Source organism: Bos taurus, chromosome 3, assembly GCF_002263795.3.
Source record: "Bos taurus isolate L1 Dominette 01449 registration number 42190680 breed Hereford chromosome 3, ARS-UCD2.0, whole genome shotgun sequence".
NCBI lineage: Eukaryota > Metazoa > Chordata > Mammalia > Artiodactyla > Bovidae > Bos > Bos taurus.
Genome location: NC_037330.1, coordinates 43240302 through 43312390, shown reverse-complemented (window position 1 = coordinate 43312390; position 72089 = coordinate 43240302). Strand labels below are relative to the sequence as shown.

Here is a 72089-nt window from a genome sequence, read left to right as displayed (position 1 = left end):
CAAAATTTGTTAGGTGTGAATACTTGCTTAAATAGGGTCATGGGTTATGAAACAATACTTGATCATGAAACAATACTTGACCACCTATATATCCAAAATGACAATAAAATATTTTTAAAGTGTACATAGTGAATGATATGATCATAAAGAACCTAGCACTTTCAAAAGTAGGAAGACTTTGTACTCTTAAATAATCAAGGACATGATAAAGTCAACATAAAACACAGGAAATAATTCTGATAAGACAGAATCCTTGTTATGTAGGCAAATTATTCAGAAGGTAAAGAAAAATCTCTTACAACTCTTACTAAGTAAAGTAGACAAGTAATCCAAGAATAGAGAGAAAACTAAAGCCTAGGTTTTCATCAGTATATTTGTTACTGAAAGACTTTTTGACAATCTCGTAAATAAATCCATTACATGTTAGCCAACTTGGACCACCAAAATTAAAATTTGCTTTCTAAGAAACTGCTACAACTTTATATCCACTCTAATTTTTTCTTACACCTTCCTCCTTCTCATTCTAGAACAGTTGTGTACTTTAGCAGAAAACTACTCTTTTGCCTAACAAAAACACATTCTGCATACCTTGTATACAAAGTTCTTCCCTCCCACTATTGCTCTGAGTAAAGACTCATTTACAGATATTGATTATAACTTTTAACCACAGTCACTTCTATTTCACAGAGAAAAGTGAGGTTAAACAATTACGACTGTCTGTAATACCTTAGAATTTGTAGCAAATCAGCAGAGCTCATGAATATACATCTCATAACTTTTTACAGCCATACACTTTCCAAAGCTGCAAAAATGAACACATTCATTAACAGATCCAAACATATAGCCTCTGTGTATCAATAAAAATGAGAGGAAAAAGTATATAAAAATTATATAAACTATAAATTATACTTTGCAATTAATATTTCAGTATCCTACTTAGAAATGAGCTAGGTATCTATGAATATCCATTAACTCAGTTTAACATTTGTCTAAGAGTTTAAGTCACCTAGAGACCTTGGAAGTTATTTCTAAAAGGACATAATACAAAACACAATTACTATTGAAATAAAATTTGCCAGAATAACAATTCAATTTTGATTAAACACAAATTTACTTTTTTCACCATCTTAAAGTGGCACTAAAAAGCCTCTTGATGAAAGTGAAAGAGGAGAGTGAGAAAGTTGGCTTAAAGCTCAACATTCAGAAAATGAAGATCATGGCATCCTGTCCCATCCCTTCATGGGAAATAGATGGGGAAATAGTGGAAACAGTGTCAAACTTTATTTTGGGGGGCTCCAAAATCACTGCAGATGGTGATTGCAGCCATGAAATTAAAAGACGCTTACTCCTTGGAAGGAAAGTTATGACCAACCTAGATAGCATATTCAAAAGCAGAGACATTACTTTGCCAACAAAGGTCCATCTAGTCAAGGCTATGGTTTTCCTGTGGTCATGTATGGATGTGAGAGTTGGACTGTGAAGAAGGCTGAGCGCCAAAGAATTGATGCTTTTGAACTGTGGTGTTGGAGAAGACTCTTGAGAGTCCCTTGGACTGCAAGGAGATCCAACCAGTCCATTCTGAAGGAGATCAGCCCTGGGATTTCTCTGGAAGGAATGATGCTAAAGCTGAAACTCCAGTACTTTGGCCACCTCATGCGAAGAGTTGACTCATTGGAAAAGACTCTGATGCTGGGAGGGATTGGGGGCAGGAGGAGAAGGGGACGACAGAGGATGAGATGGCTGGATGGCATCACTGACTCGATGGACGTGAGTCTGGGTAAACTCCGGGAGTTGGTGATGGACAGGGAGTCCTGGCGTGCTGCGATTCATGGGGTCGCAAAGAGTCGGACACGTCTGAGCGACTGAACTGAACTGAAACATTTAGTTGATACATGCTAGCTTATTTGATCAGGAAATGTAAAACTTTAGGTAAAAATATACCCAACTAAAATAAATACAAATCAAGCATATGAGTCTTATGCTTAATGCTAACACTCAGAAAATATAGCTAGTCTCATTTGCCAAGTGAAAGTCACTCAGTCATATCCGACTCTTTGTGACCCCATGGACTCTATAGTCCATGGAATTCTCTAGGCAAGAATACTGGAGTGGGTAGCTTTTCCCTTCTCCAGGGCATCTTCCCAACCCAGGAATTGAACTGGGGTCTCCTGCATTGCAGGCAGATTCTTTACCAACTGAGCTAAAGGTTTACCTCAATAGTGTGAACTCAAACTCCTAAGTCATTTGCATTAACATATATATATATATAATAATAAAATTATTAGAATACTAATGTCCTTAATTTCTGGGAATTTTAGAATTAGATAAGTCTTATTTATCTCTAAATCACTCCAAATTGCACTCTTTTAAGAGATTTTATAACCCTGTAATACCATGAAGGAAAGAAAATGTTACATACAGATGCATAAACATGTTAATACAGACAGACCCAAACAGAGCTAATAGCCTCAATTTTTAAATCTCAGTCAATTTTTTATTTCTGCCATGTAGGAAATAAGGGGATTGTTCTCATTAGGTACAAACTTTTAACTGACTTTGAGTTTCAAACAAAGAGTAATAAACCAAATTCTCTTCACTATCCTTCACCTATAGAGGCAAGATTTCTATAAACCATTTAAGACATTTACAGAGGTCATTAAAAGTTCAGCCCATACAAAGAATAAAAATAAAGTCCTTACTGTGCCACTGATGAACAGGAGTCTAGAACACAGCATCAAAAGTTGGATTTGCTGTTAAATCTCTGGATTCCCAGTTGAGGGGAGCACAAAGGGCTTAAGGAGTTCTCCTTGCCTGATTCATGACATCACACTGTCAAAGACAAAGACCAGACAAGTCAGGATACTGATTTTATTCAGGCTGTTAGGAAAAGCAGACTAGAGTATCTCAGCATGTGGTTTTGCCTTACAGTTTCATAGAGAAATGCTATGGTCTGAATGTTTGTGTCCCCGAAAATTTATGCTGAAATTTTAATGTCCAATATGATGGCTTTGAGGTGGGGCCATTGGAGGTGCCTAAGTCATGATTATGGAGCCCTCATGAATGAGGTTAGTGCTCTTGTAGAAGAGACTCCACAGAGCTCCTTAGCCCCTTCTGCCATGTGAGGATAGAGCTAGAAGGTTCTGTCTATGAATCAAAAAGCAGGCTCTCACCAAACACCTAATCTGCCAGCACCTTGATCTTAGACCTCCCAGCCTCCAGAACTGTGAGAAATACATTTCTGTTGTTTATCAGCCACCCAGTCTGATATTTTGTCATAGCAATATGAACTAAAAAGAGAAGGATCAGCAAGTTACAGATGGAGTGGTTTACGATTGGAATTGTTTTGTAAGCAGGGCAAGTCTCAGTTAGCTGAATAGGAAATGTTTTTCCCTGTGAATAGCTAGTTTGGGGTGGACCAAACAGTTCTAAACTCAGCTAATTGATCATGGACGTTTTGAGTCTCCCCACATCAGAAGTTTCATGTAAACTGAACTTGTCAGGTAAACTGTGGAGTCAGCTGTGAGTCTTATGGGAACTATGAGAAAGTTGGATAGCAAATCTTACTTAAGTTTTATTGGGAGAAGTGGTACTTTACAGTAAGCTATTTCTCAACACAAGAAAGGGTGGAGTAATTTTGGCAAACAAAGGATTGACGGGGATTTCTTAAACAGCATCAGGCTTAAGTGAAGCTTAACATAGACACTATATACGACAATCTAATCATGGGTGTGACACCGGGGATGGAGATCATGAGAGCCATTTTAGAATTCTGCTTACCACCAGGCTAATTCAAGAAACTGAGAAAGTGGTCAAGAAATTTGCCTAATAACATCAGTTTTCTCTTTGAGGTATGTGTGAGGGTTGACATAATGATGAGGCTGTCTGGAGATTTGTGAAGGTTTGAAATGACTATTGTGAAACAGAGTGACTCAGTTGAAAATACTGAAGATCAACATGAGTAGACATGTTTGTTAACATTAAAGTCTAAAATCTGTAATGGTGCTAATCCATTAAGTTATGTGGTTGTGTAGTTTTCTCCCGAATCTCTAGCAGATTTGTCAGCCAAGTGTATGAATAGAAAAGGAGGTCTATGGACTGATCCAAGTTCAGCAATTCTGGGGGAATGGAATAGAAGTACAAAAGGACATGGCCAGACTTCCTTGGTGGCCCAGTGGTTAGGACTCCATCCTTCCACTGCAGGGAGTATGGGTTCGATCCCTGGTTGGGGAAGTTTTGTATGCTGCCGTGGTAAGGCCAAAAATTAAAAAAAAAAGAACATGGCAATGGATGGTAACAGGAAGAGGTTATGGACACTGAGAGTCAAAGCTCAGAGAAAGACAGAAAGTGAGAACAGATAGAATAAGGCAAATGAGGGAAGCAAAGTGACTAAAATTCCCAAACAGTTCAAATAAGTAGGTATAGTGGGTGTAAAGAAATGACACAGCTGAAATGAAAGGAAGTTCTGGATAAGTACTGGACTATTGGGGTTTATTATTTCAGAGATAGAGAGTCATGGTGATAAAGTCCAATATGTAGCCATGGCATAGGTGGCTAAAGTATAGTAAATAAATAGACTGTAAATCATGTGGTAATCCTCCTAAGTTTGTGGCTAGCAGATGTCAGGGACAAAGAAGGACACAAGACGGGACAGCAAAAATGACAAGGAGAATCCTTTTCCTTTGTCAGTGAGGGAATAATGTTTTTTTATTAATGAATTTATTTTAATTGGAGGCTAAGTACTTTACAATATTGTAGTGCTTTTGCCATACACTGACATGAATCAGCCATGGGTGTACATGTGTTCCCCATCCTGAACCCCGCTCCCAGCTCCCTCCCCATCCCATCCCTTAGGGTCATCCCAGTGCACCAGCCCTGAGCACCCTGTCTCATGCATTGAACCTGGACTGGTGATCTATTTCACATATGGTGATATACATGTTTCAATGCTAAATGTAGTAGTGAGGAGCTAGAAAAATGACAGTAGAATCTTTTAGATCTGGAGGAGCTGTGTAATTGAGTGAGCAGCCTTCCTAGCATAAGATTTAAAGGGGAAGAATGTTGATACCTTGTTGACTTGCATATTTCCCAACTACCTGCTACTGCTAAGTCACTTCAGTCATGTCCGACTCTGTGCAACCCTGTAGACGGCAGCCCACCAGGCTCCCTCGTCCCTGGGATTCTCCAGGCAAGAACACTGGAGTGGGTTGCCATTTCCTTCTCCAATGCAGGAAAGTGAAAAGCCAAAGTGAAGTTGTTCAGTCGTGTCTGACCCTCAGTGACCCCATGGACTGCAGCCTTCCAGGCTCCTCCATTCTTGGAATTTTCCAGGCAAGAGTACTGGAGTGGGGTGCCTCCCTACCTGATATCTCCCTAATTAAAAAAAAGGTAGCAGTGTACTTATATTCTGTCGAATGCTGAAAATACCATCAAAACAACCTACTGCCAAGACAAAGTTGAATTTTTAACATACTGCTATATGTTGGTAAAGATACCTACATATATGTATACATATATATAGAGAGAGAAAGAGATTATAATTTACTTTTTTTAAAAAAAAGTTTCCAGTTCTATTAGATTTAACACATGTATAGATTTATGCAACCACCACTGAAATCAGAACACAGAACAGCTCCATCACCCCCCAAATTTCCTTATGCTGTTTGTCTGTAGTCAAAAATTCTCCCCACCTCAAGTCCCTGATAACTACCAATCCCTCCTCATAGGTCCCTATAATGCCTGGATGTCATGTAATAGAATTGTACACTGTATTGAGTTACCCATTCAAAAACATCTGGGGCATTTGCATGTTTGGGCAACTATCAGTAATGTTGCTATAGACATTCATGTATAGGATTTTGTGTGAACATAGGTTTTTAATTCTCTTGATTAAATAAACACATAGGAGCAGGATTGCTGAGTCATATAAGTTTATATCTAACTTTATAAGTAACTGCAAAACTGTTTTCTAGGATAGTTACATGACATCTTGTTCCCACCAAAAATGTATTCTAGTTTCTTGCTTCACATCCTTGTCAGCCTTGTCAACTTTTTGTTTGCTTCCTTAGCTATTCTAATAGGTATACAATAGTATCTTACTGTGATTTTAATTTGCATTTCCAGGATGAGATGGTTAGATAGCATCACCAACTCAATGGACATGAAACTGGCCAAACCCTGATAGTGGAGGACAGAGGAGTCTGGCAGGCTACAGTCTATGGGGTCACAAAGAGTCAGACACAACTTAGCGACTCAACAACAACGATGGCTAATGATGATGACCATCTATTCCTATGCTTACTTGTCATCTGTGTATCTTCTCTGAGAAACTGTCCTTTCAGATCTTTTGTCCATTTTTAAAATTGGGCTTTTTCTTACTGTTAAATTTTAAGAATTCTTTATAAATTCTGCATACAAGTCCTTTGTCAGGAGATTTTAAATATTGTCTAACAGTCCCTAGAATTTAATTCTCTTAACAGTGTCTTTTACAAAAAAAAATTTTTTTTGAAGTTTTGATGAAGTCCAATTTATAACTTTTTCTTTTAAAATGGATTGTACTTTCAGTATCATAACTAAAAACAATTTGTCTAACTCAAGATCACAGAAATGTCCTTCTGTGTCTGTGTGTGCTCATTCTTCTCCAACTCTTTGTGGCCTAATGGACTGTAGCCCACCAGGCTCCTCTGTCCGTGGAATTTTCCAGGCAAGAATACTGGAGTGGGTTGCCATTTCCACCTCCTGGTGATCTTCCCCACCCAGGGATCAAACGGAGTCTCTTATATCTCCTGCACTGGCAGGCAGGTTCTTTACCACTAGCCCCACCTGGAAAGTCCTACATTTTTTTCTACATATTTCATAGTTTTGGGGTTTAGGAGAGTAAATGCAGAGATTTTTTTTTTTGTTTTTTTTTTGCATTTGTGTATGCAATTGTTTTTACCTACCATTTGCTAAAAAGAGCATCATTTATCCATTAAATTGACTTTGTACTTTTGTCAAAAAGCAGTTGGCTATATTCGTGTCTATCTCTGGACTCTGGTCTGTTGAATTGATCATACGTGTACATGTTTACCAATATTACACTGTGTCGATTACCATAGCATTAAAATTGGGTAGTAGGCATCCTCTAACTTTGTTCTTCAAGTATTTTTTGCTGCACTAATTTCATTCTTCTTTCCTCTTGCCTGTCAAACGTGTGTTAAAAACTATTTGGTATCATCCTATAGTTTCCTGAGGCTTTGTTCAATTTTTTTTTTTTTCAGTATTTTCTCTTTGTGGTTCAGATTGGATAATTTCTATTGATCTTCAAGTCCACAATTTCCTCTTTTCCCTTCTGCTATTGAGCTATTGAGTCTTGTTCGGGTAATTCTGAGAGCTGAGTCATCTTAAACTGGGATTTGTGTTTTCTCTTGTGCACTGCTACAGTTTTCTTGGTTCTGCTTCTGTTTTATTTTTTAACATTGAGTAATTTGGTATTATATCCTGGATGTTTTAATTTCTATGAGACTTCAAGATCTGTTAAAATCCTCTGTAGAATGTTGGGTTTTTCTTTGTTTTGTTTTAGCAGCTAGTTGTCTCAGTTAGAACTTCACGGGAGGCTCAGATGGTAAGGAGCCTGCCTGCAGTGTGGGAGACCTGGGTTCAATCTCTGGGTTGGGAAGATCTCCTGAAGAAGGAAATGGCAACCCACTCCAGTATTCTTGCCTGGAAAATCCCATGGATGGAGGAGCCTGGCGGGCTACAGTCCATACAGTTCGTGCAAAGAGTTGGACGCAACTGAACAACTAACACTACACTAGTGTCCCAGTTAGGTTCAGGCCAAATGTCTTAGCCTGCTTTATGCTGTTTCTTTGAAGTCAAAAGTTCTACCCCGCTCGAATCCCTGACAACTACCAATCCCTCCTCATCGGTCCCTATAATCCCTGGATGTCATATAATAGAATTGTACATTGTATTGAAGTACCCATTCAAAAACATCTGGGGCATTTGCAGGTTTAGGCAACTATCAATAATGTTGCTATAGACATTCATACACTGTGTGTGTAATTTCAGTTTTCAAACATTTGCAGTATTATATGAATCTATTCTATGTGGGTCTCCCCCAGCAGCAAAGTGGACCTGAATAGTGACCTATGCTGTAGACCAGTGTTCAAAGCAAAGCCTTTAGTCTTCTGTATCAGACTAGTTTCACACATGAGCTCCTAGGGGTGATCCTAAAACTTTAAAATGTATCTCTATAGGATTCCCTTTTTGAGCTCACTCCTTTCAAAACTCTTCAAACATTCTCTGGCTCTCAGTTTCTTCCCCTGGTCCTCTGGCCAGAATGCCTGGCTTTCTGTCTCTTGGGCTGTCAGGCAAACACCTCCCACAACTGGATCTACCTTCAAAGCAGATCAGCAAGCTCATCTGCTGATGCACTTGCTGCCTTCAGCCACTGCCCAGGGAGAACTCCAGAGCCAATAGAGGAGAAAAACAAAACCAGGATATTTCCCCATTCTTTCCATTCTTCAGGGGCCCCTTTTCCCATTCCTCTTACCTGAGAGACTGATTTTCTCTTGTCTTGTGCCCATTGCAGTGTTCCAGGATTTGGGTTGCATTGAGACTAAACCAGGAAATAATAGAGGGTAAAAGCTGAGAATTCACAATTTGTTGGTCTTGAGTTTTGATTTCCTCCCTAATTTGTCTGCTATTACTTACTTTTCAGCGTCTTTAGCTTCTTTATGTATTCTGTTCAGGATTTGTGTTATAGTCATTGGGAGAAATAGAATAGAGTATGTTTATACGATTTAACTAGAGCTGGAACCTATACTTCTAATAATAATTCAAGAAACTTTGCTATGTGGGTTTGACCTATTGAAATATACTTTCACAAGTTTTATGTTAGGTAGGCTGTGTTGCTTCCCGGGTGGCTCAGCAGTGAAGAATCTACCTGTAATGCAGGACTCACAGGAGACAATGGTTTGATCCCTGGGTCAGGAAGATTTCCTGGAGGAGGGCATGGCAACCTACTCCAATATTCTTGCCTGGAAAATTCCATGGACAGAAGAGCCTGGCGGGCTATACTCCATGGAGTCCCAAAGATCTGGACATGACTGAGCAACTGAGCAGGCATGCACACACAACAAAGATAGGCTTGACTTGATCCTTGCCTAATTACCTAGTTCTAATAGCCTTTTTTTTTTTTGGTTTTAAAAATCTGCCCAGTTTTATAGTTTACCAATTGAGGACAAAAAGCGTATGCAATTTTGTAAGTTACCAACTGAGGTGAAAAGCATCTGCCACTCCCAACTTCAAAAGCTCTTGGACTTCCCTGTTCTCTTCATTCCTTTCCATTTCTGCTAATAAAAAAGTCAATTATTTTTGGAGTGCTTCTCTTTCATGAAGCATATTGTTAAACGTAGCTAACACTAACCAACATGTACAGTTAACATTTGTTTCCTAGCTTCTTCTGCCAGAGCTACAAGTATATAAGGCTTATTATTTACCTTTTGGTTTATTGTAGATGACTTTTTATCAAATATTCCAGTGCATTACATAATCATTCTTTTAGCTTATAAATCAGGTTACATGAAAAGACCCTGAAGCTGGGAAAGATTGAAGGCAGGAGGAGAAGGGGACGACAGAGGATGAGATGGTTGGATGGCATCACCGACTCAACGGACATGAGTTTGAGTAAACTCCAGGAGTTGGTGATGGACAGGGAGGCCTGGCGTGCTACAGTCCATGGGGTCACAGAGTCGGACACAACTGAGCAACTGAACTGAACTGAAGCCAATTCTGCAAAAGAAAGATTTTTTATTAAAACACACCCTATTTCTGAATCAATATATGCCAAGTGTAGTAAAAATTTTAATGATATATAATAACAAAGATTTATTTCTTTTTCATACGAAATGTCTATTGCTGGTTGCTAAAGACTTCACTTTAGAGCTCCTCACTCTAGGTAGGCTCATGAGTCTACCTAGTCATGATCACGAACATTACCAGACTCAAAACGGAGAGTTCCAGATGATCACAAAACAGCAATTCAACACTATGGCCCTTATGTGATTATGACACACATAATCTGCTTATCTGCTTACAACTGATTTGGCCATGTCAGGGAGGGAGAAATTTTCCTGTACTCTTCCAGTTCTTCTGTCTGGTCTAAGAATTAAAACTGACATGAGACAGATTAAAAGAAGAAAATCAAACAAAATTTAATAACATGTATACATGGGAGAAAACCAGGAAAACTAAATAACTCACCAAAATGGCTGAAATTCTCACATTAAATATCATCTTCATTTAAAAACAAAAGAGGGTCTTAGGAGTAGTGGTCTGGGGCTTCAAACAGGAGGAAAGTTAACTGCCAGGAAGATAGAGAAGCAAATGTTTGGAAAGCAATTGTTGCTGCAACATGCAGAGACAATGGGACACAGACAGGAATTTTAACAAACTTTGCTAGGTTCCTCCTTGTCTGCAAACCTAGTTCATACTACAGTTATCTTTGGAGATGGCGCCTGTCTTGAAAAAGCCTCTTATCTACATTCCTTTAGGCTGATAGTGGATAGGTCAAAGTTTCTTCCTGAGTCTGTTGGGCTGTGATTGTTGTCAACTCGAAATAATCCACATACCAAAGAAAAATTTGGGGGTGGTTAATTTTGTTTCCCTACAGTTAGAACCTTCCCTACAGTCAGAAGCTACTGCACAACTGCATTTATCTCACATGCTAGCAAAGTAATGCTCAAAATTCTCCAAGACAGGCTCTAACAGTACGTGAACAGTGAACTTCCAGATGTTCAAGCTGGTTTTAGAAAAGGCAGAGGAACCAGAGATCAAATTGCCAACATCCGCTGAATCATGGAAAAAGCAAGAGAGTTCCAGAAAAACATCTATTTCTGCTTTATTGACTATGCCAAAGCCTTTGACTGTGTGGATCACAATAAACTGTGGGAAATTCTTAAAGAGATGGGAATACCAGACCACCTGACCTGCCTCCTGAGAAATCTGTATGCAGGTGAGGAAGCAACAGTTAGAACTGGACATAGAACAACAAACTGGTTCCAAATAGGAAAAGGAGTACATCAAGGCTGTATATTGTCACCCTGCTTATTTAACTTGTATGCAGAGTACATCATGAGAAACACTGGGCTGGATGAAGCACAAGCTAGAATCAAGATTGCCGGGAGAAATATCAATAACATCAGGTATGCAGATGACACCACCCTTATGGTAGAAAGTGAAGAACTAAAGAGCCTCTTGATGAAAATGAAAGAGGAGAGTGAAAAAGTTTGCTTAAAGCTCAACATACAGAAAACTAAGATCATGGCATCTGGTCCCAACACTTCCTGGCAAATAGATGGGGAAACAATGAAAACAGTGACAGACTTTGTTTTGGGGGGCTCCAAAATCACTGCAGATGGTGATTGCAGCCATGAAATTAAAAGACACTTACTCCTTGGAAGGAAAGTTATGACCAACCTAGACAGTATATTAAAAAGCAGAGATATTACTTTGCCAACAAAGGTCCATCTAATCAAGGCTATGGTTTTTCCAATAGTCAAGTATGGATGTGAGAGTTGGACTATAAAGAAAGCTGAGTGCCGAAGAATTGATGCTTTTGAACTGTGGTGTTGGATAAGACTCTTGAGAGTCCCTTGGACTGCAAGGAGATCCAATCAGTCCATCCTACAGGAAATCAGTCCTGAATATTCATTGGAAAGACTGATGCTGAAGCTGAAACCCCAATACTTTGGCCACCTGATAAGGAGAGCTGACTCATTTGAAAAGACTCTGATGCTGGGAAGGTTTGAAGGTGGGAGGAGAAGGGGACGACAGAGGATGAGATGGTTGGATGGCAACACCAACTCAATGGACATGAGTGAGTAAACTCCAGAAGTTGGTGATGGACAGGGAGGCCTGGCATGCTGCAGTCCATGGGGTTGCAAAGAGTCGGACACAACTGAGCGACTGAACTGAACTGAACTGAGCTGAACAGTTAGAACTAGTCATGTGGTCCCATTCAGCTACAAGAGTCAGAAATTACAAGCTACCAGGTGTCCTGAAGGTAGAGAACAAGAAGTATTCTGAACAGCATAATCCAACTACATGTGAACTATATAATCAAGTGAACTCTGGGACTGTATAGATGACCAACTTCACTAAATTGCAACCCCTCATCCATTCTCAGACTTAAGGGGCCCCTGACTGGCTTTAACAGCACAATTTCATCTATGTACCTTTTTCCTAGGTCTCCACAAAAGGATTTGTGGTGATTTTGTCAGGAAACTATGCCAGGTAAAAGGGAATCGCTTGACTCTGAGATAAAACCAATTCCTTAATATCCAGACCACCAAGTTCATCTACCAATCAGAGACTTAAAAGAATATCAAGTGAAGACTGATTCTCTTACCAGAATCAACAAACTCCATGGGGCAGCAATCATCCAGGGTAATTTCCCCAGTTTCTGAGCACACAGAGCAAATGGCATCACTTCTGTTAAACAACCTCCCGCTGCTGCTGCTGTTGCTGCTAAGTCACTTCGGTCCTGTCCCACTCTTTGCGACCAAATGGACTGCAGCCCACCAGGTTCCTCTGTCCATGGGATTCTCCAGGCAAGGATGCTGGAGTGGGGTTGCCATGCCCTCCTTCAGGAGATCTTCCCAACCCAGGGATCGAACCCACATCTCTTATGTCTTCTGCATTGGCAGGCAGGTTCTTTACCACTAGCACCACCTGGGAAGCCCAAAGAACTTCCTGCTGCTGCTGCTGCTAAGTCGCTTCAGTTGTGTCTGACTCTCGGCAACCCCATGGGCTGCAGCCTACCAGGCTCCTCCGTCCATGGCATTTTCCAGGCAAGAGTACTGGAGTGGGGTGCCATTGCCTTCTCTGAACAACCTCCTAATCCCCACCGAAAGTAAGTCTGTTATAATACGAAAAGCCAGGCAGAACCTGGAAATAAAAAGTTATTTCCTTTCAAACCTGTCAAATAGCTGTTCTATAGAGTGTTAAAGAGATCTACGGATCTATCAGAAAGCAAAAGAGGCACATGACTACTGAGCTACTGACGATATGGAAGTAACCTCATTCAATTTCTCTTAGAGGTCAATGATGGTCAAGTAAATAAACTTTGGCTATTCTTTCTATGCAGATGCTTTGCCCTAAAGCATGCCAGATTCAGTAGCTTGCAAATCAAGGAAAGACTGGTTTTTCCTGTTGATGAGCTTCATCTTCAATTCCATAGTTTTAAGAACTATAATAGTATAAGAACAAAGTATAAGTGACACCTGGAAACCTGAGGTTTAATTCCCCAGGAAATTTTTTGTATTTTAACTGTTTTAGAAAGAAATTTAAAAAAAATTAAATATATAAATCTCGATAGTCCCTGCTCACTTTCTTTCTTGTCTTTTTTTCCTATGAAGTCTTAAGCCATTAAAGTTCATAAAGTACCAGCCTTGACTGCCTGAAGATACTGATGGGGGGAAAGTCGCTTGTGTGCCTAAGGCTTGCAGTGGCATCTGCACCAAATATAATTTAATTGGTCTTAATTTCTCTGGGGCACCCTTGGAAACTGCAGTTATTGTGCAATATTATAATATTCATGCTTTCGATAGCGTTGCCAAATTTAGAAAATAAAAATATAGGATATCACATTAAATTTGAATTTCTGATAAAACAAATTTTTTTTAAGCACTGTCAAATGAAGAAAAACATACAACCAAAAAGTTGCAAGTTAAGTTTTATTTGGAGATCTTATTGTGGTCTGTAGCCTGGAAAACATACTCTCAGATAGCTCTGAGGAACTGCTTCAAAGAATTAAGGGAGAAGCCAAGACATATAGGAGGTTTCTGCTGAAAACAAAACAAAACATGCAGTCTAACATCAAGAGCTTAGTACTAATCACAAAAAATAGATATCAAAGTTAAAGATGTTAGTGCTTTTCGGTGTATGGACTGATGCATTGAAATTATTCCTTTAGATATACAGCTCAACTATTTAGGGCCAGTATCCAGAAGTATAGACTGACTACTTCCTATCTTTCTGCATCCTGAATTCCCCTTGGGGTGCATGGGGGTGGGGTATGCTTCATTGACTGGTGGCTTGATCCTTGTAGAACCAGAATGGGCAACACTCTGTTTCTGGAATGGCAGGCAACATTCCATTTCCACCACATATTGAATGCATGCTCAGTCGCTCAGTCATGTCCAGACTCTTTGCAACACCATGGACTGCAGCCCACCAGACTCCTCTGTCCACAGAATTTTTCCAGGCAAGAATACTGGATTGGGTTGTCATTTCTTCCTCCAGGGGATCTTCCCGACCCAAAGATTGAATCCAGATCTCCTGTGTTTCCTGCACTGGCAAGTTGATTCTTTACCACTGAGCCACTTGCAAAGCCCCACGTATTGCATATATTAATACTAAACAATTATTCATTGTTTATTTGGAATTCAAGTTCAACTAGCTGTGTATTTTATCTGGCAACCCTAATCAAGCACCAGTGAGAAACACAGTCCTGTTTCACTCTGGCTGCCCTCGGACTAATATGTTATTCTCATTTGTCTGTCTTTTAAGGTGTCAAAATTTTGCCTTTCAGATCTGTTATCATAGAAAACCCAAAGCTGGTCCTCTGCCCCAGTACCCCCAGGTTGCTGTTTTTCTCTCTTCCTTCATGGTCATCTCTGTTTTTCACTGATACTCCTACCCCTATTGCTACTTTGCTGACAGACACCCTTTTTTTTCTATACGGTGTTCATTCCTTTTCTGTTCTACTACAGCTAAATGTAGTGTTTTAATGCATGGACTTAAAGGCAGACAAATTAGGATTTGAATCCCAGTTTACTTTTCAGTAGATATGAGAGCTTCAGTAAGTTACTTAATCTGTCTCATGTTCTCCTGCAGTAAAATACTGAAGGTATTAATGCCTACTTTATAGGGCTAATGTGAGGGTTAAATGAGATTGATACAGCAAACTACTCAAAGGTACAATCCTTATTGGGTTACTATTATTAAAAGAGCTTCAGACCTTAGGTGCTGACTTGAATTCTTTGTGTTGGATGCCTAGACTCGCAGTTTAGGCTGTGCTGGCCGTTCTTCCCCAGGGAGCTTTTACACTCTCTGGCTTGTCTTCACCATCATTACCAACCAGTTTAGTTCCTTTCAGGAAATATGTGTTGAGTTTCTATTATGTGCTAAGCACTGTGCCAAGTGCTGGAGATCTGGAGATAAATAGGATAGCACTTACCTCATGGAGAGTGTTGGACAGAAAAGAGAAATATAGATCAGATCACAATACAGTGAAGTAAATTATTTAGAGATGTACAAGATGCCTCAAGATGTTCTGGAACCACAGAGAAGGAGTTCAGATCCCTGGAAGGAAGGAAACAAGAAAAAGCTTCAAGTTTCTGATAATACCTCAACAGAGAGCTGAAAAATGAGTGGAGCTAGCTATAAAAAATGTAAGCAGGACCAATGGAAACATATTCAACATTCAATTAAGAGCATGAGGAATGGGAATAGGTGCTGCTGCTGCTGCTAAGTCGCTTCAGTCGTGTCTGACTCTGTGCAACCCCACAGATGGCAGCCCACCAGGCTCCCCTGTCCCTGGGATTCTCCAGGCAAGAACACTGGAGTGGGTTTCTATTTCCTTCTCCAATGCATGAAAGTGAAAAGTGAAAGTGAAGTCTCTCAGTCGTGTCCGACTCCTAACGACCCCATGGACAGCAGCCCACCAGGCTCCTCCGTCCATGGGATTTTACAGACAAGAGTACTGGAGTGGGGTGCCATTGCCTTCTCCGGAATAGGTGCTATGAGTGGTATATACAGGAAAACTGAAAGCAGTTCAGTGTTATTGCTCACCGACACCAAGTAAAAATACAGAGACAGTGCTTTGGAGAAAGGAGTAGCTTTATTACTTTATTACTCAAGCCCCAGGAGCAGTGGGGCTTGAGCGTGTAAGCTTGAAAGTTAATGCTCTCAAGATTGTGCTCTGCTTCCCCGGGGAAGCTGGAAGAGGTCTTACAGTTTTCAGGTGGTAAATGGGGCTGAAGATGAGGATCAGGGCTGATGTGTTCTTGCATTCTTCTCCTCCTGGGGATATTGAGATGTTAGGGCTGGCATTAGGTGATTCAGAACAGGTTCTGGTGGTCAGCCATGACTCTCTTTCTGGAATGAAGAATGCTCCCAATGGAAAGCAGTGATACGGAGTGTCCTCTTGGAGGGTTAAACATTAGGTGGATGGTACAGCCTTAGTTAGAGGGCAATCATTTTCACAGTGCTATTAAGCAAGAAAGAGGGAAAACTTTATAAACATCTGTATGTTGGGCTTCCCAGGTGGGGCAAGTGTAAAGAATCTGCCAGCCAATACAGGAGACTCCATAGACTTAGGTCAGGTTTGATGCCCTGGAGGAGAAAATGGCAACCCACTCGAGTATTCTTGCCTGGGAAATTCCATGGACAGAAGAGCCTGGCGAGCTACAGTCCATGGGGCTATAGTCCATGATGTCACAAAGAGTAAGTCAGATAGGACTGAGGTGCAACCGTGTGCTGTGTAGGTTGAATGGGTAGAGAGAATAAGGGCTAACATAATGGGGTGCCTAAACTAGTTTCCACTACATTAGTATCTAAGTACAAATTGTAAAGCTAGGAGAGGTCAATGAAAGCATTACTTTCTTTTGGTCATCAGTTTGGCAACCCATATCTTTACATCAGTTGTGGGTGTCATAAATATATTGAACCCTCTATTTTCATTGTTGTTTTTGTCTGTTTAGAGCTTTGGTCCTCTTCCAAGAGGCCAAAGCACCATGTTACTGTTTCCTAATGAATAATTGCCTCCACTTCTCTCCTTTTCATTTTAAAACTTTTTGAACAGACTAAAAAATCTTTTTCTCTTAAAAAAACAAACAAACATAAAATATACCTTATTTATGTCATAAGGTATATTTTTCCTGCCGAAGTATTTCTAAAATAGTTTAAATCTTTTCCCTCTTACAAAAGGAGGAAAAGATTCATTATATATTCTATCTTAATCTTAGAATAGTGCCTAGCTATTATTATTATGCATCAGGCACATTTTACTTCCAAAATATTTAGAACAAACATGAAAATCTAAGATATATTCCACCATCCTGGGAATTTCTCAAGATCATGAGTGTTAGTCGCTCAAGTCGTGTCTCTTTGCGAGCCCCATGCACTGGACGCCCTCCAGGCTCTTCTGTCCGTGGGATTTCCCAGGCAAGAATACTGCCATTTCCTTCTCCATGGGATCTTCCCAACCCAGGGATCCAACCTGGGTCTCCTGCGTTGCAGGCAGATTCGTTTCCATCTGAGCCAAAATTTTAAAGCCAGTCATTCTACTCTAATACAGTTATTTAATTTTGTTTTTCTGCTCTCTTTCTCCGTTTGTCTTTCTCGGATGTAGTTTTAATCATTTGCAATATAAAGAGACACAGGCTTAATTCATAGCGGCGTGGTGTTAAGAGGAAAGGGATAATCCTACCCTACTAATTTGGTGGCGCTGCTCTAGGCTCTGTTCAGCCTCAGGGTCTAAACCAGAGTGGGAGAAGCGGTTATTTCCAACCGAACAAGCCTTCCAGAAAAATGAATGGCAGCCTGAGCCAGAACGAATCTCGTTAGTTTTCACTGTCACTGACATTTCTAGAACCCAGTGTGTTTGCTTCCTGGATCCACCTCCTCACTCCCTCTCAGGGTCCTTTGCCCCCAAAGGACTTTGACTTTACTTTCGCAGTCTCACACTCTGGCGACCTTCGCCACCAGGCAGTCCGGCAGAGGCACGCCGCTGGAGTCACTCCGTTCGCTACGTCCCTTTAGGAAACAACTAGCAGAAGGTACTGCCCCAGGCAAGGACGCGACAGAGAAGCCGGCTCCGGGGGTCGCCCGCGGAGCCTCTGAAGTCCTCGTCTTGGGGATGGAGTTGGCAAATGCCAAGATGGGACCAGCAGAGCCGAGCCGGGAACGGCGTTCACCCGGGCCGAGGCGGCAGCCGGAGCGATTGGGAGACGGGACCGCGGGAACCCGGAAACGCCTGAGCCGCACTGGGCCGGCGGCACCGACGGCGGCGGTAGCGAGTGGTGCTGCGCTTCAAGGGAAGCGGGGGACCCGGCGGGCGCCGCAGCCTGGGGCGCCGGGCCGAGCTGAGCCGCCGCCCCCAGTACGCGCAGCCGGACGAGCTGCGCGGAAGGTGAGCCTGGTGCGCTCCTGGGTGGCGGCGGGCACGGGCAGGCCGGTGGCCTCTGCTTTGGCCGGGGCAGCTCCGGGAGGATGCAGCGGGCGCGCGGCTGATACGAAGTCTGTCTGAGTGAAGGGAACGGTATGGAATACCTTAAGTACTAGCTGAGTACGGGGTGGGAGTGGATGAAGTGACACGTTGTAAGTACGAGGGACGACGTGAGGAATGTGCTAGGTGTAGGAAGGAAAAGGGCTCCAGGAAAGGGGTGTGTCAACCAAATGAAAACGGCAGTGTGTGCTTTAGAGTCTCGGGCGTGCGGAACCGAGTGGCCGGAGGGCCAGGCTGGCGGTCACTCCATTTGCGAACTGCCCTGGAGCTTCCCGCTCGGTGTACGGCCCTGTGGCTGATGCCGAGCCAGGAGACCGGGACCCTGCGCTGAAGAAGCCTCAGGGACTTCAAGAAATGGAAAGGTTGTCCTTGGTAAGGCTAGTACGCAGGCAAAGGCTGTCTGAGGCCAGGTGGGATTCCTATCAGAAAAGGTGTGCTTGTTGGGTTCTGAGTGTTTAGGAAGGGAAGATTTTAATTAACTTTTATTTAAAGCAACTAAACTACAGGGGATGCTGGTTCAAATGAATTAAAGGGTAATATTAAATGTAGTATTGGGCCATGCTTGGTAAAACACTTTTCATTACTTTATGGTAGAAGGCTGAATCTTTTATTATGTTCTGTTACATGCAGCATTTGAAAATGGAACCGCAGTTTTTTGTTTTCGATCAGCGTTCAACTCTGGTAGTTAAAAATGAAATTTGGTAGTTTCTCACTTGGTGCCCTTACTCATTTTCGCTGGTAAACTCAGATTGTTTCCTTTAAGGGCATGACTTATAAATTTACATTCCTGGCCCTAACTTTCCTCCCAAGTATTGATTCTACTTTTTCAGCATCCCAGTTTGCTTGTTCTCTTTTTCATTTCTATGCTAAACGTGACTTCTCTTTCCTCTTCTTACTTGCTCTGTGGCAGTGGCTGGATTTGCTGCCCTCAGCCTATCTCCCTTCCAGTAACTCCCCTTGAAACTGCTTTTCAAAACCAGAGGTCTTATGTATTCCTTGGTTTCTCTTTCCTCAGACATACTCCAGTGACTTTCTATTGAATCCAGATTAAATTTAAAATTATTTAGGTTACCAACCAAAGCTCTTCAAAAATGTGTAGCTCTCCTTGACTTCAATCAAATCAACATGTCCCTTTCATTCTTTTTTAAAAAATTATTTTATCCCACGAGTTCTGTTTTTTAGCTCAATCGTAATAGTTACTTTGAAGTTAATTTCTGAACATGTTCTATGCCTATGTGCCGCCTTCTTTGCTTACATCCTTTCTTCCTACAAGGAAGGCCTTTTTTTCCATCTTTGTAGAAATCATTCTGTCCATCTTTGCAAAAGGTATTCTTTAATGCCACCTCCTTTAATTTTTTTAAAAAATTGAGATGTAATTGACATATAACTCTGTATTAGTTTCCAGTGTACATCATAATGATTTGATATTTGTATGTATTGCAAAATTATCACCACAAATCTAGTTAACATTCATCACCACACATAGATACAAAATTTTTCTTTTTTTTTTATATTTATTTATTTGGCTGCACCAGGTCTTAGTTGCAGCATGTGAGATCTTGTTCCCTGACCAGGGATTGAACTTGGGTCCCCTGCATTGGGAGCTCAGAGTCTTAGCCACTGGATCACGAGAGAAGTCCCCCAAATTTTTCTTGTAATGACAGCTTTTAAGATTTTAAGTTTACTCTTTTTGCAACTTTCAAATATACAATATGGTATTATTAACTATAGTTACCATGCTGTACAGTATTCCCAGGACTTCTTTTCCAACTGGAAGTTGCTACTTCCTTCTTATAAAGCTCTCTAAAGTCCGTCTTCAGTCCAAAACATTCTTCTCTTGTGTGCTGCACTTTATAAGTATTTTATAATATTTGGTAAATTAGCATTTTGCTATCATTTTTTGAGAAAGTTATCTATACTACCTCAAAGATTTATTACTTTGAGGATCAAATAAAGTACTAAAACATAGAATAGAAAAGCATTTTCAAATATAAGATTAATAAAAAGCTGAAATAAGATTATACTATAACACAAGAGTGATCATTCTAAACAGAAATAGAATCATAAACTCAGAGAACAAGCAGGTGGTTAGGGGAGAAATAGGTGGAAGAGATTAAAAGGTACAACTTCCAATAACAAACGGTTACAAGTAGGAAATGTACAGTGTGGGGAATATAGTCAGTACATGTGTAAATCTTAGGTGGCAGATGGTGACTGTATGTATCATGGTGATTACTTTAGAAATGTATAGAAGTAGCAAATCACTATGGTGCATACCAGGAACTAGCATAGTGTTGTATGTCAATTGTACTTCAAAAACAAACTCAGAAAAAAGACATCATTTTTGTGGTTACCAGAGGGTGGCAGAGTGGAAGGTAGGGTAGAATTGGAAGAAGGTAGTCAAAAGGCAAAAACTTTCAGTTATAAGATGAATAAATACTAGGGCTATAATGTACAATGTGATAAATGTAGTATTACTTCTGTACTTTATATATTAAAGTTGTTGAGAGTAAATCGTAAACATTCTCATCATAAGGCAAAAAACATAAATATATATTTTCTATTTAATTTACATGAGAAGATTGATATTCACTAAATTTACTGTGGTAATCATTTCACGATGTATGTAAGTCAAATCATTATGCTGTGCAACATAAAATTATGTGGTGCTGTATGTCAATTATAACTCAATAAAACTGGAAAAATAATAAGTTACCCAAGTTGTCTAGCTTCAGCTTGCAGGGCTTTGGGAAAAGGACAGTGTTTAGTTTTTGTGATTCCAAGTCAGAGTAGAGAAAGTTGAAAATGTTAGTTTAGAGAGTCATAACTAGATATTGGAGGAAACTAGAATAATTCAGAGATCCAATCCAGTGTACAAGTAGATTATAAAACCTCAAAGGCAGTGGACTACAGTAGAATATGATATCCACAGAAGTGTGCTACTGAAACGTAAATGTTCTCTCTCTAGTCCTCTCTACTTCTACCAAAGATAGTTACAGTAAGACTAATTTGTTTGCACAATAAGTCTAGTCTCATTAAACTTGGCCTGATTATTTATGTAAATGCAGTAAGAATAGTAATTGACCATAAAGACTCTTAAAATCTGCTTTGCTGTAACTTTCCAGAAGGAATCTCAGACGTTTGAAAGTATCTCAAGCCCAGAAAGCCAAGCCAAGGACTGACCGTCAGATTTCTCCTGTAATACTTAGATTTGAGTGAATTTCTCTCTCCTTTTTCCTTGAGGTCCCTAAGAAATCCTTAAGTTCTTGGACCCACCAGAAAATGACCTTCCTTACTCAACTGATATGGCTTGGAACTATGAAAGCAAGATACCAGGGGTTTTGTGTGTGTGTGTGTGTGTGTGTGTGTGTGTGTGTGTGTTTCTGGAAGGGGCTTCATTGACCTTGTAAAGTGAAAGCTGGAATCGTGTCCGACTCTTTGCGACCCAGTGGACTATACAGTCCATGGAATTCTCCAGGCCAGAATACTGGAGTGGGAACCCTTTCCCTTCTCCAGGTGGTCTTCCCAACCCAGGTATTGAACCCAGGTCTCCCACATTGCAGGTGGATTCTTTACCAAAAGAATGGTGGACTTTACACAAAGTCCACCTTAATTCCTTAAAGTTGATATTATCCTCAAATATGACTTCTCAGTCAAAACTTTGGCCGTATAGCCAGTGTTTCCAACTGTATCCTATTACAAGGAAAATAGATTCTTATTGAACATATGCAAGTAACTATATTGTCATGAAATTAAGAATACTCACTATTAGTTTCCGATTTTTTGAAGAATCACGTAGGGAGAAACAGATAAATAAATGTTTCCGTTCTGTTTGCAAAGATATAATTTACCAAATTGCTTTAAATTATAGAAAGTTTAAGAAAAAAGACTTCCTTCAATCTGTTAAAGTGTTAAAGAGCTAGCAATGTTTTTAACAAAAAGTCATAAAATTAAAAATCATTCTCATCATTTTCTCAGTCCCATGTAATTATTCCTGTTTTGCTTGATCTAAAGTTAGTAGTTTCATGAATCCATTAATTTTTTCCATTAGAGTTCTGGAATTTATTACCTAGTTCATTGGTATGATTTTAAAGTTATTACAAATCTGTAATGTAGAGTACTTATCAGTGTCATTTTCTTGAATCTTTTTGAAGACAAATGTTCTGGACAAACTTCAGGAAGGAAATGGCAACCCACTCCAGTGTTCTTGCCTGGAGAATCCCAGGGACGGGGGAGCCTGGTGGGCTGTCGTCTCTGGGATCACACAAAGTCGGACACGACTGAAGTGACTTAGGAGCAGCAGGAAAGCATAAGAGTAAAACAGTAACTATTTGTAAATGACAGAAGACTTAAAAATGGTCATAGTTAAGGATCTAGTGAGAGTTCATTCTAATGCAGTGGACAAGGAAATTTGATTATTTCTGTGATACACAAAATTTTAAGATGGTAACATCCCACCCCCACCCCAAGCTGGCAGTGGTCTGTAGGACAGTAGCTGCAGATGAGATGTAACCCACATTTCTGTCTCCTCATATTTTTTTGCCCCCAACCTTACAGTTGAGTTGCTTGAATACACAAGAATCATAACCTGCATGCCTGAGCAGGCAGAAAACCAACCCCAGTTTTTCAGGACACAAAATGAGACAAACTGGAAAGCAATAGCTGTCCCTGGGAAGGCAAGAATCAAACCAATGAGTGGGCTTCCATGGTGACTCAGTGGTAAAGAATCTGCCTGTCAGCAAATTTGGAAAACTCAGCAGTGTCCACAGGACTGGAAAAGGTCAGTTTTCATTCCAGTTCCTAAGAAGGGCAATGCCAGTGAATGTTCAGACTACCACACAGTTGCACTCATTTCACATGCTAGCAAGGTAATGCTCAAAATCCTTCAAGCTAGGCTTCAGCAGTTCATGAACTAGGCTTCAGCAGTACATGAATTGAGACTTTCCAGATGACAAGCTGGATTTAGAAAAGACAGAGGAACCAGAAATCAACTTGCTAACATCCTTTGGATTATGGAAGATGCAAGCAAATTCCAGAAAAACATCTTTATTGACTGTGCTAAAGCTTTTGGCTGTGTGGAACACAACAAACTATGGACAATTCTTAAAGAGATGGGAATACCAGACCACCTTACCTGTCTCCTGAGAAGCCTGTATGCAGGTCAGGAACCAACAGTTAGAACCAGATATGGAACAATGGACTGGTTCAAAACTGGGAAAGGAGTATATCAAGTCTGTATATTGTCACCCTGCTTATGTAACTTATATGCAGAGTACATCATACAAAATGCCAGGCTGGATGAATCACAACCTAGAATCAAGATTGCAGGGAGAAAGAAGTATCAACAACCTCAGATATGCAGATGATACCACCCTAATGGCAGAAAGTGAAGAGGAACTAAAGAGCCTCTTGATGAAAGTAAGAGGAGAGTGAAAAAGCTGGCCTAAAACTCAACATTCAAAAACCTAAGGTCATGGCACCCAGTCCCATCACTTCATAGCAAACAGAAAGGGAAAAAGTAGAAACAGTGACAGATTTTATTTTCTTGGGCTCCAAAATCACTGTGGACAGTGACTGCAGTCATGAAATTAAAAGATGCTTGCTCCTTGGAAGAAAAGCTATGACCAACCTAGACAGCATGTTTACAAAGCAGAGGCATCACTTTGCCATCAGAGGTCCATATAGTCAAAGCTATGGTTTTTCCAGTAGTCGTGTGCAGATGTGAGAGTTGGGCCATAAAGAAGTCTGAGTGCCAAAAAGTTGATGCTTTTGAGTTGTGGTGCTGAAGAAAACTCTTGAGAGTCCCTTGGACAGCAAGGAGATCAAACCTGTCAATCCTGAATATTCATTGGAAGGACTGATGCTGAAGCTGAAGCTCCAATACTATGGCTACCATAGTACCATAGAGCTGACTCATTGGAAAAGACCCTGATAAAGGGAAAGTCTGAGATAAGGAGAAGAGGGCATCACTGACTTCGTGGATACGAATTCAAGCAAACTCTGGGAGATGGTGAAGAACAGGGAAGCCTGGCATGCTGCAGTCTGTGGGATCATAAAGAGTCAGATGACTTAGCAACTGAACAGCAACAACAATGCAGGAGATTGGTTGGTCCCTGGACCTGGAGGATCACACACGCCGCAGAGCTAAACCCGTGGGCCACAGCTACTGAGCCTATGCTCTACAGCCCAGAAACTGCAACTCCTGAGCCCGTGTGCCCTAGAACCTGTGCTCCGCAGTAAGGAAGCTATGGCAATGAGAAACCCTTGCACCACAGCTAGAGAGTAGCCTCTGCTCACTGCAACCAGAGAAAAGCCCATGAAGCAACAAAGACCCAGCACAGCCAAAAATAAATAAAATAAAATAAAAAACGATGAATATACCAAAACCATTTTATATACAAAGTTGCAATTCAGAGAATGAATTTTTACAAATGTTCTCTCCTGCTAATCTGAATTTGTAAAGGACAACATCAGAATTTACCTTCCTCTCTTAGTCTCCTCTCCTGTGATTAATAGTCAGTCTCGGTTGATGAAGCTCCTTTGGGGAGTGGATTTATGACAGTTGACTTCCTTTTAGAGGATTTATGTTTAAGCAGATAAGGGAAATTCAGAGAAGGTTTCCCTGCGTTTTAATACCTACAACTCAAAATAATATGTCAAAGTAGCATATTTTGGGAATGACATATTTTGTTTCCCATCACCACCTTTTAAATGAGAATATTCAGGGTGAGACAGATCAAACCCTGTGTCCTACATACACGGTCTGGGCTGCCTCAGTTATATTTGAAATGGATATTAGTAGAAAGTATGTTGGATGAATGACTGGACAGATAATTGGAATCAACTGAAATATTCTCTCCCTTAAAGGCTAATCATCCTTCAGTAGCTATGAAGTATAACTTTTGAGTTTATTTCCCTTTATTAGAGAAGGAAGTTTCTATTTGATAACAGTCTGCTGTGGATTTGTGTGTGTGTGTGAAATTATAAAAAACTGAAGAGTAAATTGTAGACCTGTCTGGGTTACTGAGGTAGCTTGAACATCATCAAACTAGTAGTTAATAATAATGCGTGTATGAATTTATTAAAGTTCAGATCAATATGAATTGGTAGCTTAACATTAGATTTCACCTGTCTGAAAAACAGGTGTATCCTAAGTACATTAAACTTAATTGTTTCCTTTAATGAAGGAGTATAGTGCTGTGGTTATATATGGGTTTTGTTTTGTTTTTTTTACTTTTTTTTTTTAATATGATTTTTTTATACGTATTTTAATGATTGGTTTTTGGATGTCTTCTGCTATATAAATCTGAGAGTATTTGGTATATAAATATGAGTGTTTATTTTATAAGCTAAAGTGTAACTCAGCTGCTCAATCCAGATTGCCTACCCAAAACTCTTACTAGTTTATCATCCATGTCGGAGATACCATCCCAAATGGAACCAAAGAATCAGTTGCTGCCTGGAGATAAGCACTTTAATTGAAAAGCTTTGGTAAGTCAGGTAATATAGTAGAAAACAGAGTTAAAATGAAGCTGGAATTTTAGATCATGTCAGATAAGTGCTAAGAAAGAAAATTATTCCAGTAAGGAAATGTCCACACATGACTTTATACCTACTCTGCCTAGTTTTTCTGTAAAAGGTAGATAAGGTTTTTCTAAATTCATATGTGCTATAAAAAGCCAATTTTAAATGTTATTAGTGGCATTTTGTAACATGAGTAAGTCTTAGTTCAGTTCAGTTCAGTTGCTCAGGCATGTCCAACTCTTTGTGACCCCATGAACTGCAGCACGCCAGGCCTCCCTGTCCATCACCAATTCCTGGAGTCCACCCAAACCCATGTCCATTGTGTCAGTGATGCCATCCAACCATCTCATCCTCTGTCATCCCCTTCTCCTCCTGCCCTCAATCTTTCCCAGCGTCAGGGTCTTTACAAATGAGTCAGCTCTTCACATCAGGTGGCCGAAGTATTGGAGTTTCAGCTTCAACATCAGTCCTCCAATGAACACCCAGGACTGATCTCCTTTAGGATGGACTGGTTAGATCTCCTTGCAGTCTAAGGGACTCTCAAGAGTCTTCTCTAACACCACAGTTCAAAAGCATCAATTCTTCAGCGCTCAGCTTTCTTTATAGTCCAACTCTCACATCTATACATGATTATTGGAAAAACCATAGCCTTGCCTTAACAGACCTTTGTTGGCAAAGTACTGTCTCTGCTTTTTAATATGCTGTCCAGGTTGGTCATAACTTTCCTTCCAAGGAACAAGCATCTTTTAATTTCATGGCTGCAGTCACCATCTGCAGTGATTTTGGAGCCCAGAAAAATAAAGTCAGCCAGTTTGCACTGTTTCCCCATCTGTTTGCCATAAAGTGATGGGACTGGATGCCATGAGCTTAGTTTTCTGAAAGTTGAGCTTTAAGCCAAATTTTTCACTCTCCACTTTCACTTTCATCAAGAGGCTTTTTAGTTCCTCTTCACTTTCTGTCATAAGGGTGGTGTCATCTGCATATCTGAGGTTATTGATATTTCTCCCAGCAATCTTGATTCCTGCTTGTGCTTCCTCCAGCCCAGTGTTTCTCATGATGCACTCTGCATATAAGTTAAATAAGCAGGGTGACAATATACAAGCTTGACGTACTCCTTTTCCTATTTGGAACCAATCTGTTGTTTCATGTCCAGTTCTAACTGTTGCTTCCTGACCTGTATACAGTTTTCTTAAGAGGCGGATTAGGTGGTCTGGTATTCCCATCTCTTTCAGAATTTTCCACAGTTTATTGTGATCCACACAGTCAAAGGCTTTGGCACAGTCAATAAAGCAGAAATAGATGTTTTTCTGGAACTCTCTTGCTTTTTCAATGATCCAGCAGATGTTGGCAATTTGATATCTGGTTCCTCTGCCTTTTCTAAAACCAGCTTGAACATCTGGAAGTTCATGGTTCACGTACTGCTGAAGCCTGGCTTGCAGAATTTTGAGCATTACTTTACTAGCATGTGAATGAGTGCAATTGTGCGGTAGTTTGAGCATTCTTTGGTATTACCTTTCTTTGGGATTGGAATGAAAACTGAGCTTTTCCAGTCCTGTGACCACTGCTGAGTTTTCCAAATTTGCTGGCATATTGAGTGCAGCACTTTCACAGCATCATCTTTCAGGATTTGAAATAGCTCAACTGGAATTCCATCACCTCCACTAGCTTTGTTCGTAGTGATGCTTCCTAAGGCCTACCTGACTTCACATTCCAGGATGTCCGGCTCTAGGTGAGTGGGAGTGATCACACCTTCATGATTATCTGGGTCATGAAGATCTTTTTTGTACAATTCTTCTGTGTATTCTTGCCACCTCTTCTTAATATCTTCTGCTTCTGTTAGGTCCATACCATTTCTATCCTTTATCGAGCCCATCTTTGCATGAAATGTTCCCTTGGTATCTCTAATTTTCTTGAAGAGATCTCTAGTCTTTCCCATTCTGTTGTTTTCCTCTATTTCTTTGCATTGATCTCTGAGGAAGGCTTTCTTATCTCTCCTTGCTATTCTTTGGAACTCTGCATTCAGATGGTTATATCTTTCCTTTTCTCCTTTGCTTTTGGCTTCTCTTCTTTTCACAGCTATTTGTAAAGCCTCCTCAGGCAGCCATTTTGCTTTTTTGCATTTCTTTTTCTTGGGGATGGTCTTGATCCCTGTCTCCTGTACAGTGTCACAGACCTCCGTCCATAGTTCATCAGGCATTCTGTCTATCAGATCTAGTGCCTTAAATCTGTTTCTCAACTTCCACTGTATAATTGTAAGGGATTTGATTTAGGTCATACCTGAATGGTCTAGTGGTTTTCTCCACTTTGTTCAATTTAAGTCTGAATTTGGCAATAAGGAGTTCATGATCTGAGCCACAGTCTGCTCCCGGTATTGTTTTTGCTGACTCTTTTATCCAGTGAATACTCAGATGAGGCAATGTAGAATTATAACCCCTGTTTTGTAATTTATATCCTTTAAACCATTTTATGAAGTACATACTATTGTTTATTCCCATTTTATAGGTAAGAGAAAGGAGGGACAGAGGTTAAGTACTTTGCCCTGGTTATGGTTATGTGGAGACAGAATGTGAACTTATACAATCTGGTGGAGGCATACTCTAATATGTTATGGTGACTGACCCTCTAAAACTTAGACATGTTTCAACACTTAGGCATTATTGCAAAGACCATGCAATAGACTCCTTGCAAAAATTCATGGGCCATGAATTGTAGCTTTGACTGAGAGAAATCATGCTTCGTATCTGAATTCTGTCATATTATGCAAAGGAAGTTATAGACTTAATATCTCAGAACTTCAGTTTTTAATCTGTAAAATGAGTGGTATCTCCTTTACAGATAAAATGAGTTTTAAGTGAGATGATGCCATAAAGCACCTAGCACAATGTCTGATTGGTTGCAGGTGCTCAGTAAATAATTATTTCATTAACTTCTCTTGTGAAGTTGCAACTATTAGAAAATATTTAATGAAAACCAGTTGCATTTGTTTAAAAGTGAAAGTGAAGTCGCTCAGTCGTGTCCAAGTCTTTGCAACCCCATGGACTGTAGCCTACCAGGCTCCTCTCTCCATGGGATTCTCCAGGCAAGAATACTGGAGTGGGTTGCCATTTCCTTCTCCATATGTATGTACAGAGAGACTTAATTCACAGGGTCATTTTTCCCTTCTGAGAATTTACATATTACAGAGTTTATTTGTTCTTTTATAAATCTAACAGAGTAAATGACTATTATGTGACAGGCCCTGTATTTCAGTTAAACTTTACAAATAGGAAAGGCGTGTGATTAGATCCACATTTTATTAAGACATTTGCTATATGGACGGTAGATTTAGAGCTGTGAAACCCTGAAGGCTGTCCCCATCAGAAATGAAGCAGGACATGAGATAGATTCATGTTGTATTCAGAAATAGAAACAGAAACTCACAGACATAGAAAACAAACGTATGATTACCAAAGGGGAAAGGCAGGAGGAGGCGTAAATTAGGAGTTTGAGATTAGCAGATAAAAACTACTATGTATAAAATAGATAAGCAAGATCCTACCGTTTGGCACAGGCACCTATATTCAGTATCTTATAATGACCTATAATGAAAAATAATTATGCATGTATAACTGAATCACTTTGCTATATACCAGAAACTAATACAACATTGTAAATCAACTATACAGTACTTCAATAAAAATTTTTTACGTTTTGGAAACAAAAAAGCATAAAACAAAATATTTTTATATCCTATATGGTTAATACAACCATAGTGAATAGAAACTTCTAAGACTATTAAAGGTTTACTTGGGAGTGGTTGTGTTGTCAGATTTAGAATGGATTTGAATTTTAATATTGGAATTTTGTCCTTATGGTAGTGTGGTAATCTTTCATTAGTTACCCAAGCACAAATTAACAGGTTAAGATTTAAAAAAATTTTTAAATCTTTGATAGTTTGTCAGGCCATAAACTATAACAATTCATGTGAAGTTTCTGTTAAATTATTTTCACTGATAAACATATTTTTCTAAAACTTTTACCATTTGTGAAGGCTGCAAAGAAAAATATTTTAATGCCCCTTATCTTAAAGATTTATCCTCAGGCTGAATTAAATAAAGAACTAGACATTATTCTTGATTACCCTAGTACAGTTTAATACTTAAACATTTTTAAAATGTTAGAAAATACTAGAACCCTATTATTAATGTTAGTGCTTGAAAATCAAAGCTATTTTATAGGACTATGTTTGACTTTCTGCATATATATAGATATATTTCAGATGATATGTTTTGACAAATGTAGTATACCTGAAATTGGTCAATTTGAGGGTAATTGAATATCGACAGAAAACTTAAAATTGGAAAATTGTTTTCTAGCTTGTACATTTACCTCTGATTATCTACTATTAATATTTCAGGTTATAAAAACAGACTAATAAACATGTAATCTTTTTTGCCTTTTATTTTCTTAAAAAAATTTTTTTTGCCTTTATATTCTTTAAAATAGCAAAGAAATTGATGTTTTATAAAATTAGCTGTAGTAGAATTACTTTGTAATGTTTGTCAAGTCTTTACCTTCCCTGTAGAAGTGTTATTATTAGTCATTTAGTTTTATCAACCAAGTGGATAGGCTTCAGATTTTCCATGATGGATGATCTCTAGACTGATATCTCATTTTTTTGTATCCTTGATTTGTTACAGATTTTGGCATTTATTTTTAAAAATATATTTATTGAGCACATACTGTGTGCCAGGAACTGTTCTATGCACTTTTCAGTATAACCCAGTTTTCTTGTTAACTTATTAATATCTCTTTTGAGTAGTGAAAGCTTAATTTTAACCAGTCTTTTTCCAGCGCATAGTAAATGCATTCTTCCCGACTACACATGGACTGGAGAACAATTACATTTTTTCATTATAGACTCAGATGCTTGGTTTGGTTTGCTGGGGCTGCTGTAACAAATTACCACATGTTTGATTGCTTAAAATAAGAGTAATGTATTTTCCCACAGTTTTGCTGGCAAGAAATCCAAAATCAATATCATTGGGTTAATATCAAAGTGTCAGAGGCACTCTGTACCCTCCGGAGGCTTTAGGGGATAATCCACTCCAGTTTTTCTTCCAGCATCTGGTGGGCGCCAGCATCACTTGGTTTGTGGCTACATCACTCCAGTCTGGAACATCACTCCAGATGCTCCAGGCCAGCGTCTTCACATTCCTTTTTCCTCCATCTTTACAGTGCTGTTTTCTCTTTCGTGCATCCATGTTCAGTCATGTCCGACTCTCTGCAACCCTTTGGACTGTAGCCCTCCAGGGTGTTTTTAGGCAAGAATACCAGAGTGAGTTGCCATTTCCTCTTCCAGGATATCTTCCTAGCTTAGGGATCAAACCTGTGCCTTATTTTTCCTGACTGCAGGTGGATTCTTTACCCACTGAGCCATAGGAAAAGCCTTCTTGTAAGTACTTGTATTTTCCTCTTTTGTCTTTTATGAGGACCCTTGTGTTGGCATTTAGGATTTACTTAGCTAATTCAGAATAATTTTCCCATCTCAAGATCCTTAACTTCATTTCATCTGCAAAATTCCCTTTTCCAAATAAGGTAACGTTTTCAGGTTCTAGGGATTAGGAACTGTTGCTCAGTAGGGTCAGCAGTTGGGAGGAGTTGAGTTAGAGCAGGGAAAAGAGGATGAATGGGACCTGCTAGCACCGTTGTTTCTGTTTCATCACATTTAACTCTTGAAAATCTTCTGGAGTAATGGCTCTTGCTTCGTTCACTCTGCCTTCCAAATCTTGTGCAGGTTTTGTGTTTCGTTGATTCTGACCCAGCACCATATAGAGAAGGGGATTTGGGGAAATGTGTTTCAGTTTAACCATTACTGTATACAGTAATAATACAAGGACTGTAATTTGCCTGTGATACTTGCCTATCATACACTGTGTCATAGCAGTTTACACCTTTATATTGTTGTTTAGTCTCTTAAGTCGTATCTGACTCTTTTGCGACCCAATGGCCTGTAGCCTGCCAGGCTTCTCTGTCCATGGGTTTTCCCAGGCAAGAATACTGGAGTGGGTTGCCATTTCCTTCTCTTGACCCAGGGATCAAACCTCTATCTCCTGCATTGGCAGGCAGATTCTTTACCACTGAGCCACCTTGGAAGCCCTTGCATCCTTATAGTATTTCTTAAATTATTTGAATAATTTGTGTCTTCCAAGCTAGAGGATAAGCCCTCCAAAGAAAAAGATTATATTTGTTTTGTTCATCATTGTATATCCAGTGCTCATTGTAGTGCCTGACCATGGTATGTATGTATTTAAACATGGATGGTGAATTGTGTGATACCTTTATTTTCTACTTCTGACCCCAATCTCCTGAGTCTTGAAACTATCCTAATGGTTAGTGCCTGTGACCCTGTCATGGAGGAGGAATTTTTCCTTTAATTCTTTTGGGTTCTTCTGACTGGTCTCAGAATTGAATTGACATAAGATAGATTGAGAAAAGAAAAAGCACACAAAAGTTTAATAACACATGTACATACAGAGACCCAGGAAAACTGAGTAACTTGTCAAAATGGCTGAAACCCTCATCTTAAATACCCTCTGCAGCTAAAGACAAAAGAGGATGTAGTAGGTAGTGGTTTGTTTCTTCAAAGAGAAGGAAAGCAATTGACGTGAAGATGGAAAAGTAAAAGTTTGCTAAGTAAATATTTGCTGGGCCATGCAGTGACAGTAGGACCCAGAGTGGACTGTGATCTCTAGGCTCTGCCTAGAGTTTCCGCCACATACAGCCCATATTCCTTGCAGATATCTCTGGTGACATTCTGGGAACAGGCCCTCTATCTAAATTCCCCCTTTTTTTTTTTTTTTTTGGTCAGTTAAGGGAAAGGTCAAAGTTTCTTGCTGAGTCTTTAGGGCTTTCACTGTTTTCAGCTTGAAATAATCTGCATGTTGAAGACATACTTTGGGGTGGCAACTTCTGGCACCCTACAGACCCTACCTGGATTGTACACTAGCCTCTGTTCTTTGTAGAATGCCTTTTAACTTCAGCCTTTAGCTATCAATGGCAGGATGTGACCACAGCAGAAAGTGATAGAACAGAATAGCAAAGGGGTAGGGAAATGGATGAGTGAGAAAAGAGTACCTTTTACGTGGCACCTACCTCACAGTAGAAGGGAATCTTAGAGCTATATCTTTTAGGTCATTATGTTTCCCCAGTCATTAATGTGTGTAAAGAGTACGATAATACTAGACAATTTTTAATCTAAAAACTAGAATGCAAAGAGGTTTTATATTTGTGAAGTTGAAGAAATATTTGAATACTATTGATTTTATCTGAATGTAGAAGTGAAAAATCTGCCGTCTGTAAAGAAAAAAACAAGTTAAAAATTGACAGTACTCTAACTTACATACAGGTCATACTGTCTTATGTACACAGAAAACCTGGCACCTTGAAGAAGAAAAGGGAGGAGAAACAATGAAAGGTTGTTTAACTTAGAATGTAATAGGAACCACAGACTGTAGAGTCAGTTGGTAAGTGTTACTGAACAGGATTTTGCTTTTCTTAAGCACTCTAGAGTGAACTTAAGCTCACTAGTTTAGTGGAGGTTATTATTTCTACTGTAGAAACAAAATGGACTATATTGATAATATAAAGTACCTTTAACTCATGTTTCTTTTCACTTTTATAAAAAAATAAGACTTCTGGATTTTCCACAGGAGTATTATGAACTTCAGGTACAACTTGAAAGTTGCTACTTTCGGGGGAATATTATGTCTACTGAGATAGTTTGGAAAGAAGACGTATAAATGCCAGTTGTGATGAATTTTATTCATCATTATTTAGCATACAGTTATAGGTTGCAGTTTTAAAGTTTTGGCATCATGGAAGATAATGGACAAAAAATTGCAGCTGAAGTCAGCATTTCTGTATGTATTTGCTTTTTCTGTTCATTTACTTAGAAAAAACTTGGAAGGTTTGTTTTTATACTAATAGCTGTTTCTGACTACTCTGAATTTATATTTGCATACCACTTTATAATGTGTTTTTATATTTCTCTATTATGCATCAATAATGTGTGATATATAATACTCAGGAAGTGTATATCAGAACTAATGTTTAGAAAATGTAAAAGTAGCTCACTCTAAGAAATCTTAAGTTAGAAATTTAGCCTTTTGTTTTTATAATGGAAGGAAAATTAATTTTCAGAATTCCTTAGGTACTTAATAGTCTTTCAAAATCCACATAAATTGTACTACAATTTAAAAACATTAATTAAACATTTAGTTTTGCAGGACTTTTAGTGGCTGGAGACATAACAGCAAAATACAGATATTGTCTCCGTGGAATAATGGGCTTCATACAGAGACCTAAAGATTATACATATGTTATTGGAAATAACTTTGTAGCCAGGCTGATTTTCAGATTTATCTACAAGTAAAAAATAAATAGAAATTTTTAGTATATAGTGTTTTTCTTTTCTTTTTTTTTTCCAGTCTTGTTTATCTTACAAGGCCTCAAACAATTGAAGTAACACTCATGCTTCTCCCCCCCAACAAGGATCTTTAGTAAAAAGCAAAAGATTCAATTTGAAGAGAAACATGAGTATAGAGTTGAATGTTTCAGAATTTGGTTAGTGCCTATCTAGTGCAATGGACAAGGAAATGGCAACCTACTCCAGTGTTCTTGCCTGGAGAATCCCAGGGATGGGGGAGCCTGGTGGGCTGCCGTCTATGGGGTCACGCAGAGTTGGACAATACTGAAGTGACTTAGTAGTAGTAGTAGTAGTAGTAGTGCAATAATAATGGTATAAACAAACAAATAATTTCTCACTAACCCTGATTAACATAAGGGTGAAAGTAGTAGTAGTGTGCATTAATGATAAATATACTTTATGTAATATATATTTTTTTTAAATGTTTAAAGGCTTTAAGTAACTCAGAATTGGTTGACAAAGCCTTATAAAGGCAAGGATCTTAGGGAGCTACTTTAATGAAAATAAGGGATATGTAATTAGCATATCAAATATGCTTAAATTATACCTTCTAGTATTTTTGAAAAACCTTTTTTCCCCCCGAAGATTGTTAATTACTGAGAATTTTTTGAACTCTTAATAAGTTCACTAATATTTTTTACACACAGTTCTAACCAAGTCATCATACAAACGCATCAAATCCGAATTAATGGAGGTTATTAGGTGAATGAAGTTTTTGTTGTACATTTTTCTTTCAAGAAGTGAGAGGGATTTAAAAATAATAAAACTCAACTTTGTAAATATCAAACTTCTCTGGCAATTCAAAAGAAAAATAGTGATCAGAAAGCAAATACAAGATCTTTTCTAGTGACTAAGCAAATCCTGAAATATTCCTGTGCAAAGGACTTTTAGAAGGACTTGCAGTGTGACTGTATCAAATTAGTATGATTATAGTATACACACACCAAGATTACAGCTATACATTATTATTATACACTAATAACTTTATAATAGTTAATGATAATATGTTATGTATTGCTATATGTATACTCACGGTATACAATGTAATTTTTTTTTCTGCACTGGGTCTTTGTTGCTTTTGTGCAGTCTGTCTTTAATTGCAGAGAGCGGAGTCTGTTCTTCGTTGAAGTGCTTTGGGCTTCTCGTTGCAGTGGCTTTTCTTGTTGCAGAGCATGGGCTGTGTGGGCTTCAGTAGTTCAGCATGTGGGATCAGAAGTTGTTGAACTACTACTTAGATTTTCCACAGCATGTGGAATCTTCCCAGACCAGGGATTAAACCTGTGTCCCTGCGTTGGCAGGCAGATTCTTATCTACTGTGCCAACAGGGAAGTCCTCAAAGTTTACAATTTAAATATTGAGATAGTACTTCTGGATGAAAAAATTGAAATTATTGTGTATAGTTAGAACTAGAAGCGATGGCACCCCACTCCAGAACTCTTGCCTGGAAAATCCCGTAGACAGAGGAGCCTGGTGTGCTGCAGTTCATGGGGTCGACTTCACTTTCACTTTTCACTTTCATGCATTGGAGAAGGAAATGGCAACCCACTCCAGTGTTCTTGCCTGGAGAATCCCAGGGACGGGGGAGCCTCATGGGCTGCCATCAATGGGGTCGCACAGAGTCGGACACGACTGAAGTGACTTAGCAGAACTAGAAGAGACCTGAGAAGTCATATAAAATATTAAATTTTAGAAAAATAGCTGGAAACAAATTAGCTTATATAATATTTAGGAGCTACTTGTTGAAAAATGTTAAGAAAATTTTTAAATTTAAATCTTTAAAAGGAGAAAAAAGGACCTTAAATGTTGATCAGTAGGAGAATGGGTAAATAGAAGGCCCGCTTATTTAATGGAGCATTATAGAGTTATTAAAAGCAATGAACTAGGTCTGTATGTCAACATAGAAGGCAAAACAATGCTGAATACAGTAAGGAAGATGCTAAATAATGTATACCATGTTTGTATAGGTATGTATATTAAATATAAAACATTAAATATATTTAATATAATTATATTAATATACTGTATATTATGTTATTACATGTTCTATACAGATATAGTTCTGTTAATGTTAAATAATATAAAATATTGGAATATTTTATGTTAAAAGTTTGATGCCATGTATTAAAATATTTAGGATTACACATATTTCTGTGTAGGTATATAAAATTTTAAAAGTGCACTGAAATACATACTCCAAACGCATGATAATAGGGGCACAGTGAGGAATAAGACTTAGAGTTGTGGCTTAGAGAGAATTTTGACTTTAACTATAATGTTTTATTCCTTTAAAAAAGGAAAGATAAGCAAATGTGACAAGATTGATAATTGTTAGTTCTAGGTGGTGGAATTGTGGACATTTGTTACATTCTTGGTATTTTATTATATTTTTAAAATCCATTCTTTTCCCTCAAGAAAGATCTACTGTTTTTTAGGAGAATTTAGAACTTTTGATTACAAGACTTTATTTCCTGTGTAACTAAGAATCTCCAAAAGTTGTTGAAGTCCTTTCAGTGGGAATATGAAATGGCCTAGGTACTTTTATCTTTGCTGCTAATGTCCTCAAGGTTTAGAGATTTCCCAAAAACTTAAGAAAAATTGACAGAATCTATATCAAAATATCTTCATATGTCTTTGAGTAGTGGGATTGGGTTCAATATAATTTTTGTTTCTACATTTTTCTCACTAACAGTAACTACTTTTTAAAGTAAATAAAATGCTTTTTTAGAAAAACCATAACAAACCGAACCAAAGAAAGTCATCAAAATGAAATAGTGCTGTTTATTGATCAGGAACAATACATTTTTCATGTCTTAGCTTTAAGGTGAAAGTGGAACATCTAAGCATCCTGACCCTTCTAATACTGCTCTAAATCTGAGAGCCTCACTGAACTCCAGGTGGGTTCAGGGAGCTTAGTAATCGGGGTCTTTAAAGGAATATGGGTGTTAACTTGTTGACTGGTACATGAGGGTTTTGACTGTAAACTGAATATGGCTACATTTGGGAAAGAACAGTTTCTTGTTGATTATTGATATATAAGTTTCTTGGATAGGAAGTTTTTGTGAAACAAAGAATAATCTGGAAACTAGACGATTGGTATCACCTGAAAGGATAAAAGAAGGGGGATTAGACAATAAGAGAAAAAAATGTAGGAGAGACTGAAATTAAATATTAAACATGAAAATGTTAGAAGTTTGTTTTCAGTTATAATGGGAAAATATTATAGATATATTCAGATCAGATCAGATCAGTTCAGTCGCTCAGTCGTGTCCGACTCTTTGTGACCCCATGAATCGCAGCACGCCAGGCCTCCCTGTCCATCACCAACTCCCGGAGTTCACTCAGATTCACGTCCATCGAGTCAGTGATGCCATCCAGCCATCTCATCCTCTGTTGTCCCCTTCTCCTCTTGCCCCCAATCCCTCCCAACATCAGAGTCTTTTCCAATGAGTCAACTCTTCGCATGAGATGGCCAAAGTACTAATATTATATTATATATATATAAAATATATATAAGACTGTCTTATAGAGGTGGAACATAATCTTTGTTTTCATCTATTTTGTTTTTATATATTTGTTTTGCATATAGGGGTTTATTAAATGAAAGTACTTACTTCTACCTTATATTGTACTCTAAAATCAAACTAAGTGTATGTCTTAGAAATACACTTCTTGACAGAGGATGAGGTGATTGGATGGCATCACCGACTCGGTGGACATGAGTTTGAGCAAACTCTGGGAGATAATGAAGAAGAGGGGAGCCTGGTGTGCTGCAGTCCATGGGGTTGCAAAGAGTGATTGATGTTAATTTATTTGATAATCATTTAATAATACGTGAAAGTCATCTTGTACTGCTTAAACTGACACAGTACTAGATATCATATCTCAGTAAAACTGGAAGAAAAAGAAATAGGAAAAAAAAAAAAAGGAAATACTTCATTTTTTTCATTTTGAGTTTTTTTTCTTCCTTTAGGCAGAATTGTAAATTCAACTGTAATTCTTTACAGGTGCTCTAGTGCAAATAATCATGTGTTTGCATATATTTTACTTCTTGACTTCATATTAGAAAAACAACACCCTTCTTTGCTCCTGCATGTTTCCTCTACTCCTCATACAGAGTATTTCACTTCTGACACTTCTGGTCATCAAATCTGTGTGGGGTTTTTCCCCACACCAAGGCAAATTCTCTGCAACACCAGCTGGATGTCCTTCTGCAGTTCTGATACTACCTATCTGGAGATGGTGTCGGATCCCATATGTTAAGGGCTAAGTCTCACAAGACTGCTCCCACCCTACTTCATATGCTGATCACAACCTGGGTCCCCAGTTACCAACTGACTTGGATTTAGCTACAAATCAGAGGTCCTCAGGCTTGATTAAATTGCTAGAGTGGCTCGTAGAACTCAGGGAAACATTTATGTTCACCAGTTTATTAAAGGATATGATGAAGAATACAGATGAACAATCAGATGAAGATTAGGGCAGAGTCTGGGAGGGTTCCCAGCACAGGAACTTCTGTACCCATGGACTTGGGGTGCTTCACCTTCCCTGTACACATATGTTCACCAACCTGGAGGCCCTCCGCACCCTATACTGTTGGGATTTTATGGAGGCTTATCATGTAGGCATGATATATCATTAACTCCATATTCAGCCCTTCTGCCTTCTTCAGACAATGGGGGAGTAGGGGAGCTCAGAGATAGGGCTGAAAATTCCAAGCTTCTAATCATGGCTTGTTTTTTCTGCTGAGCAGCTCTCCTTCAGGACTCATCCAGAAGCCCACCCAAATTTGCCTTATTAGAACAAAAGACATGTCTATCACCCAGAAAATTACAAGGATTTCAGGAGTAATGTGTCAGGAACTGGGGTCAAAGACCAAATATTAGAATAAAAGATGCTCCTAGTGCCCTTATCAGTTAGAGAACTACCAGGGTTTCAGGAGCCAGGGGCAGAAACCAGTGTATATTTTTTTCTATTCTCTCACAGACTTAGAAAAACAAAAAATAACATTGTGAGAGACTAAGAATATTAAGAACTGTTTTATCACAGTGAATGTTTATATTGATGTTGTATATACTTGGATGTGGAAAAGCCACATTGTAGAAGTAATGTATCCTGGCTTAGAATCTGACCTTTATATTTTCATTTGAAAAGAAATCAGAGTATTGCCGTTATAATATGTACATTATGGTCTTCAGTTCAGTTCAGTTCACTTGCTCAGTCGTGTCCAACTCTTTGCGACCCCATGGACCACAGCACGCCAGGCCTCCCTATCTGTCACCAACTCCTGGAGTTTACCCAAACTCATATCCATCGAGTCAGTGATGCCATCCAACCATCTCATCTTCTGTTGTCCCCTTCTCCTCCTGCCTTTAATCTTTCCCAGTATCAGGATCTTATCAAATGACTCAGCTCTCCTCATCAGGTGGCCAAAGTATTGGAGTTTCAGCTTCAACATCAGTCCTTCAAATGAACACTCAGGACTGATCTCCTTTAGGATGGACTGGTTGGACCACCTTGCAGTCCAAGGGACTCTCAAGAGTCTTCTCCAACACCACAGTTCAAAAGCATCAATTCTTCGGTGCTCAGCTTTCTTTATAGTCCAACTCTCACATCCATACATGACCACTGGAAAAACCATAGCCTTGACCAGACGGACCTTTGTTGGCAAAGTAATGTCTCTGCTTTTTAATATGCTGTCTAGGTTGGTCATAACTTTCCTTTTAAGGAGTGTGCATCTTTTAATTTCTTGCTTGCAATCACCATCTGCAGTGATTTTTGAGCCCCCCAAAACAAAGTCTGTCACTGTTTCCACTGTTTCCCCATCTATTTCCCATGAAGTGATGGGACCAGATGCCATGATCTTCGTTTTCTGAATGTTGAGCTTTACACCAACTCGTTCACTCTCTTTGACTTTCATCAAGAGGCTTTTTAGTTCTTCACTTTCTGCCATAAGGGTGGTGTCATCTGCATATCTGAGGTTATTGATATTTCTCCCAGAAGTCTTGATTCCAGCTTGTGCTTCCTCTAGCCCAGCGTTTCTCATGATGTACTCTGCATATAAGTTAAATAAGCAGGGTGACAATATACAGCCTTGACGTACTCCTTTCCCTATTTGGAACCAGTCTGTTGTTCCATGTCCAGTTCTAACTGTTGCTTCCTCACCTGCATATAGGTTTCTCAAGAGGCAGGTCAGGTGGTCTCTTATTCCCATCTCTTTCAGAATTTTCCACAGTTTATTGTGATCCACACAGTCAAAGGCTTTGGCATAGTTAATAAGGCAGAAGTAGATGTTTTCTTGGAACTCAGTTTTTCGATAATCCAGCGGATGTTGGCAATTTGATCTCTGGTTCCTCTGCCTTTTGTAAAACTAGCTTGAACATCTGGAAGTTCACTGTTCACGTACTGCTGAAGCCTGGCATGGAGAATTTTGAGCATTACATTACTAGCCTGTGCTGCTGCTGCTGCTAAGTCGCTTCAGTCGTGTCCAACTCTGTGCAACCCCATAGATGGCAGCCCACCAGGCTCCCCCGTCCCTGGGATTCTCCAGGCAAGAACACTGGAGTGGGTTGCCATTTCCTTCTCCAATGCATGAAAGTAAAAAGTGAAAGTGAAGTCACTCAGTCATGTCCGACTCTTAGCGACCCCATGGACTGCAGCCTACCAGGCTCCTCCATCCATGGGATTTTCCAGGCAAGAGTACTGGAGTGGGGTGCCATTGCCTTCTGCGTACTGGCTGTGAGATGAGTGCAGTTGTGCGCAATTTGAGCATTCTTTGGCATTGCTTTTCTTTAGGATTGGAATGAAAACTGACCCTTTCCAGTCCTGTGGCCCCTGCAGAGTTTTAGTTGTACAGAATAAACAAAAGAGTTTCTTAACCAGATTTGAAATAATTTTGTAACATTTTCCAGGAAAATCAAATGCCTTTGCCAAATGTAGATTGCTGGCAACTTATTCTCCTTTTATACAGAGATAAAAGGCCACCAGGAAGTCTTTTGAAATTTTACAGTAGCATGTAATGGGATCTAGAGAACTTGATATTTGACTTCATAACTGCTATTTCCAATTAGTAGTTATAAGGCCTTGAAGAAGTCATCTAACTTCTCTGTTCACTGTTTTCTTTATTGTAAGAGGAATAGATTGTACTGGATGATTTCTAAAACATTTTCCACCTCTAAAATGCTACAGTTTTATTTCACATTAGGATTCTTTTGCTCACACAGATCTATAAGTATGAGATAGATGGGTGATAAAGTGGTTGTACCACTTTAATTCCCACTAGCAAAATTGAGAGTTCTTTTCACTTTAAACCCTCTTCAACACTTGGTAGCATCAGTTTTTAAGATTTCATCTGTTCTCGTAGGTATATAATGTTATCTCATTGTGGATTTAATTTGTATTTCTCTAATGACTGTGATATTGAACATTTTTTCGTGGGCATATTAGCCATTTTATCTTTTGTTGGTGAAATGTTTATCAAATCTTTTGTCCATTTTCATTTGGGTAATTTTTTTCTACTCATTGTGTTATAAGAGTTCTATATACATTCTAGATACAAGGCCATGGTCAGATTTTTGTATTGAGAATATTTTCCCCCATGATGTGGTTTGCCTTTCATTATTTTTACAGTATCTTCAGAAGAGCAGATTTAAACTTTGACAATGTCCACTTTTTCCATATTTCTCTTTTGTGGTTTGTGCGTTTTGTAAGAAATGTGGATATGATTTTCTCCTATGTTTTTACCCTGAATATTTATATTTTTAGCTTTTATAACAGCTCTATTTCTAGTTAATATTTGGCACGAGGCAGATAAATAGTGGTTCGTTTAAAAAATTACAGATAGCTCATTGTTTCAGAATTATTTGTTAAAAAGACTATGCTTTCTTTTTGGTACCTTTGTCAAAATTATTTGACCAAATATGTATAGGTCTTGTTCTGGAATTCATTCTGTTCCATTGATCTATTCTTCTGTCCTTATGTTAATAACAGTCTATTTCTAGAGCTTTATAGTGAGTCTGGAATTTCAGTAGTTTAACCCCTTCCAGTTTATTTTTCCTTTTCAAAATCCTTTTGGTTGTCCAGGTCCTTTGTATTTTCCTATAAATTTTCAAATCAGTTTGTTAGTTTCTACCAAAAAAAAAACCCTTCAGGGATTCTTTTTTTTTTTTTTTTGAGATTGAATCTTTAGATGAATTTGAAGCAAAGATGTGGCTTGGGGCAGAGAGGCAGTTGACTGACCATGCACACTACATTAAGTCCTTCCTTGAAGGAGGATCTTAGTGGGTCATCTCCAAGTCTACAGAGTTTTAGTGACTGATGGTGTTATTCAGATCTTCTGTATTCTTACTGGGTTTTGTGTGTGTGTGTGTGTGTGTGTGTGTGTGTATTCTATCAATTACTGAGAAAGGTGGGTTAAAATCCCACATTCTGACTGTAGATTTACCTGTTCTTCCTTTTAGTTCTGTCAGCTTTATGTATTTAAAGCTATGTTAGCACATGTACATTTATAATATCTTCCTGATGTGTTGACTCTTTTATCATTATGAAGTATCCTTTAATTCTAAAAATAATTCTTATGTAATCTGTTTTGCCTGATACTAATCTAACTCCTCCAACTTTCTCATAGCTATTTTTATCATGGCTTATCTTTTTCCATTCCTTTTACTTTTTAACATGTTTGTATGTTCATATTTAAAGTGAGTCTCTTAGAGTTAATATTAAATTACTTTAGGAAAAATATTGGAGCTTTGCTTCTTTTATTTTTGGGGGACACTGGATGAAGTGTACATGAGAACTTCTGTACTATTTTTTTCAATGATGTAGATATAAAATTATTTCAAGAATGTTTATAATTGCTTGTTGGTGGTACGTTTTTGTAGTGACGGCTTTAAAATTCTTGACTGATAATTCCAACATCTGTACTAACTATGTGTTGTTGCCTGTTGATTGTCCTTATTTATCCTAGTTGAGATTTTTTTGTCTTTGAGTATGATGAGTACACTCATTTTGGATTGTATCCTGGGCATTTAGAGCGTTATGAGACTTTGGTTCCTACTTAAATAGACACTGGAGAGGGAGGGATGGGTCTGCACCTTCAATGCCATTCACCTTGTATACGGCAGGAGTGGTTGGCAGAGCTCTGCCCCCATGATCTGTTCGGCTACAGTGTCTGGTGGGGGTGGGAGGGCCACCAACTCTGTTGTCATTTGTGCACGTTAGGGATGGTCATCAAAGCTCTGGTCACAGATTACACAGCACTCAGTTGGGGAGGTCACATCCTGTAGGACTGCTGTCTTCCCAGTCCTCGGTTGGAGACGGTGGGCTTTTTCTTACGGCGTTTTTCTTATTGACCTACATCTGTTGGTGGTTCCAGGTTGTGAACTGCTATAGCACCCAGGGTAAGATACATGAGTGGCAAAAATCTCCAGGGAATTCACTGCTACATTTCTCAAGATCTGCAGTCTCTAGCCAGTTTGTCTTATTTTTTCACCTTTTCAGAGTCTCCTTATAGTTGCTTTGTCTTTGGTCCAAGATTTATAGTTGTAACTAGCAGGAAAAATAGGGTGGAATGCACTTTATCTTCTTTGGAATGAGACATCTCTTACTGATTTTTAATGTTTCTAAATTTCTATGTTTTCTAACTTTATTTGCCCTGTGTATTTTGTTTTTCAGGCAAATGAAGATAAAACAATGTCAGCCAACCTAAAATACCTTTCTTTAGGAATTTTGGTCTTTCAGACTACCAGTTTGGTTCTGACGATGCGTTATTCTAGGACATTAAAAGAAGAGGGGCCTCGTTATCTGTCATCTACAGCTGTGGTTGTTGCTGAACTTTTGAAGATAATGGCCTGCATTTTATTAGTCTACAAAGATAGCAGTAGGTATCTAGGGTTTTTTGGGTTTTTTTTAAGTCACTGAAGTTTATTTAATTGTTTTAGAGTTATTCATATATATATGTGTGTATGTATATACACACACACATACATACATACATACATACATAGACACACACACACACACACACACATATATATAAGACTTCCCTATTGGCTCAGCAGTAAAGAATCTGCCTGCAACACAGGACCCACAAAACACTCGGGTTCGATCCTTGGGTCAGGAAGATCCCCTGGAGTAGGAAGTGGCAACCCACTCCAGTATTCTTGTCTGGAGAATCCCATGGACAGAAGAGCCTGGCGGGCTACGGTACATGGGGTCACAAAAAGTTGGACACGACTGAAGCGACTTAACACACACAGTCCACACATACATACATACATATATATATATAGGTACGCATATGTATATGATATATATATATATAGGTGACTACACATTGGAACACTATTGCATTAAGAACATTTCAATTTTCATTTTATTAAGATAGTTTTAGTCTAGTAATAAAAGTATCTTATTCTAATCTATATTGTGATTTTATGTCCTGATTAATGCTATAAATATGAAGCATAGTTTCTTACATTTACAATAATTTTGAGAATAAGAATAATTTAGAGGAGTCATAATTTTTTACTAAAGTCTAAGCTTTTTTATTTTATTTGCTGCATGATTAGTTCAGCCATGACTAATTTTATATATATATATATATACACACACACACATATTGTAACATGTCTTAGAATTTATTTCTTTTTATGGCTAAATAGTATTCCATTGTATGTATATGTGTGTATATATATATACATTGGAGGTCCCCAACTTAATGATGGTTCGACTTAATGATTTTTTTGACTTTGTGCTGTGCTCAGTCACTCACTGATGTCTGACTCTTTGCGACCCCATGAACTCTAGCCCACCAGGCTCCTCTGTCCATGGGATTTTCCAGGCATGAATACTGGAGTGGGTTGCCATTTCCTATGATGGCATTAAAGTGATATGCATTAAGCAGAAACCATACTTTGAATTTTGATCTTGTTCTGGGCTAGTGATACGATACTCTCAGGGTGCTGGGCAGCCACAGCAACCTGCAGCTCCCAGTCAGACACGCAATCTCAAGGATAAACAACCAGTTCACTTACAACCATTCTTACCCATACAACCAGTCTGTGTTTCCTTTCAGTACAGTATTCAATAAGTTACATGAGATATTCAACACTTACTATGAAATAGGCTTTGTGTTAGATGATTTTGCCCAATATTAGGATAACGTTTAAGTGTTCTGAGCACATTTAAGGTAGTCTAGGCTAAGCTATGATGTTTGGTAGGTTAAGTGTATTAAATGCATTTTTTACTTAAGATATTTTCAGCTTATAGTGGGTTTATTGGAATATAACCCATTGTAACTGAAAAAAGATCTGTGTAACATTTTATCCATTCTTGTATTGATGGACACTTGAGTTGTTCCACTCGTTGGCTATTGTAAATAATGCTGTGATAAACAATGAATAATCCTGCATTAGACACACAAGTCTCTGCTTTCATTTCTTTTGAATATATACTTCAGGATAGAATGGCTGAGTCATATGGTAATTCTGTTTAACATTTTGAGGAACAGTGAGACTTTTCCACAACAACTGCACCATTTTAGATCCCTACCAGCAATGTATAAGAATTCCAATTTCTCCATATCCTCACTAGCACTTATTATTTTCCATTTTTTAAAAATTACAGCCATTCTAGTAGGTGTGAAGTAGTATCCCATTGTTGTTTTGATTTGCATTTCCCTGATGACTCATAATGTTGAGCACCTTTTCATTTGCTTATTGGCCATTTGTGTATCTTTAGAGAAATGTCTGCTTAAGTCTGTTGCCCATTTTTGAATTGGGTTGTTTGTAAATTTTGTATACTTTTGAAACTGTCATGTTGGCCATTGTACTGGAGTGTATCGATCTGGGAGAGACAAAAAGAGATTTCATTTGTATTCAGAAAATAATAAATGTTTAAAAAGATGCTCTACTTCTTTAGCAATGAGAAAAATCAAATTAAAGCCACAATACTCAATTTCACTACCCTCAGACTGCTAATAAGAAAAATGTGATAACATTAATTATTTAAAAATTTAATTTTAAGAATGAGCTAATATTTTAGATTTTTTTCTGCCAAAACTAAGAAAAAATCTTGGTAATTTTTAACTACTTACATACTTTTTTGACTATCTTAGAGTCAAGAAAGGATGAATATCTAGCAGCATTTTTAAAAGTTATTTTCATTTTAAAACAGTTTTCATAATCAAAGTTTTCAGATTTTATGTTGAGAGAGAGAGTCATCTATAAAGTGTCATTATCGGTAGAGTGGTAGGGTTCCTTAGACTTTCTCCTTTCTTTGGGAGATTATGTATCTCTTAAAGTTCTTTGGACTTTTTTTGTGATTGATACTGTGGATTGGCTAGCTCAGAGTCCACTGTTAACTCCTTCCCCCCTTTCTTATCTCTAAAGTGGAGAATATAAAAGAGAAGGGTTGATTTTCTAGCTCCCTTGCAGCATGGGGTAGGCATGCAACACACAGCCCTAATCAGTGAGAGGGAAGAAGATGCCTGCTAGGCCACTGTTCCCTCCTCTTTTTTTTTGGTTGCCAAAAGGAAGAACCAGAGGTGCTCAGTCATTTGGTAACCTGTTGTAAAAATCACGTAGACAGTAGATGAAAAGCATGAAATTAAAAACCTTATATATAGAGAGAGAGAGAGAAAGAGAGAGAGAGGAAACTTAGGTCCCTGATGTCATTACTGAGCTGCTGTAGCAGCTTTGGACCTGGAGTCATGGTAATGTGAGACAAATCCCTGTGGATTTGAGCCAGTGTTGGTTGAGTTTTCTGCTGTTTGAGCTAAACCCACTTCCTAACCGATACCATTTTATGATTAAAGTCTTCATAATTATTAATTGGCATGAATGACTGATAGAATGTATTATAAAATACTAGGTATTATAATGTTGCTATGATAAAGTAAGAATACTTGGTTGACAAATTAATACTATGAGATTTTTATTATCATAAATATATGTGTGTGCATATCAATTTGATTTATTTCCCAGTGAAAGATATATATTATTATAAAGACAAGGCACTTCTTAATACACTATCTTCTAAGATTTAACATTTGAAATATTAATATCATTAAAGGTATAGATTTACCTTATTTTGGAGAAGGCAATGGCACCGCACTCCAGTACTCTTGCCTGGAAAATCCCATGGATGGAGGAGCCTGGTGGGCTGTAGTCCATGGGATCGCTGGTGTTGGACACGACTGAGCGACTTCACTTTCACTTTTCACTTTCATGCATTGGAGAAGGAAGTGGCAACCCACTCCAGTGTTCTTACCAGGAGAATCCCAGGGATGGGGAAGCCTGGTGGGCTGCCGTCTATGGGGTCGCACAGAGTTGGACACAACTGAAGCAACTTAGCAGCAGCAGCAGCATACCTTATTTTATTGCAGATATTGTGTTTTTTACAAATTGAAGATTTGTGGCAACCCAGCATTGTCAAATGATAATGAGCATTTTTTAGCAATAAAGTATTTTTTAATTAAGATATGTAGATTTTCTTAGACATAATCCTATTGCACAGTTAACAGATTATCATACAGTGTGCACGTAACTTTTATTTGCACTGAGAAACCAAAAAAGTTCTGTACTTTATTGTGATACTCACTTTATGGCTGTGGTCTAGAACTGAACCTGCAACCTCTCTGAGGTATGTCTGTAGACCTCGAAGTATCTTAATAGGTAGCTGAATTTCCATTTTTTTTACAGGTGAAGAAAACAAGGATTTGAGAGAGAACATGGAACGGATTCAGAGTTACTTAATTACTGATTTTGTCCATTTCGTGTTTTTTCCTAGAATGTAGTCTAAGAGCACTGAATCGAATACTACATGATGAAATTCTTAATAAACCTATGGAAACGCTTAAACTTGCTATTCCATCAGGGATATATACTCTTCAGAATAATTTACTCTATGTGGCACTGTCAAATCTCGATGCAGCTACTTATCAGGTATCTTAAATACATTTCTAGTAATCCTTCTAAGAAACAGACAAACAATAATATTAGCTGTTTTCTTTTTCAGGTCACATATCAGTTGAAAATTCTTACAACTGCACTATTTTCTGTGTCAATGCTTAGTAAAAAATTAGGTGTGTACCAGTGGCTCTCCCTAGTAATTTTGATGACAGGAGTTGCTTTTGTACAGGTAACTATTCAAGATAAGTATAACTTTCATTTTTATCACAGTTTCAGAATCTCATTTTGGAGAGTATGGTTGTTCTTTGTTGATGCAAATTAATGCTTATTCTCACAACTGTTTTTGAGGGCTTCCCCATGAGGAAGATACCACATTGGGACTATAAATGATACAAAGAAATCAAATCAAATCAAATAATCTGAGGCAAAGAAGTGAATAGTCTATTTAGGGAAGTAAGACACTTTGTAAAACAAAGCTGATTTTTACTTAGTATCGGATCATTTGAGATCAGTCACTCCCTTCCTATTGTCTGTCAGCTTCCCTGATACACTCCTTCTTGGTTCTTTTCACATCTTTCTAATGGTTCCTTAGTGGTTTCCTTCCGGGGGTCCTCTTCCCTCATATACACATTAGAGATTGGGGTTGTTGATAGGCTTATTGTTTCTCTTAAATTATGTCCTTATTTTTGGAGATTTCATTCTTTCTGGATGTTTTTATTAATTCATATGCTGATGGGTTCTTGATCTGTGTCATCAACTCTGGTTATCACCTCTAGTTTCAGATTTGTATATCTAAAAGCCCATTGGACGTCTTTGGTTGGTTGTGGGCTTCCCTGGTGGCTCAGACAGTAAAGAATCCACCTGAAATGCAGGAAACCTGGGTTGGATCCCTGGGTCAGGAAGATTCCCTGGAGAAGGGACTGGCTACCCACTCCAGTACTCTTGCCTGGAGAATTCCATGGACAGAGGAGCTTGGCAGGCTACAGTCCATGGAGTCGCAAAGAGTTGGACATGACTGAGCGACTAACAGGTTCACTTTTCACTTCAGTAGGCCTTATAAACCAAGTGTATCCAAAACTAAACTTTACCTTTCCCCCACCAAACCTGTTCTTTATTTCTATTTTTTTCCAGGCATTCTTTACCTAGCCTGAGAGTTGTCCTAGAGTCTTCCTTCAGCCTATACATCCAATCACTAAGACTTTGTGACTGTTTTCTAATACTTCTTGATTCTGTCCTTGTCTGTCTCTACTAACATTTCCCCATTTCATGACTTCTTTGTTTCTCAAGTAATCTTTTGCAGCAAATCCTAATTGATGGTTTTGTTTTGTTTTTTACCATCACCGAAAATTCAGCCTCCACTTATTCACCACTGTGGGCTATCTAAAAATAAATCTAATCATGTCAATTTCCTGCTATCCAAAGTCCTCCTTCCCTCTCCCCACAGTCAGTTTCCTTAGAGTGTGGTATGTATTGTATATTTTCAATAAATATTCCTGATATTAACTGAGTATTACTGAAATATAATTGGCATATCAAACCCATATTTTCATAGTCCTACTTAAGGTAAAGTAGTTGGTATTCAATTTTTAAAAGTGAGGTATTTTAAAAAATCAAGTAACTAATAGTTCAGGTAGGCAAAAACCATGAGAAGGATAGAGAAATAAGTGAAGTTTTAGGAATGCTGATCTACAGAATAAAGCTCAGAATGATTAGCTTGATATGGACCTTCCATAATATAGCAACCACTCTGGACTTATTTTTGCTGCTCCAATACTTCACACTCTGAATTTCTATAACCGATCTGCTTGTAGAGGCTATTTTGTGCATCTGTGCATTTATTCATTCTCTCTTTTTTATGGAGAAGAAAATGGCAACTCATTCAGTATTCTTGCCTGGAAAATCCCATGGACAGAGCAGCCTGGCGGGCTGCAGTCCATGGGGTTGCAAAGAGTCGAACACAACTTAGTGACTAAACTGCAGCAACAGCAGCTCTTTTTTTTAGGGTATTTTTAAAATTATAGATTGTAAAGGCAATATCACTATGGGAAAAAAAAATGATTCTAAGGTTTTTTCAAAAGCTCTCCTCTGTAATCCCCAGGAATGGAAATGGTTGCATTTTTACCTTAAGGTCTAAGAGTGGGCTCTAAACATGTATTTTGTAAAATATTATAGGAATTAAACTTGTGTTGTTTCTTTTTGTTCAGTGGCCCTCAGATTCTCAAGAGCTTAATTCTAAGGAACTTTCAGCTGGCTCACAATTTGTAGGTCTCATGGCAGTTCTCACAGCATGTTTTTCCAGTGGCTTTGCTGGGGTTTACTTTGAGAAAATCTTAAAAGAAACCAAACAATCAGTGTGGATAAGAAACATTCAACTTGGTAAGTTTTAAATGTTTTCTAACATTACTTTTAAAGTGATTATATTGTTATATTTAAAGATTTCTATGTATCTTTAATTAAATAAACCTTATAAAAACTGCTTGTTGTTGCAAATAAAATTTTAGAAAGAACATTTCACATCCCTTTTGGTTCCTTTTTCATCGTGGAATACTTTGATTAGTTGTGACTTTATTTAGAAATTTGCTTTACCATGCACTCTTTGCGTATGTTACCAGAGAATTTCCCCTAAAGAGGTGACTCCTGTAGTATAACCATTTCTTTATTCATAGTTTAGGATTGCTCCAGGAAATCTTAGTTCCAGTAGTCATAAGGGATAAGTCTACCATAAGCTCTGTGGTAGAAGTAAGGGATTCAGCAGTGAACAAGACACATTTCCTTCTCTCACTGAGCTGACTTTTCCCTAATGGTGAGACTTCAGTAACAACCTTCTGATGTTGCCTGTGGCTGACTGTTTCTTTTCTAACTTTTTGGATATTACTTATCATACATCCAAAATTTCTAATTAAAAAAAAATGCCATACCACATACCTGAGTTATTATATCTGCATATATGAATGTGAATATATGAAAATGTAGATCTAGCAATAGGAAGATACAATGAAATATACAAAAGTGCACATTTTACAAATATTTGAATGGGGTATCCATACAGTCCTGTAATGTATACACTCTATTTTTTCAGTGCCCCAAAGCTGGTAATCTGTTCTGTTTTACATTCCCATGTCTTTTTCTTAGTCATAATATAGTACTAAGTATATTTTTTCTAAGTTTATATAATTATACCACTAAAAAAACTTTTAATCAAATTTTATCAAAATGGAAAACTTTAAAATTATTGGTAATGTTAATGGAAAAATCTCTCTCCTGACAAACCAAAGGACATATAACATAGACTTTACTTTTTTTTTTTTAAGGTTTCTTTGGGAGTATATTTGGATTAATGGGTGTATATGTTTATGATGGAGAACTGGTATCAAAGAATGGGTTTTTTCAGGGATATAACCGACTGACCTGGATAGTTGTTGTTCTTCAGGTAAAGCATTTAAATTCTTGTATTTATGCTAATAAATTTTATTTTAACATAGAAAATCAAAATAGCTATGATGTACTGATAGGAGGAAAAAGGGCTTCTCCTGTTAGTACTCTCATTATATCTAGTTTATTCAGGGAAGTTAAAATAGGACTGATCTAAATGCCGTAATGTAAACTTTATGGTATTAAATTTAACATAATGAAAATGCAAGATTAAGAATAATAAAAGAGTTAAAGCTGAGGACAAATATAACTTTTAATTTTTCTACAGTTCTAATCATTTCACAGGAAGTCTAAAGTCAGTTCATTCAAGCTCAAGAAGCAGATCTAGATATTTAAATCTGTAACAGTTTAAAAGTTTAATATTCATTACATATTGGAGTATCCCTATCAAATAACCTCAGTTTATAACTTGAAATTATTCAAGGGTTGAGTAATTTCATCTTCAAAAAATACTTAAGTACTCTGGAGGAAACAAAAATGAAGATACAAGTCTCTGCCTTCACAGCCTTTCTCTAGAGATATTTGAAGCTGAAAGTCCCTTAGGGAAGATGGGTGAGAAGGTAGCAAAGGGTAACTGTGTTTTGAAAGCAGGAAGGATACTTCTATTTTTAAGATAAGAGAAAAGGAGATAGGGATAAGTGAAAATTCAGAGAAAATTTGAGAAAGATTTTATGATGGCTTTTATCCTGTTGAGGAGGAAAGCCCTCTTTCCTTAAGAAGGGACTACAGACTTGAGAAGAATTTAAAAGGTTTGGTACAGCTGGTATGAGGGAGAAAATAGAAGAATGAGAGCACTGCCAAGAAATAACAGGACTCAAACATCTATTTATAGTGAGCTCATTGGCATAATTTGTGACTTTCTCTCTTAAAGCTTTTACCATTTGAAGAGGTGCAATGAAAGTGGGTAACTCAGATTTGGGAGTTGATACGTAGAGTTTGGTGAAATGAAATGAGTCATGTCTGACTCTTTGCGACTCCATAGACTGTAGCCCACCAGGCTCCTCTGTCCATGGAATTCTCCAGGCAAGAGTACTAGAGTGGGTTGCCATTCCCTTCTCCAGGGTTTGGTAGAAAACAAAACTATGAGATATGGTAAAACCATTATTTAAGTAGCTACAATTTGGAATTTGAGAGGGATTTGGCAAAAAGTTCTTTCTATACTCTTAAAGAGAATGATTAAAGTGCTTCAGGAAGAGTACTCTGACAGCAATTTGAAAGGTAGATTAGAATGGGAAGAAACTTGAGGAAGAAAGCCAAGTTAGGCAATTAAAAGGCTAGTAAAATATCAAGTTACATTTTATTTTTAATCAAAAATAATATTTCACTAATCAGAGTATTCAATCTTCCCACATTTGTCTGAAGAATTGATGTTTAATTACTAAATTGGATAAGGATAGATATTTTATTCATAATATGGTCAAACTCCATTATAACAAACTGCAGATTCTTCTGGTAGTTATTTTATCCGATACCTTTTGAAATAGAGAGTCTATTGAACAAAACCTAGATGCTCATATGTTACAAAATGTTTAATAAAAATCACTTATTTAATGGAATCAGATTATAGGACAAAAAAGTATTTTGAAAAGCAGTTTTATGTGTCTATTTTTAAAAATAATCTTTTAAAACTTCTGCAGGCACTGGGAGGCCTTGTAATAGCTGCTGTTATTAAGTATGCGGATAACATTTTGAAAGGATTTGCAACCTCTTTGTCCATAATATTATCAACACTAATATCTTATTTTTGGCTACAAGATTTTGTACCAACCAGGTAGTGTATTCTTTTCTATTTCTTTAGATCTTATTTAGAAAAATGAGTCTTTCATATGATCTGAAAAATTTTGTTCTATTACAGCTTTTAAAGAAATATAGTAAGATTCATTTAACTACCTTTTTAAAAGGGTTTCAAATTAAATGCATGAAAGTCTAACACTAGACAGTTTTTTATACAGTTTGGCTGGCCAGAATTTCCCCAGTAGATCTGAATGGTGGTCTTTCCCCCAAAGTTAAAAGTCATATTTTTAAAAATTAAGTCATATAAAGTCATTTTAAGAATTTATATAGCTTAAGCCAGGAAAGGAGGTGACATTCTTGAAGAAGATAATTTGTTTATAAGATAATTTGAGTCACCTTTGAAAAGGTGGCTCATGAGAAAGTTCTTTAGGGAGAAAAATAGTCTAGAGAATTGCAAAAAGAATGATGGGTGAAGCAGGAGACCCAGGACTGTGCAGTGTCATGGATACCAAGAGAGAAGACAGAGTGAGGATTAATAAAGTATAACATATAACATAAAGTTATATTTGGTCTACAATTATTAACTTGTAATCCCAGGGTAATGAGATTATATTTTAATGGATTCTACGATACCATCCTTAGTTTCCTGTAATTTCACTCCCTCTTCATCTTCTCATTTTCTAAACTTTGGAATACTGTCTTCATTTGTCTTTGGGCTTATATCTGCTCTCACTTCCTTGGTGATCTTTATTCTCATGAATTTAAATACTGTTTATAGGCTAATAACTTCAAATTTAAATTTGAACTCCAGGCCTTTATATATAATTGTCCATTTGTCTATTTTCTCTTCGGTGTCTACTAGATAACTCATCCCCATCTCTGTCAGGGTTCTCAATTTGTTGTACATACCTTCATTCTTTCAATTGCTTAGGCCTTTTAACTTAGGAACACAATTTATCCTTCTTTGAAGGCAGAGTCTATAGATATGGACATAGATAGTTTTATAAGAGAAAGTTAAAATGTATGAAAATTTTTTATTTTCTCAGTGAAGTCATCCTTCTCTTTACTCTCCTCTCACATGTCATTCTAACACAGAGACAAATCCTATTAACGCTTCCTTTTTTATATTGCCAGAGTCTGACTGTTTCTTACAACCTCTAATGCTATCACCATGATCCAAGTCACCCTCATTTATCATCTAGATTAAGGAAATAGGCTCCTGACTTGCCTCCTTGCTTCTTCACCTATGTCTCTGAATTTTCCCCATTCAGTAACCAGAATGATTATTTTCAAAATCAGTGTACTCAGGAACCTTCTGATTGCTTCCCATGTCACTCAAAAGTTGTCACCATCAGTGGCCTATTTGGTTTGGCTTTTATCTATCTTTCTATCCTCATCTGACATTACTTACCTCTTGTTTGCCTTTTTTTTTTTTTTTTCTTTTAACCTTTTTGCTATGGGCTCTGATTTGCCCTTTATTCTTCTTGGAATACTCATCCCCTACATATTCACATGGCATACTCCCTCATGTCTTCAGATCTTAGCTCCAACATCCCTTTATCAAGAGATGTCTCTAAAAAAAGAGCAACCCCTCTTTCAACATTCTTTCCTTCTGTCTTCCAAAGTCTTATCACCATCTGATAAGTAAGCAAGGCCAGAACTTGGCATATAATAGATACTCTGATTGTTGAATGAATGTTTAAGATCTTAAAATTTTAAGAGTTAGTAAAATTCGTTTGTGTTAGTAAGAGTAACATAGGATTATGGGTGGAATATGGTAGTAGAAAAATGTAATATGCTTGTTATATTTTTATGTTGAACATTTATCGTTTGGTTCTTCTCTAGAAACTTGAACAGTAGGACTGGGACATGTGTGTTGAAATCTGTAATTTTTCTGAGGCATGAATTTAAAAGTGTTGCTGTTTTTAGCTTGGTTTGGAAATGAATTACTTACTAGTGAGACTAATAATTAGCACCTCTATCTTAACGATGTTTTATTCCCTACCTAAACTACCTAAGGGCTTCCCAGGTGGCTCAGCGATAAAGAATCTGCCTGCAATGTAGGAGACATGGATTCAGTCCCTGGGTCGGAAGATCCCATGGAGAAGGAAATGGCAGCTCTCTCCAGTATTCTTGCCTGGGAAATCCCTTAGATAGAGGACCCTAAGGGCTACAGTCCATGCATGGGGTCTAAAAAGAGACAGACATGACTTAGTGACTAAATACAACATTAAATTCCCTACCTATTAAATGGGGGAAATTACATGCTTTAATATTATTTGAGAATGTTTAGTACTTGTAGATTTTAAGGGTAACTTAAAAAGGCATACCTTAAAAAAAATTAAAACCTCATATAAGGCCAAGGTGATAACTTTAAATCTTTGAATCATGCAGGGAATAAAATAAGTAAATGAACAAGTAAACAAGCAGAGGAACAAAAGAGTTTTTTTAGTAAGGTGCTTACTTGTATGTGTAAATCCGTGTTTCTGAGGGAGCATGTAGAGTATGTTGGGATGAAGATAAAAGGAGAAAAGACAATGATACTGTTATTATTGAATGAATGAATGTTTTGAGAATATGCATAGGACACCAAGTTAGATGGAGGAGACAGGTTATTTTTCCTAAAATAGATAGCTAAGCCTTCCATCTTTATGTATTTTTACTTTTGTGGAAAACTTCCATTATCTAATAAATGCAAAGATCTATATTCTGAATGTAATAATATATTTTCCTTTGTTATCTCCATTTCATCTACTGAAACAGTTTTTTGGTTTCTCAGTACTACCCTTGAGCCCTGTACCTGCCTTTCTGATTGTTCCTTTGGTAACCTGTCAGTTCTCACTCACTTTCTTATCCATCTTATCTACTGTCATGTCTTAACCTGTCCTCTCTATGAAGAAGTCCCAACTTCACCTTAACTCTAAATTCCTATTTTCAGCTGGCTGCTGGACATCTCTACTGATATCATATCACCAGTATTCCCTTTCCTGTTTTTAGGTGCTCATTTTTTGCTTATTGGTGTTACCATCCTTATATTTAGACTTGCTTATTCTTTTATTTGGAGAAGGCAGTGGCACCCCACTCCAGTGCTTTTGCCTAGAAAATCCCATGGACGGAGGAGCCTGGTAGGCTGCAGTCCATGGGGTTGCTAGAGTTGAACACAATTGAACGACTTCACTTTCACTTTTCACTTTCATGCATTGGAGAAGGAAATGGCAACCCACTCCAGTGTTCTTGCCTGGAGAATCCCAGGGACAGGGAAGCCTGGTGGGCTGCGGTCTATGAGGTAGCACAGAGTCAGACACGACTGAAGCAACTTAGCAGCAGCAGCATTCTTTTATCAAAAATTTATTGTTTCCACTATGTGTCTGTCGGTGTACTAGAAGATCCTAGAGAAATAGGAATGCATGAATAAGATATGATTTTCTATCTTCAAGGAGGTCTCAGTGATCGGAGAAACAGAATAAATTATAACTATGATCAATGCAGCAATGGAAGTACATATACAATCCATTAGAAAGAGGGGGTGCAAATCCTTTAAGTATTAAATTCTGGCAGCTTCTTCCTTAAAATTTTTTTCTCTCAGAACCATCTAAAAATAGCTGGATTGGGAAAGCAGGGGTTTCCTGATAGTAATAGATATTCTAGTAGATCCTGTTAGAGATATCATAGAATGGATTCCTAGAAAGTGGATCAGACAACTTTCCAACTGAGCATGTGATTTTATACAATTCCAGGTTTCTGGAAAGCTAGGAAAAGCTCATTATGATTGACCAAGAAAGTGCTCAGTCAGAGTCTAAGTAGTTAACCAAATATTCCTGTGGTAGTAATTTTCTTTAGGATACATTGTAGGAAGTATTATGTTCTCTTAATTGTCTACATATACCTGTATTCAAGGCTTTTGAAAAGTTGCCCATCTGCAGCAAGTCAACACTAGACGTATCATAACAGGTAGTGACTAAGCTCCCTATATAAGCTAGGTTCTTAGAATATAATGATGAGTGAGGAACACATGGTTGAACAGAGGAGCAGAATGTAAATATCATATTATTTACTATAGTGTGATAAAGTGTCACCATAGAGTAACTTTGCTTGGGGAAGTTAGTCTTAGAGACTTTAGACCTGAGTTGTTATCAATAAGCAGTTTTCTTGGGAGGGACATTGCAGGCAGAGGAATAACATCTACAAAGACAGTGTCCCGAAAGGCATGTTGTGTTCCCTGGAGGGGGTTGGGTGGAGTGTGGGAGATAAGACTGCAAGGACTGTATTATGAAGGGCCTTTAAATCATAACTGTTAATAAAACTTTAAAAACAAGACTAATTCATATCCCTGTAACAGCACTTCAAAGAATATACACGTTAAAAGTTAAGATTGATATTCTAGTTTATATTCAGTTTAAGTTCCAGTACCAGTTTTTATTCATTTCTAGTTTATAATAAGGTATATTATATATATGTGGATAGATGAAGAAAAAAGTCTTCTTGCACTTAATCTAATTTCCTTTTTTAAAGCATCCTATAAAAACTGATCTTCCCTGTAGCTCAGATAGTAAAGAATCTGCTTGCAATGCAGGAGACCCGGGTTCAGTCCCTGAGTTGGGAAGATCCTCCAGAGAAGGGAATGGCAGTCCACTCCAGTATTCTTGCCTGGAGAATACCATGGACAGAGGAGCCTGGTGGGCTTCAGTCTGTGGGGTTGCAAATGGTCAGACATGAATGAGCAACTAACACTACTACTGTAAAAATTAGTCCTGAGTTTTATTTATTAATACCTTTGACTTTAAACTGAACTTTACTTTGGTTTGAAAAGAGTGCAGTTTCCCCTGCATATTTTCAAATTTTGTTAAAAAATTGAAATCTGTTAGTCTTCAATGTATTATAGGCAAAAAGCATACTAAAATGAAATACTTTATATACACATACATGTCTAACGGAATAACTGCTGTATACCCCAAACTAACAAAACATTATAAATTAACTACAGTTTTTAAAAAAGGTTTTAAAAAAAGATGAAACACAACATTTTATACATACTTATTTTGGGAGACTACAGTATATATAGCACAGTGGATGGAAGTGCAGGTTTGGCTCTAGAGTCAGACATACCCAAGTTTGAATCCCATTTTCTGCTTCAAGCTGTGGGACTTTAAGACAATTATTTAAATTCTCTAAACCTGTTTCTTCTTATATTAACAAATGAGGGCAATGCTAGTCCTTCTTCATAAAGTTGTTTGAGAACTAAATGAAATAATGCATGTAAAACACCCAGCTGAATATCTGGAACCTAGTAGCCACTTAGTATTTGTTAGCCGTGTTACTGGAGCATTTTTTCCCAAATTATGTTTGTGTTTTATAGTAAAGAAATATAATTTGTGTTGTTTTTAATCTGATTTTCTCTTCTTCATTTTTTCTTCATCTATTTAGTGTCTTTTTCCTTGGAGCCATCCTTGTAATAACAGCTACTTTCCTATATGGTTATGATCCCAAACCTGCAGGAAATCCCACTAAAGCATAGTGGTAACTTACCTGGTTTTTCACAGTGGTGCACTGGGAATCTCAACATTAATGCTGCACAGAGGACTTCTACAGATTCTAAGAGAAAATCATCATGCTGAATCTGATCATGATGTTCAAATGGTTTGAAAATATAAAAGTTTAAGGATAAAATATACATATATGTAACAAAATGCCTATTGCATCTAAAAATCAAAACTTGAACATTTCCAGGGATTAGAATAATTACTAGAGGAAATTTAAAATTTGAGTTTTTTAAAAGATATTATGTTTTTGATTGCTGCAGAAATATCCTATGCACTCTTTGAAACAGCACACAGCAAGTGTCAGACAACAATTTTGCAAATCATATATATTTAATTTTATTAAATGTTTTTTATCTTATTCTTTCTGTACAGATATATCAAATAACATGGATATTCAAAGTTTGAACATTATAATTATCTATAAAGCTGTGAAGAAATAGTATGATTTGAAAACCATTTTCACATATCTCAGATTTTTATATTTATACAGAAGATTACTAAACAAAGGATTGCTATATGTTGCAAATGTTCAAATGCATAAAAGTTGATAAAGTAACTTTCTGGGTCTGATCTGTCAGAGAAAAAAATTCATACTTAAATTTAATATAAAGAAATATACACATCTGTTTTGTCCATCTAAACTTTAAGATCTTTTTAGTGCTTTGAAACTGCTGAATGCAATCCATTTGTTCCTGTGCTAGATAGTAGCCAGTGACTTTTACATTAATGGAGTTTTGTTCTTTATCTCTTAATTGTATTTCTTTTCTGTAAATTGGATAAATCCTTACTATTACTTTAAAATAAATTTCTCTCTGTGTTAATTTCCATTAAAGTTTTAAAATGTAATTTAAAGGGGTTAAATACTCATTTAATAATTTAAAATAATAATTATTGTCTAATGTCTCCATTTGGAGAATTTTAAACTATCAAAGCATATACTCTACACAACTAGAGCAGTTTTAGATGACGATTTTATTCACTGATCTATAACTGATGACAAAACAACCAAATATGTAATAGTATAGACATGAATAAATTGAGACCAAAATGACTTAGACATTCCAGATTGCCATGATATATTTTAAATGGCACTATAACTATAAATTCAGAGTGTTCAGAAGAACTTTCTAGGCCTCTCATAAACCCACCATTCCTAGGAATGTTCTGATCAAATGTCTGAGAGAGGCAACCAAATTCTGAACTCCCTTTTTGTGACCTTACAAAAGCTGCCAAGAAAGAGCCACAACTTTGCTTTATAGTAGTGGTTTATTTTCCATTTCTTTTCCATTTGATTAGCACTGGAGTTGAGATTGCAAATTACATGAGTTATGGTTCAGGGATAGAAAATATAGCAGAAATGATCAAATGAATTGGTGGGCACAATTACTTTCTAAAATTGAAATAGGGGTTTAATTTATTGTTGACTAGAGACAGAATTACCTATTGTGTATAGAAGTATTGTACTTTATTTTTTCCTTCATGCATTATGTATTTTTAAAAAGTCTCTTGTTCTAATTGTATAAAAACTGTAAAAAATAAATATTTTTATATAATTCTAATGAATTTTGTTAAAATTTGGCTGAAAATACTATGTTACAATCTGTTGGCTAGTCTCGGCTAATTAGGACTGGCTGTGTTACTTTGCTGAGACAAGCCTAGTCTCAACAAGACACAGGCCTAATATATTCCATATAGAGTTTTTTAAAATGCTTAAAATTACAAAGTATTTTTACATTAATTTGCTGGTAATTCCAAATTGGTACCAAGCAAACTTTCTGGAACTCTGACTTACATTTTTCAGTGACTACTTTTTAGAATATTTATTAAATAACTTTACTACAATTTGAGAATGGTGTTTTTAGACTCTGACAACATTCACATTTACATTTACTACTTAATGCTAAGAGAAATCTAAAACCTGTAATGCAGAGAATTCAAGACTAAATATAAAGATTTATGTTCAGCTTACACTGAAGTGTTGGGTACTTATATATTAATCTGGTATGCACTCATCATTAATTGTGAATTCAAGTTTAGTCTCTCCCAATTTTAACACTTCAAAAAATGATACAAGCAAATTATTGGACATCAGACATGTTAGTTATAGTGGAAATATATTTTCAGGTACCCAAAAATAACACAATTTTCAAGATTCCCTCCAAAGTTTATAAAGTGTAGTCAAGAGTTTGGAGAATGGGCAAAATAGTCTAAAGTATATTCTCAAAGCAAACTTTTATTAGACAAGCATAATTTATATTTTGCTTTTCTAGTAGGTTGGAATAGAGAATTGGTTGTATAGTCTATAGTTTTTGATTCATAAAGAAATAACCATATTTGAAACAGTGGACCCGTTTCCTAGATCACGTCATATGTACACATAATGCCATTTTCTTCTGTGTGTGGTGTGTCTTTTGATGACTTCCAAAAGCCTTATTATGTCAACCTTCTATAATGATGATTCCTTGATTATTTAAATTCTTATACTTTTTAAAGTTTACATTTATCTGTCAACAACTTTGTTCATTTTAAAGAAACGTGCTAATGCATGGGAGAAGAGTGCCAGTTGATAGTTCTATAAAACTTTAAAACTATGGTATTTTGGAAGAAAAGCTTGAAATGCAACATATAGATGTAATCAACACAGTAATATTACCAATTCTTTAATAAGTGATTTTTAGAGAGGTCGTAGACTACTTTTACAGTGGAAAATGTAGTTTAGACATGCAAAACTTGAATGTTTACATCAATTTATATTGAACGTCACAGTTTCATAGAAGGAAAGGTGATTTGAGATTTAATCTATATTCCAAGGAGACAGAATCTGAGTGGAAACTAATAGACTTTGTGCTTAGTAGACCTAGTATAATAAGACTATTTGTAAGAACTGATAAACTTTTCCTACATATCAGATTATTAAACTTTAACATTGTCATTGTATAGTCACTCATCTGAGTTTTGTATTTAAAAACAGGGTTTAACATCACTCATTGTATTTACGCATTCATTGTTATAATATTTAATTACATGTAAATGTATGCTCTACATGATAAAAAGTTTATAAAAGTTATTTATGCTATATTGAAAGTCATCTTAAGAATCTCCCAGATATGTAGCATATTTAAAGTACTTATAGGACCAAAGGAAAAGCACCTTTATCAAAATCTGGTCCTGTGTGCCTTGCTTTACCAAATACCTGGCTTTTCTTGAGGATATTACTGTAATTCACAATTTTGGACACATAGGCAAAATTAGGATGTTTGAAGAATAACTATAATTCAATGTTTTCATTGTTTCAACATTTGCTATTTAAATTCATTATCAGAATATTGAAATAGGTATATTGTATAAATATTAGTAAATAGAATTTATTTAAAGAAATTATGGTACCATTGCTCCATCATTGAACTTTTGAAACTTTAACAATTGTATATAACTCTCATTTTGATTTTTTTCTTATTATAAGATATAATTTACTGTGATTTTTAAAATGTTTTTTAAATGACTTGGATTCCGAATTTGTCATTATATGTATTTCATTTGTTTAAAAAGATTCTTTTGGGTTTGGGGTTGTGATTTGTATATTTAAATCTTTTATGGACATAATTCAAAAGAATGTATAAATTGGTCTTTTGTTTAAATGGCTTTTTAATTGATAAATTTCTCTTTGTCATTTTTTGGTATCCAGTTATTTTCTATTCTCTAGATTTCTGAAAATAGATTATTTTCATAACTATGTAAATTTTTTGCTATATTTCCTTATTTTCCTATTCACCTGTGTCTGACTTAACCATGAATTAGTCTTTCCATATATCAAAAATGACTCCCTGAGGCCTTTCCTACCTCTCTGGTTACCTTCCTTTTTACTGTGCTCTTCCTTTTTACTTTGCTCTAGCGTGAAAGACTGGATCTTATTTAAACTAGTTAGAATTTCTCTACCTGTATGATTATAACAGTCTAAAACTTTTTGCTTTAAACAAATTATCTCTTTTGATAGCGTCAAAATTAAGAGATTACAGTAATTGGTATATGTTTTCTTCATAATTTATTTTTTTGGCTGTGTTGCATGGCTTGCAGGATCTTAGTTCCCCAACCAGGGATCAAACCTATGCCTCCTGCAATGGAAGTGTGGAGTTCTAACTACATGAGAAGCAGCAACTGAAAATCTTTATATTTGTATTGGAATACTTCTATTGAAAGTATATCAAAATTCTTGAATCCTATGCTATGCAAATATGTTTCATAATCTAAATCTTATAGATACCACTGCTATTCGGCAGATTCAGATAGTGACCAGTATTAGTAATCATAATTGTCTTTATTGTTCTTAAAGAGAATTTTTTCCAAAGCAGGATTGATTACCTACACATTCTAGAAGAGAAAATATCAGAGGAAATAAACTGACCTCAAATCCCGAAGATTTGAAATTCTACTATTGTAGAGCATCTTGGTGACTATAAATTCAGAGGTTTCCCAAATTCACCTAGGTCCAATAATTCACTGGAAAGACAGAACTCACTGAAAGCTATTATATTCACAATCATAGTTATTCCAGAGAAAGGATACAAATTAGAACCAGACAAAGGAAGAGAACACTGGTCAGAGATAAGGAGGGGTCTAAATTCTAGTCATCCTTTCCAGTTGTCCATTCCTGGTGAAGCCTTGGACAATGTTGTATATATACTCCAAGCTAAAATCTGTGATACTCCATGCAGAGTACTGCCAACTGGGAAAATTCACCCATGCTTTGGTTTTCATATTTTTACCAAAGTTTTATTATTTGGCATGCTTGATTGATTCTTTGATCACATAGTTGAACTCACTCTCCAGCCCTGATCCTCCCTGGAGAACTAGCAGACCTCAGATACCAGAGTCTCATGTTAGCATAAATTAGCTTATGTAATTTGAGGAGCCCAACATGAATAATAAAGACACTTCTCCTACTGGGACCTCCTGAGGATGTAGGCCAGAACTTTTTTGGGGTAAGACCAGATTCCTTACCATTCATCACTAATATACATTTTTCTGAATTGATGAGAATGACACAAGCAATGACAATTGTTTATAGAGATTGTGCATGCTGCATGCTAAGTCTCTTCAGTCATGTCCGACTCTTGCAACCCTGTGGACTGTAGCTTACCAGGCTCCTCTGTTCGTGAGATTCTCCAGGCAAGAATACTGGAGTGGGTTGCCATGCCCTCCTCCAAGCATTCCTCCCAACCTAGCGATCGAACCTGTGTCTCTTACATCTGCAGTGGTAGGTGGGTTCTTTACCATGAGCTCCACCAGCGAAGCCCATAAAGACTTACACACATTGTCATTTTTAATTTCAGAAATTTTGTCAGATGCTTCTGAACATACGACTAAAGGGTAGAAAAACAATCAGATACAGTACTAAGTAGCACTTGTATTTTTTATTTAGTTTTCAGTTCTGATGTTTAATGACAATTTTATTAAATGTTGGGATAATTAAAAGACAAATTTTAAAATTTGTAAATTTTAACCTATGCTGTATATTTATGTACAGTTTTGAGCTAATTTTATTTATATATTTATTTTTAAGATCTAATTGGCTTTTTTGGCAATTGAATTGAACAGCATCCCATCTAGCAACTAGAAGGGTGTTTCCTGAGCTAATTTTAAATTACCATTAGGCATCACTACTCTGAGGAGGAGTTCATAGAATAAAATTGGTATCAATTGCTAGGATGGCTCATAATAGACCTTCACTGTTAACTGATAGCTCCACATTTCCAGTCATCCTTTACTGGTGTTAAGTATCAAACCTCATTAGATCTAACCAGGTTTTTTCATTTTTGCATTTATTTCTGTTTACTTATTTAGGGTCTCTGATATGTTAATATAACTTCTTTAAAATGAACAGTAATGATATTCCTTTGAAAATAGTTTACCTGAGATATACACTTTCATCTTTTTTTAAAAATTAAACTCACTAAGGATTTAAAAGAATAATGAATGCTGTTACAGTGTTTTGGGGTAATCTGAAAATGCACTCTTGTTAAGATGTATTTTAAACATAGAGTATTAAAAGGTTTAATTAAATGTGTTAAATCAGACTTTACTTATGTATTTTAAACAAAATCTGTGGATGTGGGTTTATGTGTTTGCTGTTTCTTAAAAGACATTGTATATAAAAGAACACAATTTCTAATAATTGGGGATTTAAGTTTTCTCCTTAGGCTGAAGTTTTATTATGTTTCATTTTACTTTATTCTGCTTGGATAGTAAATACAGCCATTAAAAATTACACTAAGCGCTTTTTTCTAATATATGCAAGGTGCTTCAATACATTTTAAATATTATAACAACAGTAATGTTTCTTGGGTGATGATAGGATTACAGAAAATCAAGTGAGTTTATGCTTCATTTTATGACTTTTAAAATACTGCTATGAATTCTAAAATTTTAAGTCTCAAGCTTGCTTTGGATGTTTTATAGTCTTCCCTAAGAATCTGCCTGTCAGTGCAGGAGAAGCAGGTCCGATCCCTGGGTTGGGAAAATCTCCTGGAGAGAGAAATGGCAACCCACTCCAGTATACTTGCCTGAAGAATCCCATGGACAGAAGAGCCTAGTAGGCTGCAGTCCATGGGGTCGCAAAAGAGTTGGACATAACTTACTGACTAAACAACAACACTCTCTCTCTCTCTCTCTCTCTCTCTATATATATATATATATAAATATATATATACACACACACAATGCCCCAAATTTCCATTACTTTGTATCCATTACCTTTTTGTTGTTCATCAGTCACTACTAAGTCATGTCCAACTCTGCAGCCTGGTGGACTACAGTGCACCAGGCTTCCCTGTCCTTCACCATCTCCTGGAGTTTGCTCAAATTCATGTCCATTGAGTCAGTGATGCTGATGCTATCTAACCATCTCATCCTCTGCCACTCTCTTCTTTTGCCTTCAATCTTTCCCAGTATTGGGTCACAAAGAGTCAGACATGACAGTGACTTCATTTTTCCCAGCATCAGGGTCTTTTCCAATGAGTTGGCTCTTGGCATCAGGTGGCCAAAGTATAGAAGTTTCAGCATCAGTCCTTCCAGTGAATATTCATGGTTGATTTCCTTTAGAATTGACTAGTTTGATCTCCTTTCTGTCCAAGGGACTCTCAAGAGTCTTCTCTAGCACCACAGTTCAAAAGCATCAATTCTTTGGCACTCAGCCTTCTTTATGGTCCAACTCTCACATCCATACATGACTACTGGAAAAACCATAGCTTTGACTATACAGGCTTTTGTCAGAAAAGTGATGTCTCTGCTTTTTAATATGCTGTCTAGGTTTGTCATAGCTTTTCTTCAAAAGAGCAAGCAAATTTTAATTTCATGGCTGCATCACCAGCCACAGTGATTTTGGAGCCCAAGAAAGTAAAATCTGTCACTGCTTCCACTTTTCACCTTTTATTTGCCATGAAGTGATGGGACCAGATGCCATGATCTTAGTTTTTTGAATGTTGAGTTTTAATACAGCTTTTTCACTCTCCTCTTTCACTTTCATCAAGAGGCTCTTTAGTTTCTCTTTGCTTTCTGTCGTTAAAGTGAAGTGAAGTTGCTCAGTCGTGACCGACTCTTTGCGACCCCATGGACTGTAGCCTACCAGGCTCCTCCGTCCATGGGATTCTCCAGGCAAGAGTACTGGAGTGGGTTGCCATTTCCTTCCCCAGGGGAATCTTCCCGACCCAAGGATCAAACCCGGGTCTCCCGCGTTCCAGGCAGACTCTAACCAGGGAAGCCCCTCTGTCATTAGAGTGGTATCAACTGCATATTTGAGGTTGTTGATATTTCTCTGGGCAATCTTGATTCCAGTTTGTGATTCACCCAGCACAGCATTTCGCACGATGTACTCTGCATATAAGTTAAATAAGTAGGGTGACAATATACAGCCTTGTCTTACTCCTTTCCCAATTTTGAACCAGTCTGTTGTTCCATATAAGGTTCTAACTGTTGCTTCTTAACTAGCATACAGGCTTCTCAGGAGGCAGATAAGGTGGTCTGGTATTCCCATCTCTTTAGGAATTTTCCGCAATTTGTTGTGATCCACAGTCAAAGGCTTTCAGGCTGTCACTAGTCAGTGAAGCAGAAGTTTTTGTGGAATTTCCTTGCTTTCTCTGATCCAGTGGATGTTGGCAATTTGATATCTCGTTTCTCTGCCTTTTCTAAAGCTAACTTGTACATCTGAAAGTTCTTACTTCATATACTGCTGAATCCTAACTTGAAGGATTTTGAGTATAACCTTTTAGCATGTGAAATGAGTGCAAAGAACGGTAGTTGAGCATTCTTTGGCATTGTGTTTCTTTGGGATTGGCATGAAAACTGACCTTTTCCAGTCCTGTGGTCACTGCTATTTTCTAAATTTGCTGACATACTGAGTGCAGCACTTTCACAGCATCATGTTTTAGGATTTTAAATAGCTCAACTGGAATTCCATCACCTCCACTAGGTTTTGAACCCCGGTATCCTGCATTGCAGGCAAATTCTTTACCATCTGAGCCACCAGTGAAGCCCTGGGTTATCTTTAGGCACTCACAAAGTAAGCATTGTTAAAGACCTTTTTTTTTTCCTATTTAAATTTTCATTCTGCTGCTGCTGCTAAGTCGATTCAGTAGTGGCCGACTCTATGCGACCCCATAGACGGAAGCCCATCAGGCTCCCCTGTCCCTGGGTTTCTCCAGGCAAGAACACTGGAGTGGGTTGCCATTTCCTTCTCCAACGCGTGAAAGTGAAAGTGAAGTCGCTCAGTCGTGTCCGACTCCTAGTGAGCCCACTCCTAGCGAGCCCGTGGACTGCAGCCTACCAGGCTCTTCCGTCCATGGAATTTGCCAGGCAAGAGTACTGGAATGGGGTGCCATTGCCTTCTCTGAAATTTTCCTCCACTTCTCATTAAAAAATAATGTTTGAGTATATAAAAGTTGAAATCATGTATGCCCATTTGCCTTCCACCTGAACTCAACAATTATTAACATTTTGCATACTAGCATTATCAGGACACTTTACTCCTAAAATAAGGACATTTTTTCTAATTAAATTCAATCCCATTGTCACACTTAAGAAATATTAAATTGATTGTACCATCTATATTCATACTCAGATATTTCCAATTGTCTCAAAAATGAACTTTTATAGGGTTTTTCTTGTGATCTATTCAATTAAGGTTCATACTTTCTATTTGATTGTCTCTTTTAGCCTGGAAGAGACTTCCTCATACCCTGATGGCTTTTTTTCCCGTCGTGACTTTTTGAATAATCTATTACTTGACATTATCCTTCATCTGTCTATATACTTGATTTGTTTTCTTTATTTGCATTTCCTTTGAACTGGAAGTCTATAGGTTTGATTAAATTCAGGTTAAATGTTTTTTGAAAGAGCATTTCATGGATTATCTTATAGGTTTTATATTGTATCATATCAGAAGACACGCAATTCTGGATTGTCTCATTATTGATGATAATTGTTCAGTTAAGATTATGATTAACAGATCTTTCCATTGTAAAGGTCATTTTTCTCCCTTTAGTAATAGTATTCTTTATGGTAATATTTTGGCACCATGAGAATGTTCTTTTTTCTAACAGCCTTTTATTTAATGTCTCTAGCATCAACTGATGATCTTAATTGAATCGTTTATCACATTGAGGTGCAAAATGATGGTTTAAAATTTTTAGTTCTCTAATTTTCTTTTACATTTATTAGTTTGTTCTCTATTTTAAAAAGACTATTTTCCCTCCTTCCTTTTTCCCAAAGTCCTCTCTCTTTTTCAAGAATCAATGTTTTTGTTCTTCAATGTATTATAGTCAGTTACATCATAGTTCTTTTTGATGTTCCTATTGTGAGCCAGTAGCCAGTGTAAGTCACTGTAAACTAGCTTCTGTATCTTTTAGACTTGACCGCATTAGTCTTTGAATTCTTCCTTTCTTCAGGTATAACATGTCCCAGACGTGCCTCATACTCGTCATGTTCCCAACCTGGGGAATATCTATTCCTTTTCGGGGGAAATAAAATTTTAACTCCCATTTGCTTCTGGGCCATATTTCAGTGGGCATAGCTAGGAAATAACACTTTTAAGAATTCATAAATTCAAATTGATGTTTACAATTAAAATTAAGCATTACAGGCTTTTTTATTATTTTATATTTTCCTCTCTTTTCTCTTGCAGTGCAAATAATGGTTTTGAGTAAAAATGTATTTCCTTGTGCTGTATGCTGTGCTTAGTTACTCAGTTGTGTCCGACTCTTTGTGACCCCATGGACTATAGACGTCCGGGTTCCTCTGTTCATGGGATTCTCCAGGCAGGAATACTGGAATGGGTAGCCATTCCCTTCACCAGGGGAGTTTTCAACCCAGGAATTGAACCAGGGTCCCCTGCATTGCAGACAGATTCTTTACCAGCTGAGCTACCAGGGAAGCCTATAATTGCTTATATGCTTTACTTATAGCTTATGTTTCAGCACTACAATATCAGTATTACTAATGGTAAACATACAAAATAAAATTTAAGATCTCTGCAGTTCTCTGTCCTTAGAATAATAGCCCACTAAGAAAGTGTAGTCAGAGTACAGTGTTCAAAAGTTAATGGAAATTACTCTTTTCTCTACATAGTTATATTATCAATGTGATATAACTAATTTCATTTATTTTTGTTTGTATTCAATTTTGTATTTGTTTCAAATTTTTATGGTTTTTGAATGTGAAGCATTTACATGGCTCAAAGTTAAATTATGTAAAAAGTACACTCAGAGTAACCTAGCTGTCATGCCTGTGCTTCTACTCCATTCCTAACCACCTCTTATAGGTAATTATTTTCATTAGTTGCTAGTTTACCTTTCCTATGTTTCTTTTAAAAAATAAATGAATGTATATATTTCTGTATTTACTGTGTTTCTTTCACTATGTGGAGTGTTCCTTGCTTTTAAAATTTCTTTTTATCTTTAGAACATAAAAGGTTTTTATGTTCTAATGGTTTACATTTATACTGATAACATTTTATGTAATGCTGTAAAAGACCCCTTTTTGCTTTTCCAAGCTTCTACTATTGTTTGTCATCCTATGTATTTATTTTTTTGGCCACACCACAGAGCATGTGAGATCTTGGTTCCCCAGCCAGGGATGGAACTCAAGCCCCCTGCAATGGAAGGTGGAGACTTAGCCACCAGACCACCAGGGCAGACCCTTTGCTGTTTTAGATGATATACTTTGACTCCCGTCTAATTGCCTTTGTGACAACCAACAAACTTATTCTACTCCTTTCTCCCATCTTCCCATATTTACTTAGTTGCCTTATTTCTATTTGAAATTTTTAGAACATAAAACATTTACACACTATTTTCTCATCCTAGTTTATGTATTTGTTATAAAATTCAATAGTATACTAATATACTTTATAAATATATTTAATGTACTTAAACATATTTAAGTACATTTAATACTCTTCAATACTTTAGCCTAAGGCTCCCAAATCAACTCTTTGAAACTGGATGAAGCTTTTCTAGTTAAGTACTCAAGGAGGGCTTGTAAGTATAATATTCCTCAGGTTCTAGCATGTTTAAACTTTCTAGAGCCTAGACATTCTAAGTATAGCTTGACATACTATAAGATCTTTGGCTTACACTATGTTTCCTTGAGTTTTTTTTAAATGTTGTTCCATTGTTGTGTTGCTTGGTGTTATTTTCAAGAAGTCTGGCACCATTTGATTTTTTTCCCCCTTTGGAAAAAATGCTTTTGTTTGTTGTGGTTGTTTTCCTGGAGGCCCAAGTAATTTTTTCCATGTCATTTTCTGATCCTTTTTTTCTCTATTTTTCTTCATAGCTGACTGTATTCCTCTCCTCCATATTTCTTACTTTCATGTTTTTAGAAACCCTGTAATTTAGGTTTCACACTTTGGATGATTTTATTTTTTCAGTATATTGCCTGAGTTTGCTCAAGTCTCATCTTCCTATTGAATTTTTAACTCAATTCTTTCACATCTGCAATGTGAAAGATTATTTAATGATATTTAATTCATATTGGAGTGATATACATACTTTTCCTCTGTTTCATATTTTCTAGAGGGTAGTATTTTCTATTAACTGAAAAGTTGTCATTTTCTCTCTTTTTTTTTTTAAGAATAGGCTTTTATGGGGTGGGGCTTTGGTGGCTTTTTTTGTTCTTGATGAAACAGGATTTTCTTAAGTCTGCAAGAACAGGTAATTCTACAGAAGCAAGGTGACTGTTTCATAGTTAAGGAGGCCCTCTTCTTTTCACATGACAAAATGCAATTTCTTTAATACAGGGCACATTTAGAGGGTTGGAGAAGGAAATTGCAACCCACTCCACTATTCTTGCGTAGAGAATCCCATGGACAGAGGAGCCTGGTACTGTCAGTCCATGGGGTTGCAAAGAGTCTGAGTGACTTCACTTTCACTTAACTTCACTTTTTTGACTTCACTTTCACTTTAGGGGGTTGGATTCTGTAACACAGTCTTGTTTCTTTAGGAATATTTAGCTGCAGCCAGTTGCTGTTCTTTACCAGGGATTTCTCTCATGAAAGGTTCTAAGGAACTTTCAAACATAGGTTTTTGCCTGTTTTCAAGTCTGATTCTTGACTTTCCAATTAATTTTGGGAACTTTAATATCCTTTCAAATCGTTCCTTTTTGCATATGTTAGCTAATGCTAGTTACTGTTGACTATCACCAGAGAACCCTAACTGACATGTCAGCCTCTCAATGTAAAGTCTGAATCTTCATGACCCAAATCACCATGACCCAAGAATTATATATTCACAATAAGTCTGGTAGAACAAGACTCATCTCTCATGTTGACTATTGCAGCTCCTCTAGCACAATGCCTGGGACATTCTGGACATTCAGTGTGTGTGAAATTTTATTACCTTTTTTTTTTTTAACAACAGCACTTACTACAATTTGAAATTATCTTCCTTTTGTGTTTGTTTTATAGCCTGTCCCCCAGTATAATTAAGCTCTATGCAGATAAATACCATGTCATTCATCAATGTATCTCCAGTGTCTAGTAAAAGAGTGACAAACAGAGGTACTCAAATATTTTTTGAATGACTGAATCAGTTCTTAGGATGATAAAACTGGTACAGCTGGATGAAGGATGATTTTAATAAAGAGTAACCACACAAATCATGGTCTTACCAGGCTTCTTCATTCATCCAAAACAAGCTTCTAGGTATTTAAATTATGAAATCTTTCTC

General features: G+C 37.3%; 1 protein-coding gene, 1 long non-coding RNA gene and 1 other non-coding gene across 8 annotated transcripts; 1 reads left to right on the top strand and 2 right to left on the bottom strand.

Moving 5' to 3' along the window:
• Positions 1–15864: 15864 nt before the first annotated feature.
• Positions 15865–17942, bottom strand: LOC112445983 (uncharacterized). Its single transcript, XR_003034008.2, has 2 exons — positions 17715–17942; positions 15865–16252 (listed from the first exon to the last, which is right to left on the bottom strand). It is a non-coding gene; the product is annotated as an uncharacterized lncRNA (long non-coding RNA).
• An 84-nt stretch (positions 17943–18026) lies between these two features.
• SLC35A3 (solute carrier family 35 member A3) lies at positions 18027–69762 on the top strand. 6 transcript variants are annotated; one of them, XM_005204117.5, is made up of 8 exons: positions 18027–18175; positions 43932–44136; positions 48048–48202; positions 48276–48398; positions 50374–50545; positions 51481–51599; positions 53239–53372; positions 58760–69762. In XM_005204117.5, exons 2-8 carry the CDS (start codon positions 43950–43952, stop codon positions 58848–58850), a joined length of 981 nt encoding a protein of 326 aa, XP_005204174.2. In that variant the 5' UTR covers positions 18027–18175; positions 43932–43949; the 3' UTR covers positions 58851–69762. The 6 variants fall into 6 exon arrangements, with proteins under 6 accessions (XP_005204174.2, XP_005204177.1, XP_024844908.1 ...); XM_005204120.4 differs by lacking the exon at positions 18027–18175 and adding an exon at positions 18217–18304; XM_024989140.2 differs by lacking the exon at positions 18027–18175 and adding an exon at positions 18353–18643.
• Positions 34262–34376, bottom strand: LOC112446155 (U5 spliceosomal RNA). Its single transcript, XR_003034216.1, has one exon. It is a non-coding gene; the product is annotated as a U5 spliceosomal RNA (small nuclear RNA).
• Positions 69763–72089: the final 2327 nt, after the last annotated feature.

Excerpts from the sequence above, each read along its gene's own strand:
- SLC35A3 (XM_005204118.5), top strand. The coding sequence starts at position 33,652 with ATGGAAGATAATGGACAAAAAATTGCAGCTGAAGTCAGCATTTCT. Across the intron at positions 48,399-50,373 it reads CAGGAGTTGCTTTTGTACAG|TGGCCCTCAGATTCTCAAGA; the intron begins GTAACTATTCAA and ends CTTTTTGTTCAG. Across the intron at positions 50,546-51,480 it reads GATAAGAAACATTCAACTTG|GTTTCTTTGGGAGTATATTT; the intron begins GTAAGTTTTAAA and ends TTTTTTTTTAAG.